General features: G+C 42.5%; 1 protein-coding gene across 1 annotated transcript; it reads left to right on the forward strand.

Annotated features, from left to right (window-relative positions):
- Window positions 1-15,755: 15,755 nt before the first annotated feature.
- Window positions 15,756-28,944, forward strand: LOC124670317 (regulator of nonsense transcripts UPF2-like). The gene is made up of 16 exons (XM_047206819.1): window positions 15,756-15,863; window positions 16,616-16,697; window positions 17,818-18,020; window positions 18,603-18,947; window positions 19,360-19,464; window positions 19,575-19,702; window positions 20,151-20,321; window positions 20,426-20,507; window positions 21,504-21,788; window positions 21,871-22,068; window positions 22,269-22,370; window positions 25,007-25,258; window positions 25,365-25,583; window positions 26,086-26,256; window positions 26,723-26,908; window positions 27,628-28,944. The coding sequence occupies exons 1-16, from the start codon at window positions 15,795-15,797 to the stop codon at window positions 28,558-28,560; spliced, it is 3,531 nt and encodes a 1,176-aa protein (XP_047062775.1). The 5' UTR covers window positions 15,756-15,794; the 3' UTR covers window positions 28,561-28,944.
- Window positions 28,945-72,089: the final 43,145 nt, after the last annotated feature.

The raw sequence follows: 72,089 nt of genomic DNA on the forward strand, positions 1-72,089 counted from the left end.
TTTGTGCCTAAAAGAAGCCAATGAAAACCAAGCCAAATTCACGAGATCAAATTGGCAACTCAAATATTTGCTCTTTTTGTCTCCAAAAATGAACCGGGGAAAAAAATAGAACATAACCTTGACAAAATTTTGGCATCAAGCCAAATAGTAACAAAAGCAATTAAGCAAACTCTCAAGGGCATCAAAACAAGCTGCCTTGTTCTTTGCGGATATGTCCTTTTTCATCGACATATGCTTATCTTTTTGCCCAAAGACCTGCAATGGACAGAACAAAGAGATAAAATCATTGAATATAAATCAATTATTATCATCCTCCCATACATCCAGGGAAAGCATAAAAAGTCAACTATTATCCGCAAAGTTGGTCGATGCCATCCCGCTAGGAACTGAAAACACGAATAAATGTCGGAATGTTAAATCAGCAGCATGGTCCCCAAAAATAATGATGAGCATGATTGTATTACTGTGCACTGCGAGGCATCGCAATTCTCACCAACACTTCTCATATCAACAACACCATTGTTTCAATGCCTTGGTTCCGAACGGGTCTCACCATTAAAAAACTGCGCTTGACCACCATAAACAAACCTGGAGGAAATATGATTTAATTGTCAGACATATCTTTGATAGTAGTGGGCACCCTAGATTAAAGTAAATATTGGACAAAAATGACCGCACTGTAGCCTAGAAACACATAGAAAGGCATAAAATTGGTAAATACATATACTGAGAGTTCAAGCCACGCGAGATACCGCCACTGCACAGGGATATAAAAAATAGCTAATTCAATATTCCCCGGAACTATTTTTAGACAACATCCACTAACAATGTGTGCGATTAACAACTAAATGGTACAATACAATGTTAATCTACTAAATAGCAGTAGAGACTGTTAATAGGTAAATATGGTTCAGGTGCAACTCGCATACCCTCGTCGATTACCATCTTTGTTGGCTTTTGTCTCGAGATCCATCGATTGTCGTTCGCACTAATGGTGCCTTCGGTTCTCAGCTCATCTTCCACAACATCCTGTGCCGCAAAATTTACAGAAGTATTTTCAATTTTGATGTCAGGGCATAGAAACGCGACATCAGTATAGGAATCTCCTAACTATCCGTGCAGCCAAAAGCATGGAGCATCTCAGACACTGGCCGGCAAAATAACAAGGATAAATTTCTGCGTACAGGCACATGAGCCCAAACAACTCTAGCTTATACATAATGCTTGAAAAAACAAATGCAAGTGCGGGCTTCAGGAAATATACCTCTTGGTCCTCTTGGTTAGGCTTTCCAGCTCTTCGTATGCTTGGCTCAATTTTTAACATTTGAGGTTACGAGACAATACCAATTTTCCGAGTCGGGCTTCTTATCGGGATAGGTAAAATACTTTGGTTGGATACCATATTCTATAAAGTCAGAGCATGTCCTTTATCCTTTTCCTTCTCCTTCTATGCATACAGAAGAAAAACCAATTAATCATCTGAACCACCTGCATCAAGCACCAGCACGATCAGAATCTTTACAAAGAAGAAAAGTTCATAGAGAAATCCTAAGAATAAAACAATCTAAACTGAAGCATAACTATATATATTTTGATTTAGAAAACATTGGCTGAAATGACCGGGGACAAACTGAAATTGCTAAACATGGTACTGGTACTTATTACCTCAATCTGAACAGACCCCCCATTCAGTGAACAAATGGACCAACAAAGCGGCGTAAATAGCAGTATTTGACCCTAAGGCACTGCCGCTGCACTCTTCAAAGAGTTATTCTAAAAATTGTAGAATTGTGCAATTAAAAGGCACCCTACCACAAGAAAACAGAGAACATTATTGCATCCATTATTGGAAATAATGGTATTAAGCTTAGACATATACTTTTACATGAATCTTAGATGGACCGGATTTAAAAGACCAACAAATTGACTCACATCAATTATGCATGGAGTGTTCTTGCTCAATCCCAACATGTAGCTGAAAGCGCACCCCAATCCTTGCCCCTAGCACCACACACAAAATCTAGTTAAGTCAAACCTCTTGCACCATCTGACCACTCAAACTCAAATCTTGACAACCAACAGCCCTTTGCCCTTGCAAGGAACCTGCAATATGTGAAAAAATCATGAATTAAAAGAAATATGATAAATTAGACAGTGAGGAGTGCCTAATTAAGAGCCTACTTACATGAAAACCTAGAAAACCATCTATATATTGGCCTACAATTTTACAAAGCATAGAGCAGAATGTAGATAACTCAAAACTAATTTACTTTTGAGCACCATTTTATAGGAGTAAATTATAAATGACTAACAGACTTCGTGGCTCAGCACCATAATTCCTCACATATGCCATATTGCCTCTGCAAATGAAACAAATTCTTATAGAGACTTCCATGAGATTATGTCTTAATTAAGCCAATATACAAAAAAAATCAATTGACCATTGTATCAAGTAGCTCATGGGCCTGCTGGTTTTATATGAGACAGGGTACTCGGGTGATGATCTGCAAGACACAGCAGTCACATAAGGTGCTAGCGAGAGCCCTTGCAAACTACTAATTTGTATCCTCTCCCAAACCATTCTTAACAAATTCTCCATCTACACATTCCCCAAATAGATTACTTTTGGCCATGAACGGAAGGAATGGAGGATAAACTAATCTAGGGAACTACTGCCATACCCGGAGAGGATAAATTGTAGACAGATTCAGCGGTGTATCAGGTCAGCATCGACGTCCTCTGGTTCGCTAGGCCAGTAGCCCAGTACAGCCGCTCCCTGATCCTCCACCTCCATCCCTGCGGCGCTTCTCGAGCTCCCTCCTCCAGGCTCCATCTCCAGATTCCAGAACCACTCCCCTCTCATGCTTCTCCTCCTCATGAATACTTGCAGTCCACTTGCCTTTTCATCGAACACCTTTTAAGCATATCTCAATACACATAAAATTTACCAAAATAACAAGGTGAAATTGACCAAAAGAAGGCATCAAAAGGCTAACACAATCTCAGCCTTGAAATTGACCAAAAGAACGGCCGTAACGAGCAGGCTCCTCCACTCACACCATCTCCTCCTCCGTTACTTGCAGCCAGGAGAAACAACAGCGAGAGTAGAGAGAGGGAGACAGAGAGGAAGAGACAGAAAGGGGAAGGAGATGCAAACCTGGACGAATCTCGGTGATGCCCACGATTGACCCCGAGTAGCCATCTGCTCGTGCCACCCTCGGTCCCCAGACACCTCCGTCCCCCACCTCCTCTGCACCCCTGCGCCTCCTCCGTCCCCCACGCCTGTGCACATCACCCGCCTCCTCTGCTCAGGATTGGGGAGAATCAAGGGAAAACGAGGCTCCTCCCCATGAAGGAAAAAGGAAGAGGACAGAAGGTAGTCGTACCTGCGACGGCGCGGTCGAACGCGACTGGCGGCGGCCGGCGCCTCGTGGCGCTCTTCGCAGCGGCACCCTCGAGCGCATGGCGCGGCCGAGGTCCTCGGCCCAGCTCCTCCCGATGCAAGGCAAGAGCTGCCGAGGCGTGACGGCGGCTGCTCGGGGTCGCCGTCCACGGGCGGCGCGAGAAGTCGACGGCGACGGCGACGCGGCGGCTAGTCCATTGGGGAAGAGGAGAAACGGGGATTGGGGAGGAGAGGAGACGCGGGGATTGGGTGCCCCGCGATCTAGGTTTTTACTGCTCTCGCGGGTTGGAGAAAGAAGGTAACGCGGACGAACACCTGCGGCTGTCTCCGACAGGCAGTCCCCACACGCAGCTGGTCCCATGAGTCATTGGCTCGTTTAAAGACAAAAGGTGCGGAAAAAATGACTGCATCTAACGGCCACGGTGAAAAGCGGGTTGGACGTGGGTGAAACGGACGAACAGGATTGTTTTGCCCCTCTCAGACCCCTTGCATGGCCGGGTAGTGTTTCAACATTTATAGGAGAAATAAAATACGATTCTCATAACTCAAATGCTAATTAGACACAACCAACGGATCTAAAATAAGTCTAGAATATAAGAACCGTACCAGCTAAAAGATTCACGGAAGCCAAGAGTTAAATCTAGCAATTTACACACCTATAAATAAGCATGTGTGATTCATGTAAAAAAAATATAAAAATATATATGATCAAACGAGGCACTCACGAATGCAGAATTAGCTAGTATATCAGTAGCACTACATTAGGTACAAGAAATTACACGGACGGGTGTCTACATGCTCATGTTGATGCACCAAAACAATTTGGACATACATGAATGCAGAAAGACAAGAAAAACAACAAGGCTAGCAGTAGTATATGAGGCAAATGCAACTACCCGTGCACGTACTCATAGCAATGCAATTGGCTCAAACCACTTCGCAAAACGAATTTGATAAACATCAATAGTGTGAGTAACTAGCACCACTACTGGGTTTCTAAGAGTATTTGACACACTTTCTATATTGGGCTTGTGTGGATTCGAGTTGTGCAAGGTGCTAGAACGCTGATGCCATCCAGTGGCATTCGGTTCACCGGCGACTCGACAAACTGTAAAACTACGGCTGGAAACCATGTCTAGGAGGTAGGCATAAATATCCCCACCGTGTGTGTGCGAGGGTTTCTGCTGGTGCTCACCGAGCGCGACGCAGTTCGTGGTTGAAGTCGGTGGCCGAAGTCGAGGGCGTTGCCGTGGGTGTCGTCGGTGGTCAGCAGCTCGGCCTTCTGGTTCCGTGAATGAACTCCCCTTCCTTCCGCGATCCTCCTGACGCAGCAGCTCCGCTACTGGTGGTCGGGGTCGTCGGGAACATGAACGGCGTCCAACGGCGTTCTTGCGAGATTGGTTTGGTGTGTGAGAGCATAGAGCCGAGGCAGTGCCGTGGGATGCAAAGAGAAGAGCAAGACGCTGGTATGTGGCTGTATAAGAGGAGAATGGTGCTCTAAGTATGTGAGTAAAGAGAGGTTGATGGGAGGTAATAGCAGCAGTTTATGGTGGCGTTTATGGCTGACGTTTCACTTCGCTGCACTTGTGCGTGCGGTTATGCGGGACATGAAGAAGAAGCTGCGCGACGCCTTGACCGACCGGGCTCGACGGCTGGGCGTGCTGTGCTCGAACTCGTGCGTGCGAGTCAAGTGTCCCGTTCATGCGTGATGAGAACGATCAAGTGGTGTTAGCTGGGTTGACTCGTTTGGTTTGGTGCGGTCAGACGAAACAATATGTCGCTGGAACGAAAAGGAAAGGAAGCACCAGGGTAAGGATCGATAGGTGCAAGTCACGTACATGTCAAGGAAAGCAAGAGAAGCACATCGTTGTGGTGCAGCCAGACAAGAAAAAGAAAAGGAGTAGACAAAGTGACAGGCCTATCGTGTATTGATGCATACAGCCAAGTAAAGAAAAATAAAATAAAATAAATGATAGAAGGAGAGGGATTGTGCGATGGATGAGGAAAGAAAAGAATAGACATGGAATCTAACCAATGTTGTGTATGTGAGTTGGTGCAAGTACGTGTATGCCACAGGCAAATCCAAAGGGATTTTAAGAAAGAACCAAATAAGAAAATAGTTGTCAACTAAAAGCAAATCCAAATAAAAGTGCAAAGAGATAAATTAATCTTGTCTCATATTAAAGTATTTTCAGAGAAATAATTTTAAACAACACTAAATAAAATATTTGTTTATTTTATCACAACGCAACATTCTTTGTTAAAAAAAATTCAGTTCATAAAAATCAGGATGTTACAATTCTACCCCCCTTAAAAGGAATCTCAACCCCGAGATTCGGTCTAAGAGAAAAGATTTGGAAACTCCTAACATAGGGTATCTTCGTATTTCCATGTCGCTTCATTGTGTTGTCGCTTCATTGGACTTTGTAACAGTTGATCACATTGCTTCTGTTTGTCATTAACTGCTCATCAAGAATATTCAACGGGTTCTATTTGCATTTGGGGTGTTGCTTGGAACTAACCGCGGAGTAGACTCTATCTCACAGTCTGGTGGTAGACCTGGTAGCTCGTCTGGAAAAATATCTTGATATTATTTAAAAACCCTAACATCCGTCATCACCATCTCCTTCAAGTTGTCCAGCAGGCTATCTACTAATGTATGGGGTGCTAATTCAGCTTGTAGTCATGATTCCTCCATCTTAAGTTTCAATACCATGGACTTCACCCTCAATAAGGTTATATCTTCAAAAGTTGGTCCACATCCATGTCCACTTTTGTGCCCGCCCCTTCTGTGACCACAACTCGGTTGACATTCATCATGTTGTCGCTTGCGGTCGGGATAGACGAGACGGAAATAAACTAACCCATAACCAAACATATAAGAAAGTAACCATGGAAAATCCAAATTAAACTTCAACCAAATTATTTAAAAAAAAAGTTTTTAGTATGACTACATAAAACAGCAAACAAATGTAGTCGATACTCATAAAAAAATCATCTAACGTACGCGGTACCTATCTAAAGGGTTCTACAAAAACTCATCCTATATGGTTGTCTTCTCTTGGCCTCCTCAGCGTTGACGAGTGAAGTGTTTGATACATGACTCTTGAATCCATGAGTTCTTGAGAGGACTTCTCCTAGATAGGATATGGTATACTAAAGAAGTAGTTAAGCAAGAAGAATCAAAACACAAATGTGAACAAAGTGAGATAAGGAATAGCAATAGTCAAGAATTAGACTACGAGGATTTTCATAAATAGTTTTTATTTTCAAAATGCACTAAAGTTTTTCCATTCTAACTAAGGCCACATGACTAGGTCAACATCGGCTCCGATACCACTTCTGTGAGAACCGGAATTTAACATTCTGACCCCCCCTGTGTTACTCGTCAATCCCAAGATCAAGTTGACGACACAGCGAAATGAATATCATTGCAGAACGTGCAAAGAGTAATAATTATTACAAAGTTTGAGCCACATAGTGAAATGTCTTGTGACATTTATTACAACCAGAAAGCACAGCGGATAATAAAATGCGAAGTAACTCCATCTCAGCCTCATGCAGTCGATGTAGTCCACGAGGCCTCACTCCTCAGCGTCGTCGTAGTCGCCATAGTCTTCACCATCTTCATAGTACTCTGAATATCAACAAAAGTTTTGCCATGAGTACATTTTGTACTCAACATGCCCCCTCGATGCAAGACCTAATATATCTACATGAGGCTTCAAAGGAAGGCTGTAGATTCTTTTGCATAAAAGCCAATTTTATTTGCAATATATTTGATAAAAGCAGTTTTAGACGAAATCATGTTTTATAATGAGTGTAATATTTCTCATCAATGTGGTTGTCCTCGACAACTCACGTATCTCATAGGATTCAGATTCTAAGGGAAAGAAGGAAAGGAGAGAGAGGCAAAGAGGGAAATAGCAAGACAGGTTCTCGTATGTCAAGAAGGATTCATGTGTCGTCCATGACCGTGGACACGGCTATTCGAATAGTTTTAACTCTGCAGAGGTTGTACACTTTGCCCACACGATACAACCCCGTCTTGTTGCCCACCAGCCGTCGGCTGATTTAATACACACCAATTGGTGTACCGGCAGAGGGATCGTGACAAGGTCTTTTAGCTAGATCCCCCAAAGATGTGACATGCCCACCGGGTCTGGCGCACGGTATTGAGAGTACGTCCCCAAACCGGTCCCCCCATCTGTGCCAAAGGTTATCCCGTAGGCAGCCACCTCATCTGCGGTACGGCGACATCAACACCTAAGGCTGACTAACTTACTTAACCAGGCCAGTGCCCATATAGCATGTGGTTGTACGGTTGTCACAATCTTCAAATCCAAGACTTATTAGGACCCTTAAGCGGCACGATCGACGGATTGCTCCCTCCAACTTGTGAAGGGCAGCCAATCGCTCCTTCAACATTTGATTCAGCTGTCGCCCGCGCCATGTTTAGATGGTAAGTTTCACCCAGACTAGAAGAGAGAGAGTAGAGGAAGCAACAATGGCTAATCAGCCTAGCTCAACGAGCTCAACAACTTTCAAAAGGGTATGTTTGACCCGAAGGTCGATCAATTCCTCCAAAGAGGCAATAGGAAGTATCCTAATGATTATTTAGCATGGCTAAGCAACTCTACTCTATCAGGATTACTATATAATCTCTACTCAGGGTATCAAGTAAAAGGCGACAAGCGAATCAGGGTTGGTGTGTCAATCGACACGCTAGCTATTGGAATAAAATATCATATATATTTGTAAAACATAAAATATCATGCAGTTTGTAAAACTAGGATAAAATATGATGAGAGGGCATGCCTTCGTTGATGAATCCTTCATCTTTCTCAATAACCTGATTATGTCCACGTCCAACCTCGCCACTCCCTACTCGTCGCAACGATAGCAAATGGAAACAAAATAAATACCGAAACAATAATCACCAAAAGCGAATGTATACAAATAAGAGCGAAGGGGTGGGTAGTTGTAGAATCGGATGGGATAACTTGGATGGAATTGAGAAAGTGAGTTGTTGTAACTCGAATAAGAATCAACTAGCATGTGTATGATGCTAGGATAGATTATCGGATAGAGATCTACGATAAGATATCAACGGAGGCTTGTTATAACTAGGTAACTACATATCGATCATCTAAGGGTTATTGTATAGGTGGTCACCGCCATGTTACATAGTGAACCCACACTACACAGTATTGCATAACTAGACAACTAGGAAACTTGTAAGTAAGACATACAAATAAACCATACCATACTAGTTTTCTATAATCAAACAATACCTATCATGCATACTAGTGATATAAACAATAGTAAAGATTATCTAACATGTCATCACAAACATATAAGCAAGACAAAGGCTAAGATAGACATACATCATAAAACAACAAGAAATTCAAGCTAAAGCTAATACTATGAATTGCATCACGCTAGTGTACCATAGATGTACACCACAACACAACGAGGTAACACAAATACTAAAATGCTACTAACATGAAACACAAACTAGCTAAAGCATTATATGGTCTACCACGAAATCTGACAAACATCTCATAAGCTAACATGCATGTATGAGACAACAAATAAATCTATATATAGTTAAACAAGAGCAAGACATGTTATTATCTATTCGATAAGTAAATATATGCTAGCATACATGAAGACACTTCAATATGTAGTATGCATTACTATATATGAAAATAAGCTACTATCTATTTATATAACACAAATGATCGATCAATAGAGTATCACATGAACAACATATATACAAATATAATATAGACCAAGCATGATCATGCACACTACTATAACAATAAGCTACTAAAATAAATAGAATCAATCATATTATATAACACACAATACACAAGATACTATGGTAGCTAAGCATGAATGATGAACCAGTTAAACAACACATATGTAAAAACATGAAAAACTAGCTACCTATAGTATTATTACACCAAAGAAGTGTATGCATGAGGTACAAATCAAACAAGAGCAGTCAAACAATATCATTGTCTTATATGCAAATGTAGGCTACTAAATAAGTAATCAAATAATGTACACTCACATATTATAAGACACTAACACGAATAAATCATGTCGCGACATAACAGTACCAATATATTGCATGAATTACTAAGCATGGATTATAACATAGAACACTAGTATGATAAGCATGCATCACTCACAACAAGTATAACTACAAATAAACATGGATGGAACTAGAGCATGGCAAGCAATCACGTTTAACAATTTCAATTTGTGGCAGCCAACAAACTAACATGCTACTGAACCACATGTAAAAGAAAAATAATGAGTAACCTTCTAGATAATAAATCAATATCTAGTATTAATAAAATACGATTCTCATAACTCAAATGCTAATTAGACACAACCAACGGATCTAAAATAAGTCTAGAATATAAGAACCGTACCAGCTAAAAGATTCATGGAAGCCAAGAGTTAAATCTAGCAATTTACACACCTATAAATAAGCATGTGTGATTCATGTAAAAAAAATATAAAAATATATATGATCAAACGAGGCACTCACGAATGCGGAATTAGCTAGTATATCAGTAGCACTACATTAGGTACAAGAAATTACACAGACGGGTGTCTACATGCTCATGTTGATGCACCAAAACAATTTGGACATACATGAATGCAGAAAGACAAGAAAAACAACAAGGCTAGCAGTAGTATATGAGGCAAATGCAACTACCCGTGCACGTACTCATAGCAATGCAATTGGCTCAAACCACTTCGCAAAACGAATTTGATAAACATCAATAGTGTGAGTAAACTAGCACCACTACTGGGGTTCTAAGAGTATTTGACACACTTTCTATATTGGGCTTGTGTGGATTCGAGTTGTGCAAGGTGCTAGAACGCTGATGCCATCCAGTGGCATTCGGTTCACCGGCGACTCGACAAACTGTAAAACTACGGCTGGAAACCATGTCTAGGAGGTAGGCATAAATATCCCCACCGTGTGTGTGCGAGAGTTTCTGCTGGTGCTCACCGAGCGCGACGCAGTTCGTGGTTGAAGTCGGTGGCCGAAGTCGAGGGCGTTGCCGTGGGTGTCGTCGGTGGTCAGCAGCTCGGCCTTCTGGTTCCGTGAATGAACTCCCTTCCTTCCGCGATCCTCCTGACGCAGCAGCTCCGCTACTGGTGGTCGGGGTCGTCGGGAACACGAACGGCGTCCAACGGCGTTCTCGCGAGATTGGTTTGGTGTGTGAGAGCATAGAGCCGAGGCAGTGCCGTGGGATGCAAAGAGAAGAGCAAGACGCTAGTATGTGGCTGTATAAGAGGAGAATGGTGCTCTAAGTATGTGAGTAAAGAGAGGTTGATGGGAGGTAATAGCAGCAGTTTATGGTGGCGTTTATGGCTGACGTTTCACTTCGCTGCACTTGTGCGTGCGGTTATGCGGGACATGAAGAAGAAGCTGCGCGACGCCTTGACTGACTGGGCTCGACGGCTGGGCGTGCTGTGCTCGAACTCGTGCGTGCGAGTCAAGTGTCCCGTTCATGCGTGATGAGAACGATCAAGTGGTGTTAGCTGGGTTGACTCGTTTGGTTTGGTGCGGTCAGACGAAACAATATGTCGCTGAAACGAAAAGGAAAGGAAGCACCAGGGTAAGGATCGATAGGTGCAAGTCACGTACATGTCAAGGAAAGCGAGAGAAGCACATCGTTGTGGTGCAGCCAGACAAGAAAAAGAAAAGGAGTAGACAAAGTGACAGGCCTATCGTGTATCGATGCATACAGCCAAGTAAAGAAAAATAAAATAAAATAAATGATAGAAGGAGAGGGATTGTGCGATGGATGAGGAAAGAAACGAATAGACATGGGATCTAACCAATGTTTATATGTGAGTTGGTGCAAGTACGTGTATGCCACAGGCAAATCCAAAGGGATTTTAAGAAAGAACCAAATAAGAAAATAATTGTCAACTAAAAGCAAATCTAAATAAAAGTGCAAAGAGATAAATTAATCTTGTCTCATATTAAAGTATTTTCAGAGAAATAATTTTAAACAACTCTAAATAAAATATTTGTTTATTTTATCACAACGCAACATTCTTTGTTAAAAAAAATCAGTTCGTAAAAATCAGGATGTTACAAAAACCGGATAGAAGTAAACACATTCAGCACAAAGCATGACCGTCTTCAACGAGAAGACCTCCACGGCGAGCAATGTGCTCCGTAGGGCTAGCGATGATCTTGCTATCTGGAGGTGGAGATAAAAGATCCATGACCGCAGATGTCTAGACACTTTTCATAGTTTCCTCCTGTCTGCTGCTATGTTTTGTGCTCTAACCCCCATGCACCCCTCTTTCCCACTTTGTATGACTGCCAAGTCACCTCGAATAATATAATAAGCGGTGGGGATTTATTATCCTCCTTAATTCTCAAAAGAAAAAGCATGACCGCCGCTAGCACCAGGCTGATCTCTCGGTGGCATGTGAAACTAAACAACAGATGTTTTTCTATTTTATTTTTGAAAATACTATTTTTATTAATAAACTTCTCTATGACTTAAAAAATGCCCACTCCGTTCCTAAATATAAGACATATAGTTATTCAAGAAAAAAAAATCCAGAAATAGCCTTTAGTGCGACACACCACTTGGAGTGCATGATCGATGGCTATTTATTTGTCTCTTTGTAGTACTCTCCTCTTATAATAATATATTATACAACTCGTATATAAGAGAAGAGCTTTTTTTCGAGTGATACAGTATCATTGTCGTAACCAAGACCATCATCGTGTATTTGAGTATTCTAAAATACCCTTCACAAGTTCACATGCCTTTTTTTTTAATAATATTACAAAGAGTAACATCAGTCATATTCATGTATGGGAAGGTATTCTTACTCTCATACTCATAATAAATACTCTCCGGCTCTTATGCGGATATATCGCTGCCTAAAAATATCAGCATCGACACCACTGGCCTGGCGACGTAATTTTTTACCCCGGTCATTATTGAAGATTTGCCTTTTGTATGTTTGACACAAACGCTATAATTCAGGGTTGTCTCCGGATATTTTATGAGTGTTGTTTGGACTAATATAAGAACAAAAAGTATTACTTCAGTTAAACCTGTGTTTGCAGCACTCATGCTTTGTGAGACAACAATACATCCAAAAAGAGAGGTTATTGAGTCGAGAATTATGACGGTTTAGAACACATGTGTGGAACTTACCGCGGAAGAGTAACAAGAAGATCTAGAACTTGAAACCACGCAGATGCACAACAATGAAGTCTTGTTATTGCGTTCGGTATTACCATGCTGTAGTACATTATGACAGTCTTGATTTGTTTTGAATTCTCATAGTGAGTTGTGAATTATATATGTGCATTAAGAAATGAAATTTAAGGACCCGTGGCAACGCACGGGCATTTATACTAGTAATTTCATAACTATGAATATGACTATGTGGTGGGCAATGGTACCATGGTATGAGTATGGTGGAGGTTCCATTGCAAGGGTTTATATCCATCTAGGATTAAACAACAAATATCGTCCAGTGATTCTTGTGCCGTAAGACTCGTGTTAACCATAAGATCTGGAGTGGGACGGAGTAGTCAATTGTACTTCTTCCTCTCGTACATCAACGGATGCGCTTACCGTAGTCACTTGAATCCCGAGGGACAAGCAGAGTGGTTGGGGAGCCCTAAGTTCCCACGGTAATGCGGTCTATGATGGGTTGCAACGACCGGCGAAGGTATCGAGGTCGCGAAACCTGATAGTTGTCAAGATCGGAAGGTATCCTAGTGATACAAGACCGACGAGGACCCAAGATCGGAATTGCAACAAAGGGTGGGTGTGCGAGGTCGCGGAGGAGTATAATTTGGCTAGGACCTTATACCGGGCCTCACACCACGGAAGTGTGAACGGGAAAGCTATCCGGTTGGCACCAAGATTAAGATCTCTTATGGCTAAAGCAACACACCTCTGCAGAGTGTAATGAATCGTGACCTGTCACTCCTTGTTCTGGGATTTGGAACTGCGAACGCTGCCGAAAAGGAACTCCATGAAGTTCTAGTAAACCGGTAAAGGCTGACGGACATAGTTCTTCTAAATAAAAGCAACCTTTTGAAGAAATGATTATGAAAACTTGCATTGGTATTAGACTTTCTGGTCTAATATCGTAGCTAGTGCATTAAACACCTCTTTCCTATAATGAACTTGTTGAGTACGCTCGTACTCATACCTCTTATAATCCCCTGCTTAGATTGTCTGAATCACCTTGAGGAGGCCACCGAAGGACCAGATGGAGCAGATGGGATCTGCTACGAAGAACCAGACCTCTCTGGAGGAATAGAGGGGGTCGACTACCTTATCGTCTACGGAACCGGGGAGGTTCCAGAAGGAGAACAAGTGTGAAACACCGAAGTAGAAGTAGTAACGGAGCAGCACGAACTCTTTAGCACTTAGCTGCTCGAGACCAATAATGTATAACTTGCTAAGACTTTTAATATGTAAGGTAAGTAGGGTTAACCTAGAACCAAGGAGTAAACCTCTATGGATCCAGGAGGAGCTCCGAGATGATGTATATATATGGTTTGTAATAATATGTGAATGCGTTATGGACCAGCTATGTTTCTGTTATACTAGAGATGTAATATTTGCGGATTGGTACTTCACGAATGTTATATCAACGACTGACATACTACAACATGCAGTGGTATGCAGGATCACTACACATTACTTGCACACTAGACTTAGTTTGAGGGCAGTCCCTTTAGCTGCCGTGTGAGCCAATGTATGAGGCCTCACTAATATTTTGAATGTCCGTTTTCATCTATACTTGTGAGCAGGTACACCTCTAATGACATGTGTTCTTGTGGCAGACTGAGAAGCTCAAGCTTGGTCACCTACTGAGACTACAACTGGGCATGGGTAGCCCGGCCCGGACGACCCGGTCCGACCCGACCCGAAAATTCCGGGCCGGGCTGGGTCGGGCTTGCACTTCGGGCCGGGTTCGGGCTTGTATTTTGAGCCCGAACGTCGGGACGGGCCGGGCTCGGGCTTGCAGTTTTTGCACCTTAGGCAGGTTTGGCCGGGCTTCTCGGGCCGGGCCGGGCTTTTTGCCTATTTGGGCCGGGTTCGGGCTTATCTCCCTTTCTGTCACAGCCGCTGCCGTCTTCACCTTGGGCTTCCCTGATTCATCGGCCTTCCGGCTCTTCTGATACGATATCGTCTTCATTACCCATCGGGTATTTATCTGGACTGCACCACGACCGCGACGTCATACGCCTCGTCAGCTGATACTTTGCCGAGGCTGTCCGGAAGCAGGACATACAGCCCGCCGGTCCAGCGATACTCAGGGATGCGGCGAGGTCAAGGGGACGGCGTGATGAGCTTCGATTTGGAAGGTGTGGGCAACCTGTTTGTCTGGGCTTTCTGCGGCGCCGCCCCAGCTTGCTGCCCGCACGCATCCACGCCCTCGCCGGTTGCTGTGGAGGTAGCCGCCAATGGGGAGTTGGGAAGCGACTTTCTGTCCGTGAAATTTCATTGTGTACTGCTCCGACCTTCTGCATACTGGGCCGGGCGAACTGGGCTATTGATTATTGTTGTTGCGGACAGATCTGCTCCACGTGTCAGCAGCGGAGGAGGTCCTCGTGTATATCCTCCACGTCTCCGTCGTCCCGTTTCCTTTTTCCTCTCTCCAGTCACGCGCGACCGTCCCAAAGCTCCAGCCCGACCCGACCCGACCCGACCAAAAGCGGCTCTAAAATCTCTCCTGCAGTCCATCAGACTATCACCGCCGTGCCCTAGAGCTGCCGCCGTGCGCCACCGCCACCGCCAGCAACCCCAGCCCTCCGCCTCCGCCCCCGCCCCCGCCAGCAACCCCAGCCCTCCGCCTCTCACGGGCGTTGCGCCAGCGCCAGCGCCGTTCCCGTTCCCGTTCTTCCTCATCGCGAGCCTGGTGTCTCCACCCCCGCACCCCCGGTTCCATGTTCGACATTGGGGTTTAAGGTAATCAGACTTATATCATCAACCGATTAGTTAAACAACCCCTGTCCTCAAGTACTTCCGTGTGTCCCCGTGGCGCACCATCTAGATCCGCCCCTTCGTGCCGGGCAGTTACGCATTGATTTCAGTTATTGGCGTTAGGTTTCTAGCAGCAGAGCATCAGGCGAGCCGTGGTGTATTGTATTTGTTTGGAGGGTTCATGCTTCATGTACTCTGCTCCGCTATTTGTTTTGGGGCGCTTATGCTTGTTCACTAGTATACATAAATTGTTCACTAGTATTATTTAGTAATTGTGAAATGTGAAATTCTAGCAAAATATTTGGTGCTGATGTGCGGTTTTTGGTTTGATTTGCAGCTCTGCATGATTGTCCGCATTTCGCTTGTGAAAGAAAATGGAGCACATGGAAAATGAGAGTCCCGAGGTAAAAAATCAACATGAAGAGGGGCATCATAACAGTGAGGTGAGAACGGTACAACTCAAGTAACCATGATATGAATTGAGTAGTCTCAAACTGTGTGGCAGCCTGCCTGATATGTACTGATGTTCAAACTTTGTAGTACAAGTTGGTAATTCATGTCCTGCTACTCTTGTCACTGTATTTGCTTGTTGATGTTCATTTCACCACGTAGCACAAAATGTCACTCCCTGCAAACTTCCAGACTTTACTTGCATGGACATTTCTCAATTCAAGTGCGCAATGGATTTGCATTATGCTAAGTTACGGTCAAATGAGTGAGTGGAATCATGTGGTTACGGTTGCGACTACTGCAGCCTCAGATGGAGCTGCATTGATGCGAAATCTCTATGCTGAGTTACAATTCCTGCACCCCTTCTTTTTTCTTATCTCTTTTCGTCTTTGGAATCCACCTTTTGTATTGGAAGCTAAATGCCGTGTTAAGAGTCCTGATCCTGGAGCAGCAGGGCAGCTTGTCTATCTATTAGTGGTGCTACGTGAGGGCCTGTCCATTTTGACCGTGACAAGCTCTCCAAATGCCTGTTTTAGCAGATGCCAAGTAATTCAGAATGAAGCAAAAAATGTTATGGCAACATTACACCAATTAATAAATTGGCTTACGCCTAGCTTCTTTTTCCCTGACACATCTTAAAAAGCATGGATGAAAGAGAATTTAACGAGTCATTGTACATATTGCAATCTTTTTGCTTCTTCAAGTTCAAAATGGTTGATTTGTTCTTAATGTTGATTGTCTGCAGGTGGCCCGTCTTGAAGAATACAAGAAGCTTATTGATGCAAAGGCTGCGCTCCGTCAGAGTAACCTAAACCCTGAGAGGCCTGGTACTTGCATGGTTCTTTGAGCAATTTATATTCAATGGAAGTCACGGTTGATTGTTTACTATACAGTGGTTGTTGTGAGTTCGATAATGTTCGACCAGGACAAACTGGAATGCATATATTAGTGTGTCACATTTGATCTAAATGGAGTTCAAAAGATCTTTTGATGTTGTAGAACTTGGCAACTTGCTAGGTAGATGTGCTGGTTCCTACTATGTGCAAAAAGGTTTATTGTGGTACTTAGATCTTACCTGGCCTAAATTACTAGCATGTTACTTAGGCTATGTGTGCAACTCAATGATCCATATCCATTGAATATGTAGGTGATACCTTGTAATTTTAAAATAAAGAAACTGAGCTTTTTAGAGGCAAGGAAGTATTTCTAGTTATTCGATAAATACTCATACCCTAAAATTTGAAGGTCTGTAGTGCGAGCCACTACATATTATGCTGAAGCCGTACTCACATGGATCTACTGCATTTCTCTGGTGGCTAATTGCTATTTGACTCGGACCTGTTCTGAAAAAGTCGAGGTATTTCGAATTGTTTGTTGACACGGACAAAGTAAGGGAAAACCTCTGAAAGAATTTCCATATTGACCTTGGACATATAAGAGTTCCGAATTGAATCTCTTTAGAAAGAGGATCTTTTGTCTCATGGTAGCCTGCTCCAGTCCCCTTACGAATTTACTTGTTTAAGTTCAGAAGCAAATTGTTTTCCAATTTTTCTCGGCAGCTAGCATCCCAATTGGAGAGCTTAGGGTTCACTTGCTATTCCTGGCCCCTCGAATTTATGTCGATCTAATTCCTGCAACCCTTCTAACCGCCGGCAATGGCACCAAGACGCAGAGGACGATTTCGTCCTCCTGTGACCCACACCTACCTTCGAAGCTTTAAGCAGCCACAAAATATAATGACACAACTGTCCATGTGGCCGTACAAACAAACCTATTTTTTTTGCTTGCTGGAGCTATGTTCGTTATGTGTGTTTGTTTATTTCCTTTGCTATATCTAGTATGTTTCTTGTTTGATAGACTGAGAGACAATGATTGATGTCTTGTAATATACATATTTTAATTTACTTGGAATACATAATTATGACATGGTCAATCGTTTCATTTTAGATGCAAGTTACCTGAGAACACTTGATTCCAGTATTAAGCGCAACACGGCAGTTATCAAGAAGCTCAAAATGATAAGTGATGAACAAAAGGATAGCTTAATGGATGAATTGAAAAGTGTCAACTTAAGCAAATTTGTGAGTGAAGCAGTTTCTCACATATGTGAGGTCAAACTTCGTTCTGCTGACATGCAAGCTGCTGTCCAGGTACAGTAGTAAACAAATACCTCCTAATCTTAGTACATTTTAAAATCTGTATCGCAGCCTTGCTCACCAATTTTTCACTAAAAAAGCTTTCTACCAGGTACTTAATGAGTTATGTTTTTTTCAGATTATTACAGAATCTCCTGTCTGAGAGTGTATTTGTGCTTGTATGGGTGGGTTCTCATACTATCTACCATGAATGTGCCTTGAGATATGTGCACAGACTCTCATGCTACACTTCCTGAGATATGAAAGCTCCTGCTAGAGGATGTGCACAGATCTCAAGATATGTTTCATGGTTGAGATAGTGGGAGCATCCAGTGATACAAGTACAAATAGTTTTTCCTTTTCTGGTAGATTCCTATATTTTCAGTCACATGTCTTTTTTTCCAGCTTTGTCAGCCCTGCACACTATTGCATATGATTTTTTCCTTCATTTTTATTTATTGGCATGCATCCTATGTCACTGTTTTGCACTATATGTGATTAATAAATTCAAAAACTCATATTTTCAAATGTGTTCGCATGTGTGCACATTAAATTCGTATAATGAAACAACTATCTGTCTCGACTCATTTGATGCAGATCTGTTCACTGCTCCATCAAAGATACAAGGACTTCTCTCCTTGCCTTATTCAAGGACTCCTGAAAGCCTTCTTTCCTGGGAAATCTGGAGATGATCTGGATTCAGATAAGAACTCAAGGGCCATGAAGAAAAGAAGCACGCTAAAACTTCTTATGGAACTGTACTTTGTTGGAATTGTTGAAGATGCTAGTACTTTCATAAACATTATAAAGGATCTTACATCAGTGGAGCATTTGAAGGACCGTGAAACGACTCAGACAAATTTGTCTCTCCTTGCCAGTTTTGCTCGCCAAGGAAAACATTTTCTTGGATTACAAAAACACGGGCAAGAAGCTTATGATGAGGTCAGCCAGATTTTAGTTTCATCATCTTGCATTAGCTAATCTCAAAGAAAATGACCAAGGTGATCGATCTGTAGTAATTTAGTAATCTTCATTGTGGCCCAGGGGTTCATTCTTGAATATGCAGACATCGGAAAACACCATAAAATGTCTGGCAAAAATAAATGTGTCTACCTTCTTTGTAATGGGGGAAATCTGCCGGCCCCCAAATGTAACTTTACCTATAGAACAGTGTATGCATGTGATAGCTCAAGCATTTTGCTAGCCTTCCATTATGAGCAACATGCTTACTTCCTCTTAGGCTTATTGATACATGCGATTAGTTCCATCAGTGCCCTGTTCTGTGCCGCAATGAGATAATGGTACAGCTCTAACCACTTGTGACTAATCACGACATTCGTTTTTTATGCTGCAGTTTTTTATGGGCCTCAATGTTACCGATGATCTGAAAACGTTCTTCAAGAAAGCCTTGTGCTCTTATTATGATGCCGCAGCTGCAATTCTCCAGTCAGAACATGCGGTAAATTAACTTTTGCCCAAGTATTTAATGTTGTAGGCTAATATTGTACTCTTTTATTGCTTCAGCTTGTTTATTATGCAACCATCTCATGCATAACATCCACCGTGCAGTCTCTTCGTGCAATGGAGTCTGAAAATGCAAAGATTTTAAATGCCAAAGGCGAACTAAGTGATGAGAATACTGTCTTGTATGAGAAGCTTCGGAAATCTTTCGATCAGTTATTGCGCTGTGTTTCATCGTGAGCTTTCTTACCAAACTGCACCATCTTATTTTATTCACTTACCGCTTCTATAGCTGCACAAGTAGTTCATTTTGTTTGCTTAATACAAAATAAGTTTCTTCCAGTTCTTACCCTTATTTTTCTGCACCTTCATTAGTTCATGTTTATTTTCTATTTATAACACTGAACGCAACGTTCACACAATGAAAGGATCAAGAGGCAAATATATTCAGAAAACAAGAACCTGTGATTCTGTACTACTTGATACTAGATACTAGCTAGGAGTCAATATTAGCGTCTTTCACTAGCATGGTAGTCTACAGATCCGTTTCTGGTGTTCATCTGAGCTTTCTCTCTTGCTTCAATTATATATTTACTTTGCTTTTTAGCTTACTGGCATCTTATGAGGATCATATACATTTAGTTGCCTAAATTTTGTGAAACATCCAAATATGTTTTCTTGCAGCTTAGCTGAAGCTCTTGATATGCAGCCTCCTGTTATGCCAGATGATGGACATACAACAAGGGTAACTACAGGGACTGAGTTATCCCCTTCTGGGAAAGACTTCACTGTAGTAGAACCTATCTGGGATGATGAAGACACAAAGGCATTTTATGAATCTTTGCCTGATCTCAGGTTTTTCCTTGTTTCTTTTTACTCCTATGTACAGTTTGCTGAAATGTAGTAGTTGTACTATCTGATTATTGTCTTGAATCTATGTAATATATACTTTTGAGCAGAGTATTCGTGCCTGGTGTACTATTGGGAGAAGCTGAACCAAAGTTAGTAGATCAACAAGGAGAAGTCCACGAACAAACTAGCGTAAGATGTCTCTTGAAGAATTATGTGTTGTGCGAAATAAAGGCTCAGTTTGTGGTTTGTTTTTGTGTGCTTGTCTTTTAAATTGCTGTGAAAAGGAACATACAAAAGGTCTAACATTCTTTTTGTATATTGAAACTAAAGCTAGATCCCTACATTACTTCATCTCATATGTTTTGGCACACAAATGCAATGATATGTTCACTTCAATTTGATTATGAAAATAGCTAGTTAAACACCTAAATATCTAAAAGGAGACCAATCAAATGTGATTTATCATAATCGACCGCAACGCCAGGTGGAGCTTATGTAAGGGTCAACAATAATTAATTTCATGAACAGAATTATCAAATATTACCGTGGCAAGCTGATCACTTCTTACTACCGCCTCTGTTCATGAAACAATGCCTATAAATTTTGTCAAAAGTCAAAGCTTGTAAGTTTGACCAAACATATATACAAAAAATATTAACATTTCCAATATTTGGTAAATACACCATGAAAATACATTTTGTGGTGGATCTATTGATATTAATTTGGTATAGATATTCATATATTTATCTAAAAACATGGTCAAACTGAGAAACATTGACTTTTGACTAAATTTATATGCCTTGTTTTGGGAACGGAGGGCGTATATAGCTAGCTGATTTTTTCTCCATTTTCTACTTGAAGGATAGCTCCCTTTTGATGAGTCATGCATACTTCCTTGTTTTTTAGTTGCATGCTGACATTTTATTTTTTTCCTTTTTACTGCCAGTGCCAGGCCTTGCACATATATGTTGCTTTTTTTTCAGTTTTTTTAGTCTGGGTAATATAAACTCTTTACTACACGTTGGTGCTACTGTTTTTATTTTCTTTTCTTCATTTTCTAGAGATATATGTGCACGATAGCTGTGACACCTTTTTTCAAAATACCATATCACCTGACCCCACTTTATTTATCATCAATAATGCGTTTTGATAAATCTGAGGGAAATCTGCTAAATTTTGTTTCAGGAGATTAAATTGGAACAAGGAATTAAATTGGAACACGGAACTAAAGTTCAAGACAATGCTGAAACTTCTACTTCTGAACACCAATTGGAGGGAAAAGAACATGTTGGAGCCAAGAATAGAGAAAAGAAAGAGAAATCAGACAAAGAAAATTCTAAAGAAAAAGATGCTGACCGGAAAGGGGATATTGAAAGAGAAAAAGTAAGAGCCACAGATGGTGCAAGTTTGGATAACCTGCTACTGAGGCTACCGAGATGTATCAGCCGAGATCTAATTGATCAATTGACGGTAACAAAAAGTGGATTATATACTTCTCTGGATTTAAGATGGTTGCACCTTATTTTTGAACTCCATTTGTTTATTCTTTCAGGTAGAGTTTTGCTATCTGAATTCTAAAGCAAACAGGAAGAAACTTGCGCGAGCCTTATTCAATGTTCCAAGGACTTCGCTGGAACTGTTACCATATTATTCCCGTTTAGTTGCAACTTTGTCCACATGCATGAAGGATCTCCCAAGTATGCTCTTATCAATGCTTGAAGAAGAGTTTAACTTTTTGATCAATAAGAAGGTTTGTCTTCTATTGATGTATTTCTTCGTAATTGTGTCTCTATGTGACATTGTTCTAATTCTTACCAAATTGCTTTTGGTCCTTTCAAGTTTTTTACTTTGTTGCTGTAGAGTCACATATGTAATTCAAATGCAGTGCAACTAACAGGATTATCTACTCTTCAGCACTAATTATTGTTCTCTATTATATTCCTCTTTCAGGATCAGATCAAAATAGAATCAAAAATTAAAAACATAAGGTTTATTGGGGAATTGTGCAAATTCAAAGTTGCACCTTCAGGCCTTGTTTTTAGCTGTTTGAAGGTATGCAAATCTACAAGTAAATCCACCTATGTAATCAGTTGCTGTTTGTTATACTTCAGTTAGGTTTCTAAGTTTCGTTGTGCTTTGAGATGGTACTGGATAGTTTCTGTTTCTGATGTATTGCTTGCCATCTGAGCTACTGTGTACAATTTCTAACTGGAACGGACTATCTCTTGTGTTCTGTGTGGACTAGACGTGGTAGGCAGGAATTAGTGCACTAGACGTGGTAGGCAGGAATTGTTAATTGATGGATTGAGAAATACAATTAGCTATGTATGTTTCAAAATAACTTATACGATGATTTCTGACCACATGATTTCATGCCCATGGGCGGAGCTCTTTGGGTACATGGGTGTACAAATGTACACCCATTATTTTTGCAAAAATTATTCCAGTATGTATGTATGTACATGAAAATAATTAGAAAATTAAGCGAGTCTTTCCATCCAGAACGATTCAGCCTAGCGAGGCAAAGCTTAGAAACAAGAAAGCTCATTCTTCAATCCTTTTCACAATCGATCTCGTTGTGCACAACTAGTCAACAGACACAGCTCAACTCACGCTAGGCTAGGTCGCGCTTACGTCGCTGGGACGGTTGTACGATGCGAAGACACAGCCGCTCGATGGCCGGGAGCACACAGCTAGCACATCACACATTCAGACGGGCTAACTGCCCAACTAAAATTAGCAAAGAGAGGTATTTTAATTACTTTGCTCTTTCTCATCTCGGTATTGTTCAAAATTATTTTAAGGTACTATATTTTATGAACTAGTGAGAACAACTATTATGGAAGTCTTGTAACATGGTTGGCTGTTGGAAAAAAATCTGATGTTTTGTATACCCAAATTACAAATGTTGGCTCCGCCCATGTTCATGCCGAAGGCAGGTTTCAGGTCACACATGATGGGTTTTATCTTTTTCCAACAAGGCATTCTCGCCCATTTATTTTCTTCTGACAAGAACTACATGACTATCCTAACTTTCCCCTATTTACTATGAATATCTAGATGGGAGTTTTTGCCCAGCTGACAACTACTAGACCTTTTCTGTGCATTAGACCAAGGCTGCACACTCATGTGGGTTTATCAGCCTTTTATTCTTCTAAGTTGTAAAAGCATTACCCCACTCAATTTGGTGGAGCTTTTTTAGTGAAATCTATAGGGGAGCCCCATACCTTGTACACAAAGTTCCAACAAAGTACATTACTCTCGACGAATGAAACCAGGGTTGGCGCAAATAAGAAGTTAGAGCTATGGAGGCAGACTTTGGAATTAAAGGGGTTTAGACTTAGTAGGACCAAGACTGAGTACTTGCAATGTGATTTTAGGTGTTAGGTGCGAAGACGGAGATGTTAGTTTAGAAGGACAAATAGTGCTTAAGAGGGACACCTTCCAATACTTGGGGTCAATGCTGCAAAGAAATGGTGATATCGATGAGGATGTTTGCCACAGGATCAAGGCAGGATGGATGAAGTGGCGACAAGCATATGGCATCCTATGTTACAAGAAGGTCCAGCAAAAGCTAAAAGGTAAGTTCTATAGGACTGCAATCAGACCGGCGATGAAATACAGAGCAGAATGTTGGCCCGCTAAAAGACAACACATCCAACAAATGAGTGTTGCGGTGATGCGTATTCTACGGTGGATGTCTGGCCATACAAGAAAGGACTGGGTTAGGAATGATGTAATACATGATAGGCTAGGGGTGGCACTGGTCAATGAGAAGCTAGTCCAACACCGACTAAGGTGGTTTGGTGATATCCAACGGAGGCCTTCAGAAGCACCAGTTATAGTGGATTTTTGTTTGAGAAAACGCAAAAAAAAATTGCGTTTCATTTCATTGAGAAGGGGAAGAGTTTGGTGTTACACGCTTTTCAGTTATAGTGGAATTCAGTGGAATTCTAAGGAGTGTCAAAAATACAAGGAGGGGCAGAGGACGACCAAAGTTGACATCGGCGGAGGCGGTAAAAAGAGACTTGAGGGACTGGAATGTCCCCAAAGATTTGACTCTCGATAGAACCGCATGGAAATCAGTGATCCATGTGCTGGAATCTTAGTTTGTTCTTTTTTTCTCTCTCCTTGCTTTGGTTTTCTTATGTTTCCGTTGGGTCCCATATCTAGCTTACCCCAGCTAGCTTGGGAAAGGGGCTTTGATGTTGTTGCTGTTGCTGTATAGGGGAGCACCAAATTTGGCGAAACCTGTCACCTTGCTTGTCTGAATGCGTCCCTTATGCATATTTAAAGTTGACGCCATCATGCCAAATATTGTCATTGTCAAATGTGACCCTCTCTTCTGGCCGGGTGCCCCCTCTTGTTTGGTATATATCAATATATGTGCAGTTGGTAGCAGCTGCTGCACTCGATGCCGTCTTTGCTGAATGCCCCACCTTCATAATCTCTTTATTTAGGTGACACCTGAAGGAGTATGATCCCGCACATCTGGTAGCCTGCTACGCCGAACACACTCTCATCTAATGCACGCCTTCATTTATAAAGTTAGCAATTACATGTCCTGCATGCATAATCCATACAAACTAGGATGTAATTTATCATATCGCAAGTTTGCAACACCAAAGACACTAAAACACCTTGCAACTGCAAACTAAATTTTGTCATGTGATCATCTGTATTTCCAGGCTTGCTTAGATGATTTCAGCCATCATAACATTGATGTGGCCTGCAATCTTCTTGAGACCTGTGGACGCTTTCTTTATCTCTCACAAGGAACTGCAGTTCGCATGTCAAACATGCTGGAAATACTGAGGAGGTTGAAAAATGTGAAGAATTTGGATCCACACCACAGCACACTTGTAGACAATGCCTATTACTTGTGCAAACCACCTGAAAGATCTGCCAGAGTCTCTAAAGTTCGCCCACCTCTGCATCAGGTAACGCCTTTTATCCCTTCTCTGGTCTGTTTTCTTTCTGATATTCTCAGTTATGTTTACATAATCTACTAATTAAATAACAAATGTTGTTTTTCAATGCATGCAGTACATAAGGAAGCTGCTTTTCTCAGATCTTGACAAAACAAGTGTTCAACATGTTCTTCGTCAGTTACGCAAGCTACCTTGGGCTGAGTGTGAGCAGTACCTGGTGAAGTGTTTTCTCAAGGTTCACAAGGGAAAGTATAGCCAAGTTCATCTGATTGCTCTTCTAACTGCTGGTCTTAGTCATTACCATGATGATTTTCCCGTGGCTGTGGTAGATGAGGTGAGTTACTTCTGCTGAAGCAGATGGTTAAAAAAAAAAAAATCGCCGATATAACAAAGTCATAAATAAATTATTACACTAGAAGTGAATAGCAGAAGGCATTTTACATTTTGCATGAAAATAATATATGGCATGCAAAGTTGCACCGTGCCTAATATTGGATCAAGTCTTTCAAACTATTCTGCACACTTGTATGTCTATCCTGGTTCTTCCTATACATTCTCTGTATTTGGTGCCCAAATTACTCTGTTCTTTCTTTGCTCTGAGCTCTGACTATCCTTAATAAAAGCATTTCAAGTGTAACATATTTTTATTTGGGATTTATTGTATCTCCCGTAGTAGAGATTAGTAGCATGTTGTTAGTTTGTGAAGTAGTATCTGTGTAAAGATCTTGGATATGGCATATGTAACAAGGAACAAATTATAACCCCTTCATTCAATGGCCACTTCAATTATAAATGGATTAGCTGACACAGTGGTTTCCTTGTCTATCTGGATTCAGGTTCTTGAGGAGATTAGAGTTGGACTTGAGCTGAATGACTATGCAATGCAACAACGGCAACTTGCCCACATGCGATTCCTTGGGGAGCTATATAACTATGAGCATATCGATTCGTCAGTTATTTTTGAGACACTGTACCTTATTATTGTATTCGGTCATGGAACACCGGAAGTAAGAACATATGTATAATACAAGCCAAAACTTACATCTGCTGTCTTTATTTGATTTTGTTTATATTGATATTGCAGCAGTCCAGGTACTGGCATGTATAATGTTAAGTGCTTCTGATTTAGTATATTTTGAAGAAACCCATGCCCTATTATATGTTAACGTTCTTAATGCAACTATTTTTTAACCTGCAATTCCTTATCTTGTTTTTATTGTTAAATTCATTGTTTAACATGCTTGGTATGTATATTTTCTCATTCAAACTGTATGGCTTGTGAACCTCCCAAAGAATGTTTGTATTTCTTTTCTGCAATCCTGGATAAGTATGAAGTAAAAAAAAAATTTACTGAACATGCTTTTCACTCTTTGTCTCTAAACTTTACGCAGTCTTAATCACATACTTTTTGAATTAGAAAGATTGATATATTTGCCCTTCAGTGAATTTATTCTTTGCATTTATCCTGTGCAGCAAGATCTGCTTGATCCCCCAGAAGATTTTTTCAGGATAAGGATGATCATTATACTTCTCCAGACTTGTGGTCACTATTTTGATAGAGGCTCTTCAAAAAGAAAGCTTGACAAGTTTTTGCTATATTTTCAAAGATATGTTCTCAACAAAGGGCCATTGCCACTTGACGTTGAGTTTGAAGTTCAGGTCAGTCTTCCTCTAAACATCAGCAGCTTAATAGAGCGTGCATCTTTAAAGTATATGAATACACACGCAAGTCTTCATTGTATATGTACGTATATGGTTACGATATGAATTTAAGTGGAGAAGATTTGTCGAGATTCATCAAGTTGAATGTTTGGTGCAAGGTGTGCTGGTTTTGTCTCTTTTCTCGAGATCATTGCTATCCGGCTGTGGCTTGAGAGAAAGAGGAGCTATCTGGATAGAGTTGGTAGTGACATTTCAACATTTTCACCTCCAGTGAACCAATATGCACTGTTAAGTGTGTTTGCTTCAATACTAAGCTTGAAGCAAAGGGACTTGGCTCACATCATTATTCAAAAGATCTAGAGAATCCTTGTCCAAGTATTTATGGAAGTGCAAGTAACTAGATGTTCTCCATTTGGTAGGATTATAATTCATAGTAATGCATTGTTGACAAATGTTGGTCAGCAACGTAGCTGGTTGTAGCTTACACACACTGTTATTATATACGTCCTGTGCATTGTTTCTGTTAGTGGACATGGAACCGTTAACTTCTTTCTTAGACCGCTTTAATATGATTTGCCGTTTACTTCCATGTTGGACTGCTTCAATTTGCGTAGTGAATTGCGCAGTACTCACACTGTGATTATCCTTTTTATAGACTAGCAGATGTCTTGTCAGTGAATACAGCTCCTAATTTACTTATTTTACACCTGGTGCAGGATATGTTTGCTGAGCTACGGCCTAACATGACTAGGTATTCATCTATGGAATTGTTGGCTTCTGCTCTGGTTGAGCTTGAAGAAAATGAGAAGACAAAACAACCTGAAATTGCTGCTTTTGATGCCAGCTGCAAAAGCTCAGCAAGCAGACCTGACAAAAACGGTAGGGATCACGAAGAAGCAGCAGACAGTGAAAGATATTCAGGCGTCCATCGCGATGGACATGAAGATGTGGACTCTCTGTACGAAGAAAAATCAGATGATAGGTCAGAGAATGGTGTCGACAGTGACGTTGATGATACACCTGCTGGTTCTGATGAAGAAGAAACTGTCAAGGTTAGACGTAAGGTGGTAAAAGTTGACTCTAAGGAGCAAGAAGAGTTTGACCGGGAGCTGAAGGCCCTTCTACAGGAAAGCTTGGAGTCACGTAAGTTGGAGCTACGGACGAAGTCCACTTTGAACATGGCCGTGCCGATGAGTATCTTTGAGGGGCCAAAGGAGCCAAGAGCCACTGAAACAGAGAGTGGACAAGAAAGTGCGGCGGAGGAAAGCGGAAATGCCAGGGCTGGTAGCAAGGTCAACGTGTGCGTGAGGGTGCTAGTGAAGAAAGGGCACAAGCAGCAGACGAAGCAAATGCTTATCCCTGGCGACTGCTCGCTTGTTCAGAGCACGAAGCAGCAAGAGGCAGCTCTGCTCGAGGAGAAGCAAAACATTAAGCAGAAGATTCTTGAATACAATGAGAGGGAGGAGGAAGAACTCAGCGGAGGGTCATTCCAAACTGGGTCCTGGGGTCAAGGTGGAAACAGCCCTGTTAGCAGTATCAGCTCCGCTGGACGTGGTACCTGGGATGGTTCAGGCAGGGGTGGGCGTGGTCGACAGCAGCGGTACTATGTCGCTGGCGGGATCTACCATGGGTATGGCAGGGGAAGGTGAGCCTCAGGTGGTAACTAAAATCGCGGTTTAGTTTCTTGGCTGCCTTGGGGAAAGGAAATTGCCTCTTTCTCACTGACGTAAGTTGGCATTACCCAAAGGATGAAACGTAACCAAAGTTTGGAAGCTGGCATAGGTTCTGTAGTAATCTGCCATGGTTGCGGTCACGTGTAAAGTGGGTTTTATCTCCTGGCTAACATAGATGGGTTTTAGGAGGTTTCTCTTGTGCACAATATGTTCTCGCTGCCACAGATGCAGGCTAGCTTACTGTAGTTTCCACCACTGGTCTGCAACTTCGTTACCGCAGCACAGGGGCCTCTGCAAACGGTAGAACCTGAGCACGAGAATCATACTCAGTCCTTGAATCCAAAACTACTGGTTACCTTTCTCGGTGCGCTTTTTTACTCGTTTGAGCTGTTCCCGTCCTGGGTGGCTCATCATTCTGGGCGGACCACCGCCCTCCTCTTTCCTCTTCTCCATGATTAGGGCTCTTACCTATGGCAAGTTTGTGCATATCTGCCACGAGCAACGACTTTCCACCCAACAATTACGAGCCCCCGAACGGCCAATGGGCTGGCGCGGCGGTGCTGATGCCAACGCAGCCACTACCGGGGAGGGGAGCCATCAGACGTTGCGTCAAACGCCTGTGCTGAGTAGCGCATCTTGCAGACGAATCCATCCATTGTCCACCATCTCGGCTCCATCGATAGGAATGAATCCCCTAGGCCCTGCTCCTTCCCCACGGACCACTGCACAGTGGTACTACCGGAATCCATATCTTTACGCCCTCTTTTACGCTGGATATGGGCATACATCACAGTAAGGTTACAGTTACGCAGCATATACATCTCCAGGAGAATCCATGCAAGTAAAGCACATATTGGATGCGCGAGTGACTCGTCGGCAGGCATGTATCGTCGCCGGCATTGGCGAGCAGGGCGCAGGTCAGCCAGGGCAAAGGCTGGCCATCCATAGTCGCAGGAGCACTAGGGGGAGAAATAGTATCCGGGTGGCCATTGGGAATCTCTGCGAGGGGAGTGGATTCTGTCATGGTGTCACTGGCAGCTCTCGCCTTTCTCCAAGGAATCTGATGTGCGTCCTACCCATGTGCCCTGGCTTTTTCGATGGTTTTGACTCTTGGAGGGGGAAGGGATCTCATCTGGGAGAAGAGAGAGAGAGAGCTACTAGTAGCTAGATTCTGCGTCCCATTGCCAGCCAAGTTGGTTACCTCTTTTAGCGTGTGGAGCCAACAAACTTAGTGGGATTCTGCTTCTGACTGCTTACTTTAGGTCTATGTATATGTATATGTATTGAGTGGTGGTGTTCTCCCTTTCCACTGCTTGTTCCTCTTGATCCTAGTTGGATAAAGCCACGTCCATATCCACATCTCCAGGCCGTGTTTTGGTCCTAGGTGCATATGAGGCGCGGTGTATCCCGGTTCTTATTGGCGGGAGGGCTTCATTTTTTTCTCTCAGTCTGTTTATGGTTTATGTCCTATAATTAGGAAGGCGTGGTAGTGGCGACTCCCTGAATATAGAACAAAGTCCTCCCCGTCCAGCCTCAGTTCTGGTGATGCGTCAAGCTTCGCTGGAGGGCATGTGGAGGTTGGCCGCCGATGGATCTTGTTGGATTTGGTTTGTATTCCTTCTAATCTACGCTTCTCTTCATTGGCGATGGTTGTTGCTCTCTTACGTTGGTCTTTTGAGGTCTTAGCACAACGACTTCCCGTATGTCTATACATCAAGTTCTACTACGACAAGTTTTGCCAATGAGGGAAGGGCGAAGATGGCGGCGCGCCTTTGACTCGTTCTAGTGCTTGTATTCATCGTTACGTGGTCTAAATACCTTTCTTATTTTTTTGTATTACTTTTAGGTATTTTGTACTGTTGTTGCAGATTATGAATAGATCGGTGGAATTTTTGCAAAAAACCTAGTATAATAAAAGATGCATTAAAAGTTAAATTTAAAAATGTCAAAAATTTGAAACAAAGTTTCATGTGTACATTCGGACATTTTACCTTGGCACACAAGTTTTCAGGGGAAAAACATTTTTTGCGGCACATGTAAAAAGACAAGAATGTTCCGTGAATAGTTATGTTGGTGCATCAAAACCTCTCTTTTACATGTTACAAAAAACTTGTTCCCTTTTTCCGATTTTTTGTAAACATAAAATGTCTAGATGTACATACAAATTTATGTTTTAGAATTTTTTAACATTCAAAAATATGTTTCCACACAATAGGTTCATATTGCACCCGTGGACCGAAGTGGATTTCCCATCCACATCACTGTGCATAAATAATATCTCAATCCCGTCTCAGGTGGCCTTTGTTGATGTGGAAAAGCGTTGCCAGGCTCTATGTTGTGTTTGCGAGTGCATTGCCTTGTGTGCAAGCTATATCTCCTTTTGGCTAGCTCTCGGCTTGACTCGTCGCTCGTTCCAGGGATCGTTCTCTTCTTTGCTCAGTTCGGTGCGACCCATGACCGTGACCTGGCCACTAGCTACTAATTGGCAATTAAGACCCATCCAATGTATGCTGCCAAAATAGAGTAGAGAACAAAAAAGATTGTTACCGAACTGTAATCTGTGGATCGATTTAACCTAAAGCACGCAGCACCCATACTTCTGCCTGTGAAATAGGCGCACCTGTGCACGGGAACGAGCACATTTGTGTGGCGGTGTGATGGGTGTCAACTCTCAAGGGGCCAGCCTCCGAGGGACCGCCCTAAGTAATTGTCCTGCTGCACCTATCCTTGTCGTGTGTTGTGCTGCCTAGTCAGTGACCACCATGGAGAGAATCCAGTGCGATTCAGCATGCCTACATTTCCTACAAAATTTGCATCACATAAAATGTAGTAGATTCTTGTGGGAAATGGGGAAATAGCCATATAACTTTTGAGACGCTCCCACATAATAATTTAGCCATAACCGGCAACCGACCCAAGGTAAGTATGGCTATATAAAAGTTGGCGAGAATAGCAAGATTGTTAACCAAAACTCTCTTTGGTTCCCGAGCTCAAGTGACCTCTTTACTTCAAAATTTTGAGGATCGTATTTACAACTTTTAAAAATCTGAATTTTTTCTAGATGTTGTTAACGATGTATCCTAAAAAAGCACCAACATCAGCAACCATCATTGACAACACGGGGACCACGAAAAAGGTTCTCCGACAGGGAGGTCATCAAGAAGAAGCCTGAGAATTCAACAAGTGAATGGTTAAATACAGTCATTGCCAGATGCAACAAATGAAGGTCACGCATAGGGTTTTCACACCGGAAGTCAAGACCTAGTGCTTGACGAGCACCACCAAATCGAAGTCATCCTGTGCTACGTCCCTACTTGCTGAGAAGAAGTCGATGATCCAATGCCATTGTCGTGAGGATAAACATGCATGTAAAATGGGCAGGGATATAGAATCTCGTTGCCCATCTATGGCATACGCACCCGAAGACAACCGCTCACACGCACTCATGACGTGGATGCCATGTTTACATAACCAATTCCGAGTTCACTCTTGTTTGTAGAAATACAAAGTACACATATACCCTACGGTATCATTGATAGAGTTTTACCTCACACAAGATAATAGTAGCATGCATGGTCGCTAGATCACGACTAATAAACATATCATGTCGATCCAAGAGCATCCTAACATATCTCGATGAATCGACATTTTGTTGTTTTGCACACATTCTTCTCCGTGAAGGAAAAAAGAATAATAGAAAACAAAGACAAATCTATAAAAAGGCCAACTTTTTTTATTAGGGTGGTAAGGTTCTCTAGGAAAGTTGTCTCTAAATGAAGATTCTAGCTCCCCTGAAAGCCACTCTATACTTGTAGCTTCAGTTACGTGTAGCATCTTGAAAGACCAACTTACACTCATTAGTGATTTCCAAAACGAACTACTGGTAACCACAAATATTTCAGTAAAGAATCTTGGCAACAATTCGTCATATCTTGAAGAAACTAGCTAGCTAGTAGGTTAGTAAAACCGAGTCAAAGGCATCTGTCCTGAGCTCTAGTTTAACAGGCAATAAAGTACTGGTGACAATGTATTTCACATCTTATGATTCTTATCATATGCGCATGCTATCTGTCAGGAGCCCACGCACGCACAAACATTTAACACGAGCTGCAAAGGGGCTTGGGTTGAGCATCTGCTGCACCATTATTTTTATCGTTATTATTTGGATGATAGCTACCGAACAGTACCAAATACAGAGACAGGTGTGGAGCAAACAGTCCAGCGCTGGATAAAGCTGAACCCAATTTTTTTGGAGCAAATTTTCATTTTTAGAAGACGAAATTTCGAAAATAATTCTTTGATAATAATGGGGAAAAAGTGTCTTTGGTAGTATATTTTAAGGAAAAAAAGATGAAATTATGACTTTCAATAACTTACGATAGGAGGTTTCGATAGATGTTTTTCTGTCATAAACCCAACAGCTAAGAGCATCTGGATTCGCCCGTGACGGTACAGTAGACTAGCAGTATATATGGTATGATATAATCCCTGTCTACAAAGAATGCCATAGAATCTCTCTTTTTGAAAAGATGTCACAGAATCCTTGTTGCGCGGGGGCACCTTACACGTAATAATGTATCCGTCTGTCGTAAACGAAACACTATTCTCCATTATTGAACAATTGTATGCTCCGTGACTCATTCACTGGCTGCTTATAGGGATAAGATGAACGGGCAATCCCAAGGCATACATGCCCTCTATCGATCATGGACAATTTCCTGTCTTCCACGGTGATTTTGCGGGTCCAGTAAGATGCTAATTGAGAAGATGTTTTGACTAATGTATGAGTTCATATATGATTAGTAAATAGGCAAACGCTACCTGGCTGTAGCTAGCCAGTTATACTATATAAATTCTCATATGTAACCATTTTTTTTTGAATGCAGCATTTTTTTTAAATGCGACATTGTTTTGCAACATTTATAAAATACATATAACATTTTTTGCTTAACTCCAACATTACAGGGACACATATGTAACAATGGAGCGGTGACAAAATTCTTCAGGCCAGCGGCGACCGGTGTGAGCAACATCAGCATGTGAGTAAAAAGGTAGATGCGAGGGAAGAGACAGACTGGCTATAGTTTCCCTAGTAAAAGTATCTTTCAAATTTATCAAAATGTAGATGTATCTAGAGAAATGTCTAGGTACATGAGATATATATAAACAAGTGGCTGGATATATTCGAATTTAAATAAATCCCTGAAAGCTTTTGCCAAAGGGAGGGATTAATGTGTTTTCTAAGAAAAGAACACGCAGATTTGATTGCTGAACGAATAATCCTCTATCCTTCCCCATACGTGTCTCTGGAGCACGGGGCACATTTCCTTCACTACTCACCGGCACCGTATCTAACTTGCGCGAACTGTCTTTTCGTAATAATGCATAAGATCGCACGGGGAACCTTTGGAAGATGATGGAGGTGATTGAAACGCTCGGCCGTTTTGCCTAGGAGCTAGCTAGAAGCAGGCAGCCCGCCGGGCGCAGCAACTTGCACACTGGCATCTGTCTACGTACACGGCAGCTGCCGCGGCGCAACCACTGCGTGCACGCGCGGTCGAGCGGTGTGAATGTTTCGGTTGTCGCTAGCGGTCGTGGCCAGGCCGGCGGAGAGAACTGGTGGCTGGTGGTCTGCAGTCGGTATTTAGGCCGTATTTGAGCGAGTTTAATTGTTACTTATGCTCACTTTTCTTAAAGGGTTTTCTATTTCCGTGCCCTCGGTGCTTAGTTGTACTTAGTTTTCCTCAGCTCGTTAGTTTTGCTCAGTTTTCCACTTCTTTTAGTTTGAAACCCCTCGCAGACGCTGGAACGGTCGGTTGCCGTCTGGTCAGAGGCCTTGACTGTTAATCTGACGGGTGGGGCTGCACATGGGCAGTTCCTCCCTGACCGTCTCGTACTGACGGGTAGGGTCAGGAGACACGTTGGAGCAGCCATCCATCTATCGCTGACGTGTGGGCCGTTTTATTTCCTGATTGTATACGCGGTGCTGCCAATGACAAATGGGGCCGCTCTATAGGGCTGCCGCAGCCAATGACCAGTGGGGTCGTCTATTTATTTAGAGATCATATATCTCCACCGGTAGCCCCCAAATAGTATTTTAAAATTTAAAATTTGGGGATGCTGCTCCCACACCGGCGCCCCCCATACGCCAGCCCCGATAGATTTTAAAATTTAAAATGATATTTAAAAACCAAAATTCATACGAAATTCATACAAAATTTATACAAAAGTAGCTCGAATTTAAACATAACTAAAACTTAAACACCCTAAACTTAATCCTGATCTACTGGCCGTCGGTTGGGGTGCCCTGCCTCGTCGTCGTTCTTCTGCGTCCGTGCCCGCTTCTCCTCCCTTGCTTCACCCATCTGGCGGTGGAGCATGGCGGCCGGCGTCGCAGGGGCTTGCCGGTGGCGCTGTCCCCGCGCTTCCAGCCTTTCCCGAGAAGCTTCGATCTCGGCGCGGCTCGCGTGCTGGCGGGCGAACGCCTCGTAGTGGCGATGAGCATTGAGCTCTGCGAGCTTCTGTCGCTCCGCCTCCATGAGGTGCCATCCCGCCTCCTCCGTGGTCGGTCGCTGGCGCGAGATCTCGAGGACGTGCTCGAGATTCGCGTCGTTGATGAACTAGCGCTGCTCCTCCTTCAACCGCTGGTATCGTTGCGCGTTCAGCGATACGAGGATCGTCGCCTGGTCCGGGTGGGCGGGGGCCTGCGGCGGCTCGCCCGACTGCGCTGCCTCCTCTGCCGCCTCTGCTTCCGCGTCTGCGACGTAGGCCTCGTGCCACGCCGCGAACCGTGGGTCCTCGTCCTCGTCGGAGCTGTACTCCGCGTCGGCCTACGGCTGCGGCTGCGGTGGTGGTGGAGGCAGCACGCGGCCGTTGAGGCCAAGCATCGAGTAGGTGGTCTTCAGACGGCGCGACATTTTGATGTGAAGAGGAGAGAATGGAGCGTCAGTGGTGGAGATGAGAGGAGAGAATGGATCGGCTGGTAGTGGCCGATGCGAACCGTCGCGGCCGATGCGAACCGTCACGTCCTCTCGCTGACAAGGCGCCCCCACCAGCTATATAGTACTCCCTCCGTCCATAAATAGATGCCAAAAATTTATTTAAATTCGGATATATCTATACACTAAATTATGTCTAGATACATTCAAATTTAGATAAATTTTGGGCATCTATTTATGGACAGAGGTAGTACTGTATTTTGGTGTGGCTGTAACCACTGTATTTTGGCGTACAATTTCCTAGTTGTGCTATAATTTTGGGCACCCTATAATTTTAGCATGCATGAACATCTTATAAAAGTGAAGGGATTCCAAAAGTGAAAGCATGTACCAGCCTCTCGGATTAAATACATATCAATATTCCCAATCAAGTTGAGATAGAATTCAAATCATACATACGGATGTACAGGGACACATCGAGAAAGTGGAGAAGCTTTTTTTTAGATGGAGGTAGTAGTTCGAACAAATTTATCATAATTTATCCTAATTTGCGGCGTTGAACACGGCCGCGCAGCGATGGGCCGGATCTACGGCTTTGCAACCACTCTTGGCACCGGCGCCGTCTTGGTGTACTTCATCAGCGACGGATCTGAGGAGGGCGATACGTCGCAGCGATGTTGTAGGCGATGGCTTCAATGTTCTTGGCATCGATGACCGCTATCGGCACGGCCGCCGTCTTGGTGTTCTTCATTAGCAACGTATCTGAGGAGGGCAACGAAAGTGAGACATCGGCAGGCTCCGACATTGAAGGATGGATTTGCGCCGTTGCAGTGATGTTGTAGGCGATGGCTTCAATGTTCTTGGCATCGATGACCACTGTCGGCACGGCCGCCGTGAATGGATCGTAGTGAACAAGAGGGGCGGGGGGTGAATGGACGCTACGCAAAGTTTTAGCCTTTTTCAATTTTTAGTGCAACGGAAGTAAAAGTGATAGCTTTGATGTTCAAGGTGATCCTAGTATGATCCTAGACAAATGCAACAAGTAAAGGAACCAAACAAGATAGTGAGAGTAAGGAGCGGGACAACCGGAGGGCGCGGAGACGAGGCGGGGTTTGTTTCCCGCAGTTCCTCCCACAAAAGGGAGTATGTCTGCGTTGAGGAGGTGCTAGCCTCACACAAGAGGCTAGGCGGCCACACCACGAAGGAAGGCCTCACCTTCTTCCTCGAGAGAGCTCCACGAAGGTGCTCCCCTTCTCCACTATGGCACCGGTCGAGGCGGTGATTCCTTCACAAGGTTGGGGCGAGCTCCACAACACTAGGAGGCTCCCAACAACCTATGGGGCTAGCACAACACCAAACTAGCCTCCATAGGTGCACTTCTTCCAAGATCCCACCATAGGAACCCTACTGATGCGTGCAGTTGACACACGTCCGTTGGGAACCCCAAGAGGAAGGTGTGATGCAGACAGTAGCAAGTTTTCCCTCAGAAAGAAACCAAGGTTTATCGAACCAGGAGGAGCCAAGAAGCACGTTGAAGGTTGATGGTGGCGGAATGTAATGCGGCGCAACACCAGGGATTCCGGCGCCAAAGTGGAACCCGCACAACACAACCAAAGTACTTTGCCCCAACGAAACAAGTGAGGTTGTCAATCTCACCGGCTTGCTGTAACAAAGGATTAACCGTATTGTGTGGAAGATGATTGTTTGCGTGAAAACAGTAAAGAACAATTGCAGTAGATTGTATGCGATATAAAGAATAGGACCGGGGTCCACAGTTCACTAGAGGTGTCTCTCCCATAAGATAAAAGCATGTTGGGTGAACAAATTACAGTCGAGCAATTGACAAATAGAGAGGGCATAACAAAGCACATACATGACATGATAAATATAGTGAGATTTAATTGGGCATTACGACAAAGTACATAGACCGCTATCCAGCATGCATCTATGCCAAAAAAGTCCACCTTCAGGTTATCATCCGAACGCCTTCCAGCATTAAGTTGCAAAACAACGGACAATTGCATTAAGTATGGTGCGTAATATAATCAATAACTACATCCTTAGACATAGCATCAATGTTTTATCCCTAGTGGCAACAAGACATCCACAACCTTAGAACTTTCCGTCACCGTCCCGCATTTAATGGAGGCATGAACCCACTATCGAGCATAAATACTCCCTCTTGGAGTTAAGAGCAAAAACTTGGCCGAGCCTCTACTAATAACGGAGAGCATGCAAGATCATAAACAACACATAGGTAATAGATTGATAATTAACATAACATAGTATTCTCTATCCATCGGATCCCGACAAACACAACATATAGTATTACGGATAGATGATCTTGATCATGTTAGGCAGCTCACAAGATCCAACAATGAAGCACAATGAGGAGAAGACAACCATCTAGCTATCGCTATGGACCCATAGTCCAGGGGTGAACTACTCACTCATCACTCCGGAGGCGACCATGGCGGTGAAGAGTCCTCCGAGAGATGAATCCCCTCTCCGGCAGGGTGCCGGAGGTGATCTCCGAATCCCCCGAGATGGGATTGGCGGCGGCGGCGTCTCGGTAAGGTTTTCCGTATCGTGTCTCTCGGCATCGGGGGTTTCGCGACGGAGGCTTTAAGTAGGCGGAAGGGCAACGCTGGGGGCCACACGAGGGCCCCACACGCCAGGCCGGCGCGGCCGTGGCTTGGGCCGCGCCGCCCTAGTGTGGCGGCGCCTCGTGGCCCCACTTCCTTTCCCCATCGGTCTTCTGGAAGCTTCGTGCAAAAATAGGACCCTGGGCGTTGATTTCGTCCAATTCCGAGAATATTTCTTTACTAGGATTTCTGAAACCAAAAACAGCAGTAAAACAGAGAATCGGCTCTTCGGCATCTTGTTAATAGGTTAGTGCCGGAAAATGCATAAATACGACATATAATGTGTATAAAACATGTAGATATCATCAATAATGTAGCATGGAACATAAGAAATTATCGATACGTCGGAGACGTATCAGCATCCCCAAGCTTAGTTCTGCTCGTCCCGAGCAGGTAAACGATAACAAAGATAATTTCTGGAGTGACATGCCATCATAACCTTGATAATACTATTTGTAAACATATGTAATGAATGCAGCAATCAAAACAATAATAATGACATGAGTAAACAAATGAATCATAAAGCAAAGACTTTTCATGAATAGTACTTCAAGACAAGCATCAATAAGTCTTGCATAAGAGTTAACTCATAAAGCAATAAATCAAAGTAAAGGTATTGAAGCAACACAAAGGAAGATTAAGTTTCAGCGGTTGCTTTCAACTTATAACATGTATATCTCATGGATAATTGTCAACATAGAGTAATATAACAAGTGCAATATGCAAGTATGTAGGAATCAATGCACAGTTCACACAAGTGTTTGCTTCTTGAGGTGGAGAGAGATAGGTGAACTGACTCAACATAAAAAGTAAAAGAAAGGTCCTTCGCAGAGGAAAGCATTGATTGCTATATTTGTGCTAGAGATTTTATTTTGAAAACATGAAACAATTTTGTCAACGGTAGTAATAAAGCATATGAGTTATGTAAATTATATCTTACAAGTTGCAAGCCTCATGCATAGTATACTAATAGTGCCCGCACCTTGTCCTAATTAGCTTGGACTACCGGATCATCGCAATACACATGTTTTAACCAAGTGTCACAAAGGGGTACCTCCATGCCGCCCGTACAAAGGTCTAAGGAGAAAGCTCGCATTTTGGATTTCTCGCTTTTGATTATTCTCAACTTAGACATCCATACCGGGACAACATGGACAACAGATAATGGACTCCTCTTTAATGCATAAGCATGTGTCAACAATTAGTGTTCTCATATGAGATTGAGGATATATGTCCAAAACTGAAACTTTCACCATGATTCATGGCTTTAGTTAGCGGCCCAATGTTCTTCTCTAACAATATGCATGCTCCAACCATTAAGGTGGTAGATCTCTCTTACTTCAGACAAGACGGACATGCATAGCAACTCACATGATATTCAACAAAGAGTTGATGGCGTCCCCGGGAACATGGTTATCGCACAACAAGCAACTTAATAAGAGATAAAGTGCATAAGTACATATTCAATACCACAATAGTTTTTAAGCTATTTGTCCCATGAGCTATATATTGCAAAGGTGAATGATGGAAATTTTAAAGGTAGCACTCAAGCAATTTACTTTGGAATGGCGGAGAAATACCATGTAGTAGGTAGGTATGGTGGACACAAATGGCATAGTGGTTGGCTCAAGGATTTTGGATGCATGAGAAGTATTCCCTCTCGATACAAGGTTTAGGCTAGCAAGGTTATTTGAAACAAACACAAGGATGAACCGGTGCAGCAAAACTCACATAAAAGACATATTGTAAACATTATAAGACTCTACACCGTCTTCCTTGTTGTTCAAAACTCAATACTAGAAATTATCTAGACTTTAGAGAGACCAAATATGCAAACCAAATTAGCAAGCTCTAAGTGTTTCTTCATTAATGGGTGCAAAGTATATGATGCAAGAGCTTAAACATGAGCACAACAATTGCCAAGTATCAAATTATCCAAGACATTTTAGAATTACTACATGTAGCATTTCCCGATTCCAACCATATAACAATTTAACGAAGAAGATTCAACCTTCGCCATGAATACTATGAGTAAAGCCGAAGGACATATTTGTCCATATGCAACAGCGGAGCGTGCCTCTCTCCCACACAATGAATGCTAGGATCCATTTTATTCAAACAAAAACAAAAACAAAAACAAACCGACGCTCCAAGCAAAGTACATAAGATGTGACTGAATAAAAATATAGTTTCAGGGGAGGAACCTGATAATGTTGTCGATGAAGAAGGGGATGCCTTGGGCATCCCCAAGCTTAGACGCTTGAGTCTTCTTAAAATATGCAGGGGTGAACCACCGGGCATCCCCAAGCTTAGAGCTTTCACTCTCCTTGATCATATTGCATCATTCTCCTCTCTTGATCCTTGAAAACTTCCTCCACACCAAACTCGAAACAACTCATTAGAGGGTTAGTGGACAATAAAAATTAACATGTTCAGAGGTGACACAATCATTCTTAACACTTCTGGACATTGCATAAAGCTACTGGACATTAATGGATCAAAGAAATTTATCCAACATAGCAAAAGAGGCAATGCGAAATAAAAGGCAGAATCTGTCAAAACAGAACAGTCCGTAAAGATGGATTTTATTGAGGCACCAGACTTGCTCAAATGAAAATGCCCAAATTAAATGAAAGTTGCGTACATATCTGAGGATCACGCACGTAAATTGGCTTAATTTTCTGAGCTACCTACAGGGAGGCAGGTCGAAATTCGTGACAACGAAAGAAATCAGAATCGCGCAGTAATCCAAATCTAGTATGAACTTTACTATCAAAGACTTTACTTGGCACAACAAAGCACAAAACTAAGATAAGGAGAGGTTGCTACAGTAGTAAAAAACTTCCAAGACTCAAATATAAAACAAAGTACTGTAGTAAAAACATGGGTTGTCTCTCATAAGCGCTTTTCTTTAACGCCTTTCAGCTAGGCGCAGAAAGTGTGTATCAAGTATTATCAAGAGATGAAGCATCAACATCGTAATTTGCTCTAATAATAGAATCATAAGGTAACTTCATTCTTTTTCTAGGGAAGTGTTCCATACCTTTCTTGAGAGGAAATTGATATTTAATATTACCTTCCTTCATATCAATAGTAGCACCAACGGTTCGAAGAAAAGGTCTTCCCAATATAATGGGGCAAGATGCATTGCATTCAATATCCAAGACAACAAAATCAACGGGGACAAGGTTATTGTTAACCATAATATGAACATTATCAACTCTCCCCAAAGGTTTCTTTTTAGCATTATCAGCGAGATTAACATCCAAATAACAATTTTTCAATGGTGGCAAGTCAAGCATATCATAGACTTTCTTAGGCATAACGAAATACTTGCACCAAGATCACATAAAGCATTACAATCAAAATCATTGACCCTCATTTTAATGATGGGCTCCCAACCATATTCTAACTTCCTAGGAATAGAGGTTTCAATTTTTAGTTTCTCTTCTCTCGCTTTTATGAGAGCATTTGTAATATGTTTTGTAAAGGCCAAATTTATAGCACTAGCATTAGGACTCTTAGCAAGTTTTTGTAAGAACTTTATAACTTCACAGATGTGACAATCATCAAAATTTAAATCATTATGAGCTACAGCAATGGGATCATTGTCCCCAAGGTTGGAAAAAATTTCAGCAGTTTTATCACAAGCAATTTCAGCAGTTTTAGCAATTTCAGGCAGTTTTGTACGCTTTGCACTAGGGGCGAAAACATTGCCAACACCAATTATTTTACCATTGATAGTAGGAGGTGCAGCAACATGTGAGGAATCAACATTACTTGTGGTGGTAATAGTCCAAACTTTAGCTACATTATTCTCTTTAGCTAGTTTTTCATTTTCTTCTCTATCCCACCTAGCATGCAATTCAGCCATTAATCTTATATTCTCATTAATTCTAACTTGGATGGCATTTGCTGTAGTAACAATTTTATTTTAAATATCCTTATTAGGCATAATTTTTGATTTCAAAAGATCAACATCAGAGGCAAGACTATCAACCTTAGAAGCGAGAATATCAATTTTATTGAGCTTTTCCTCAACAGATTTGTTAAAAGCAGCTTTGTGTACTAATAAATTCTTTAAGCATGGCTTCAAGTCCAGGGGGTGTGTTCCTATTATTGTTGTAAGAATTCCCATAAGAATTAGCATAACCGTTACCATTATTATAAGGATATGGCCTATAGTTATTACTAGAATTGTTCCGATAAGCATTGTTGTTGAAATTATTATTTTTAATGAAGTTTACATCAACATTTTCTTCTTGGGCAACCAATGAAGCTAAAGGAACATTATTTGGATCAACATTAGATCTACCATTCACAAGCATAGACATAATCACATCAATCTTATCACTCAAGGAGGAGGTTTCTTCAACAGAATTTACCTTCTTACCTTGTGGAGCTCTTTCCGTGTGCCATTCAGAGTAATTTATCATCATATCATCAAGAAGCTTTGTAGCCGCCCCCAAAGTGATGGACATAAAGGTACCTCCAGCAGCTGAATCCAATAAATTCCGCGAAGAAAAATTTAGTCCCGCATAGAAGGTTTGGATGATCATCCAAGTAGTCGATCCATGGGTTGGGCAATTTTTAACCAAAGATTTCATTCTTTCCCAAGCTTGAGCAACATGTTCATTATCTAATTGTTTAAAATTCATTATGCTACTTCTCAAAGATATAATTTTAGCAGGGGGATAATATCTACCAATAAAAGCATCCTTACATTTAGTCCATGAATCAATACTATTCTTAGGCAAAGATAGCAACCAATCTTTAGCTCTTCCTCTTAATGAGAAAGGAAACAATTTCAATTTAATAATATCACCATCTACATCCTTATACTTTTGCATTTCACATAGTTCAACAAAATTATTAAGATGGGCAGCAAGCATCATCAGAACTAATACCAGAAAATTGCTCTCTCATGACAAGATTCAGTAAAGCAGGTTTAATTTCAAAGAATTCTGCTGTAGTAGCAGGTGGAGCAATATGTGTGCATAGGAAATCATTATTATTTGTGGTTGTGAAGTCACACAACTTAGTATTTTCAGGGGTATTCATTTTAGCAGTAATAAATAAAGCAAACTAGATAAAGTAAATGCAAGTAACTAATTTTTTTTGTGTGTTTTTGATATAGAGTGCAATACAGTAAATAAAGTAAAGCTAGCAACTAATTTTTTTGTGTTTTGTTTAAGTGCAGCTAACAAATAAGTAAATAAAATAAAGCAAGACAAAACAAAGTAAAGAGATTGGATTGTGGAGACTCCCCTTGCAGCGTGTCTTGATCTCCCCGGCAACGGCGCCAGAAAACAGTTGCTGGCGTGTAGTTGACGTGGGAGTTAGAAATCTTTATGGTGTAACTTTTCTTCAGATCCCCGGCAACGGCGCCAGAAAACAGTCTTGATGCGTGCAGTTGACACACGTCCGTTGGGAACCCCAAGAGGAAGGTGTGATGCAGACAGTAGCAAGTTTTCCCTCAAAAAGAAACCAAGGTTTATCGAACCAGGAGGAGCCAAGAAGCACGTTGAAGGTTGATGGTGGCGGAATGTAATGCGGCGCAACACCGGGGATTCCGGCGCCAACGTGGAACCCGCACAACACAACCAAAGTACTTAGCCCCAACGAAACAGTGAGGTTGTCAATCTCACCAGCTTGCTGTAACAAAGGATTAACCGTATTGTGTGGAAGATGATTGTTTGCGTGAAAACGAGTAAAGAACAATTGCGATAGATTGTATGCGATGTAAAGAATAGGACCGGGGTCCACAGTTCACTAGAGGTGTCTCTCCCATAAGATAAAAGCATGTTGGGTGAACAAATTACAGTCGAGCAATTGACAAATAGAGAGGGCATAACAAAGCACATACATGACATGATAAATATAGTGAGATTTAATTGGGCATTACGACAAAGTACATAGACCGCTATCCAGCATGCATCTATGCCTAAAAAGTCCACCTTCAGGTTATCATCCGAACCCCTTCCAGTATTAAGTTGCAAAACAACGGACAATTGCATTAAGTATGGTGCGTAATGTAATCAATAACTACATCCTTAGACATAGCATCAATGTTTTATCCCTAGTGGCAACAAGCACATCCACAACCTTAGAACTTTCCGTCACTCGTCCCGCATTTAATGGAGGCATGAACCCACTATCGAGCATAAATACTCCCTCTTGGAGTTAAGAGCAAAAACTTGGCCAGAGCCTCTACTAATAACGGAGAGCATGCAAGATCATAAACAACACATAGGTAATAGATTGATAATTAACATAACATAGTATTCTCTATCCATCGGATCCCGACAAACACAACATATAGTATTACAGATAGATGATCTTGATCATGTTAGGCAGCTCACAAGATCCAACAATGAAGCACAATGAGGAGAAGACAGCCATCTAGCTACTTCTATGGACCCATAGTCCAGGGGTGAACTACTCACTCATCACTCCGGAGGCGACCATGGCGGTGAAGAGTCCTCCGGGAGATGAATCCCCTCTCCGGCAGGGTGCCGGAGGTGATCTCCAGAATCCCCCGAGATGGGATTGGCGGCGGCGGCGTCTCGCAAGGTTTTCCGTATCGTGGCTCTCGGTACTGGGGGTTTCGCGACGGAGGCTTTAAGTAGGCGGAAGGGCAACGCGGGGGGCCACACGAGGGCCCCACACGCCAGGCCGGCGCGGCCAGGGCTTGGGCCGCGCTGCCCTAGTGTGATGGCGCCTCGTGGCCCCACTTCCTTTCCCCCTCGGTCTTCTGGAAGCTTCGTGCAAAAATAGGACCCTGGGCGTTGATTTCGTCCAATTCCGAGAATATTTCTTTACTAGGATTTCTGAAACCAAAAACAGCAGAAAACAACGAATCGGCTCTTCGGCATCTTGTTAATAGGTTAGTGCCGGAAAATGCATAAATACGACATATAATGTGTATAAAACATGTAGATATCATCATAATGTAGCATGGAACATAAGAAATTATCGATACGTCGGAGACGTACCACCTACCACCAAGATCCACTAAGGACTACCACGAATTGGTGAAATTTCTCTCGGTAGAACGATAGATCGGGGTCTCCTCCACCACTCCTCAAAGTATGAGAAAGATTGATTGGGTAGGTAGGGAGATCCACTCAGTTTGAGCTCAACAACAATGAAGGAGAGAGAGAGAGAGAGAAGAGCTAAAAACGAGCTGGGGAAGAAGAGGCCTTTATATAGGTCTCCTCAAATCCAACCGTTATGTGCAGTTTCTGCCTAAGCGGCACTACCGCTTTGGTAAGCGGTACTACCGCTCTGGATTCGAAATCCCCACAGAACTTGTCCACGTGGACACATAGCGGTACTACCGCTCGCGGTACCGCCCGAGGTACCGCAATGGCCTCCAAACCTTACTAGATCCCAAGCGGTACCGCAGCGGTACCGAAGCGGTACTGCCGTAACTTAAGTTACGGTACTTAAGCGGTACCTTAGGCGGTACTACCGCTATCAAGCGGTACTACCGCTCAAGGTGCCGTAACTTGTTCTGTGAGACATTTGCGTGAGAAACCTCCAGAGCGGTACTTCCGAGCGGTACCAGTAGGGTAGCGGTACTACCGCTCCTGGTACCGGTAGTACCGCTTTGGCTGAAACTGCTTTTTCCTCTTTTCCTCTCCTACCTTGTTACCTCGCGACACACACACAAAACCAGAAAACCTAAGAGCTACGCTTCAGTCTTCCGATCACAATGTGTTCAGCGAGGGCACCGTACACTTGCAAATCTATCAAAGACAATCTTTGCGCACGGTTAAATTCATTCAAGTGTTGTCATCAAACACACAAAACACAGGATATGGATCTTGCTCTTCTTGGTGTTCTTCATCAACGACGGATCTGAGGAGGGCTGGATCGGCGGACTCGCATCGCGGTTGTAGACGATGGCTTCAATCGTCTTGGCATCGATTCGCACGGCCGCCATCGAAGCGATGTTGTAGGCGATGTATTCAATGTTCTTGCATCGATGACCACTGTCGGCACGGCCGCCGTCTTAGTGTTCTTCATCAGCAACAGATCTGAGGAAAGAAATGAAAGTGAGACAGAGAGAGTCATTTCAAATATTTCTGAGGGTTAGATCCTCACCGACACTCTTAGAGCGTCGCCGCACGCACGCTGCAGATCCGCGCCGCCACGGCCGCCAGAGTAAGAGAGAAAATAGGAGATAGGAAGATGCGACAAGACTATGCGACTGCCAGGGTTGGTAGGTATGTGCTCTGCTCTTCTCTCTGTATGCGTCCATCGGGGTAGAGAGAGATATACAGGCCGTCCGATCACAAATGATCCAACGGTGCAAGCGTACGTTGAGCTATCAACCAACGAAGATCCGTGTGACATATATCTCGACCAATCAGAGATCAGCCAGTGAGTACAAGTGAGGAAAACTGAGTAGAACTAAGAGAGGGAAAAGTAAGGAAATGTTTATCGGAAGGGCAAAACTGAGTAGGACTGAGTAAAACAAGTGGACCCGGAAGGGGAAAACTGAGTAAAACTAAGTAAAACAGGGGCACCCAAATAATAAAGGGAGTAAGGGAAATTGAAGCTTTTGGCATAAAAATCGTTAGATTGTGTTATTTGAACAATATATAACATTTTGGCCGACGTGATATTATTTGCAATTCAAAGATACACAAGTGTGACGAATTTGGACTCATTTGGAAAAAGTTTGTAAACATAGTTGGTATTTGGGAGGTGTGTTGAGTAGAAAGCCATGCATCTACATAGCTAGTAGCTCATGGACTAGGAAGTGATTTTGGGAAAAACTTCATATCTATATATTTCCTTTTCCATTATCATTTCTCTAGGTTCTAGGTAACATAACAAGACTACATGGGAAGGTTCCACCATGTTTTGAATTATTTTGAATTAAACTAAACCCAAACTATTTTTTTGAGTTTAGTCACTTAGAAAATGATAAATGTGGCTTAAGCGATGAACTTATTCGAGGTGCATGACCATAGAAAACTTGCAATAACACATACATTATTGTGATTATTCAACATACAAAGGGATCCCTAATACAAATTGTTCATACAAAGGGATCCCCAATACAAAGGGATCCCCAATACAAATTGTTCATACAAAGGGATTCCCAATACAAAGGGATCCCCAATACAAATTGTTCATACAAAGGGATCCCCAATACAAATTGTTCATACAAATTCAAATTAATTGTTCATACAAATTCAAATTAATTGTTCAAATCTTTCTCTTGCTCCTGGTGTGACTCGCTGGGGCCACCACCTTACCGGTGTCTACCTTCCTTTTGCCCTCTTTCGTGTTCTTCTTCTTCTCTTCGGTTTGTGCGAAGACAACCATATCATACGAAGCTTGTGCTATTTCTTCTAATGCATTTTCTTCCCTTGTTTGTACAATCTGCTCTTCCAACTGTTCTCTCATCTGGCGCACCAGTTCTTCACCGGCCTCTCGATCCATATGTTCACTCTGCTCTCGATCCATCGGTTCAAGCGCCTCTCGATCCATCTGTTCCCTCTGCTCTCGATCCATCAGTTCAAGCAGCTCTCGATCCATCGGTTCAAGCAGCTCTTCATCCATCGGTTCAAGCAGCTCTCGGTCCATCGGTTCAAGCAGCTCTCGATCAATCTCCTCATGTTGAATTGCTGCTTCAATCTCCTCATGTTGAATTGTGCTTCAATCTCCCCATGTTGAATTTCTGCTTCATTCTCCTCTGCATTTGCTGCTCCCGCCTGATCTTCCATTCCAAAAGCTGGGTCAACTTCATTTTTAAAAAGCCTAGCAATGTGTCCAGGGATTCCACAATGTTTGCACTTACGTTTACGAATCGGTGCACCACCCTCTGCACTAGCTCTGATCCTACTCTTGCTCGGCCTACCTTCCGGTCTAGTCAAAACTGGAGAGTACAGTTTGAAGTCTGGATCGACTTTCATCCATTGGTCTTTTCCCAACAAGGTAGGAACATTCATAGCATATGTAGCGCTAAATTTGGCAATAGAGAAATACTCTGACACATACTGATCAACTTCACCTTCTGCACCCCCTATAACACTCATGAAAAACAATGCGTGTATGCATGGTATCCCATGGATCTTCCATCGCCTACATTGGCATGTCCTATCAACCAAACTCACTGGATACCTACTGCAAGTTTTTACTGTCAGTGTAGGTTACCTCAGCCTCCATTCCTTTTCTGATGCATTGCATCTTTAATTGTTTTGTCCTGACATGCAAAGACTTAATCAAAGATGGGATCATGAGATGGCCTTGATATTTGTTGGCTGCAATTCTTTGACGCAGATTGATCTTTATCATGACCATCTGCCTAATCTTATCAAATATTTGCCACAATATAAGCCCTTTCAATGACTTGACCTTTCCATTGAAACTCCCCGCAAGGTTACTTGTTACATAGTCTACCTTGCAAATTTCATTGAATTGGCTTCTTGACCACACCCTACCATGATGTTCATCCAAATACTCCTTCACCCCAGTTTTTTGTTTATACAACACATCCAAATGAAACAAATACTTCCTACTACTGCATGTGTATGAAGCTGGTCATAGGTTGTCAGTAAAAACTTCACCCTTGAATTTCTTTGTAAAATTCTGTACCAAGTTTCACATATATTCCCTATGCTCCACTCTAGGGAATACTGCTTCTACCGCACTCTCCAAACCTTTGCAAGCTTCTGTGTGGATGATGACCCACAAGTATAGGGGATCGCAGCAGTCTTCGCGGGTAGTAAAACCCAATTTATTGATTCGACACAAGGGGAGACAAAGAATACTTGAAAGTCTTAACAGCGGAGCTGTCAATTCAGCTGCACCTGGAAACAGACTTGCTCGCAAGAGTTTATCAGTAGTGACAGCTTTATAGCGATAGCGGTAGTGAAATAACAGCAGCAGAGTAACAGAGACAGCAGTAGTGATTATAGTAAACAGGAGGATTAAAATACTGTAGGCACGGGGACGGATAACGGGCGTTGCATGGATGAGAGAAACTCATGTAACAATCAAGCAGGGCATTTGCAGATAATAATAAAACGGTGTCTAAGTACAAAGCAATCAATAGGCATGTGTTCCAATTATAGTCGTACGTGCTCGCAATGAGAAACTTGCACAACATCTTTTGTCCTACCAGCCGGTGGCAGCCGGGCCTCAAGGGAATCTATCTGGATATTAAGGTACTCCTTTTAATAGAGTACCGGAGCAAAGCATTAACACTCCGTGAACACAAGTGATCCTCACATCACTACCATCCCCTCCGGTTGTCCCGATTTCGTCACTTCGGGGCCATTGGTTCCGGACAGCGACATGTGTATACAACTTGCGGGTAAGACCATAAACAATGAATATCATGATGAAACAATAACATGTTCAGATCTGAGATCATGGCACTCGGGCCCTAGTGACAAGCATTAAGCATAACAAGTTGCAACAATATCATCAAAGTACCAATTACGGACACTAGGCACTATGCCCTAACAATCTTACACTATTACATGACCAAACTACACCAATCCCTACCATCCCCTTCAGCCTACAGCGGGGGAATTACTCACACATGGATGGGGGAAACATGGCTGGTTGATGTAGAGGCGTCGGTGGTGATGGCGGCGATGATCTCCTCCAATTCCCCGTCCCGGCGGAGTGCCAGAACGGAGACTTCTGGCTCCCGAGACGGAGTTTCGCGATGTGGCGGCGTTCTGGAGGGTTTCTGGCAACTTCGACCAAAGATACTGCGTTTTTAGGTCGAAAGGGCTTAAATAGGCGAAGAGGCGGCGCAGGAGGGGCGACAGGGTGGCCCCACACCAGGCCGGCGCGGCCAGGGTGTGGCCCGCGCGGCCCACCCGTGTGGTGGCCCCTGGCTCTCCTACGACTCCCCTTCGGTGTTCTCGAGCCTCCCGGGAAAAATAAGATCTTTGGCGTTGATTTCGTCCAATTCCGAGAATATTGCCCGAACAGCCTTTCTGGAACCAAAAACAGCAGAAAACAGGAACCGGCACTTCGGCATCTCGTTAATAGGTTAGTTCCGGAAAATGAATAAAAACATTATAAAGTGCAAGCAAAACATGTAAGTATTGTCATAAAACAAGCATGGAACATCAGAAATTATAGGTACGTTGGAGACGTATCAACATCCCCAAGCTTAGTTCCTGCTCGTCCTCGAGTAGGTAAACGATAAAAAGAATAATTTCTGTAGTGACATGCTACTTACATAACCTTGATCATACTATTACAAAGCACATGAGATGAATGAAGTGACTCAAGGCAATAATCTATAGTTGCTAACAAATAGATAACATATAGCAAAACTTTTCATGAAGAGTACTTTCAAGACAAGCATCAAAAGTCTTGCACAAGAGTTAACTCATAAAGCAATAGATTCAAAATAAAGGCATCGAAGCAGCACAAAGGAGGATATAAGTTTCAGCAGTTGCCTTCAACTTTCAACATGCATATCTCATGGATAATTGTCAACATAAAGTAATATGATGAATGCAAATAAGCAAGTATGTAAGAATCAATGCACAGTTGACACAAGTGTTTGCTTCTAAGATGGAAGGAAGTAGGTAAACTGACTCAACATAAAGTAAAAGAAAGGCCCTTCGTAGAGGGAAGCATTGATTGCTATATTTGTGCTAGAGCTTTGGTTTTGAAAACATAAAGAGAACATAAAAGTAAAGTTTTGAGAGGTGTTTGTTGTTGTCAACGAATGGTAGTGGGCACTCTAACCCCCTTGCCAGACAAACCTTCAAAGAGCGGCTCCCATTTTATTTTTATTTTTGTGTGGCACTCCTTCCAACCTTTCTTTCACAAACCATGGCTAACCGAATCCTCGGGTGCTTGCCAACAATCTCATACCATGAAGGAGTGCCTTTTTATTTTAGTTTTATTATGATGACACTCCTCCCCACCTTTGCTTTCTCAAGCCATGGCTAACCGAATCCTTCGGGTGCCGTCCAACAATCACATACCATGGAGGAGTGTCTATTTTTGTTAATTAATTTGGGACTGGGAATCCCATTGCCAGCTCTTTTTGCAAAGTTATTGGATAAGCGGATGAAGCCACTAGTCCATTGGTGAAAGTTGCCCAACAAGATTGAAAGATAAACACCACATACTTCCTCATGAGCTATTAAACATTGACTCAAATCAGAGGTGATAAATTTTGAATTATTTAAAGGTAGCACTCAAGCAATTTACTTTGGAATGGCGGAGAAATACCATGTAGTAGGTAGGTATGGTGGACACAAATGGCATAGTGGTTGGCTCAAGGTTTTGGATGCACGAGAAGCATTCCCTCTCGAGTACAAGGCTTTGGGCTAGCAAGGTTATTTGAAGAAAACACAAGTATGAACCGGTACATCAAAACTTACATAAGAACATATTGCAAGCATTATAATACTCTACATCTGTCTTCCTTGTTGCTCAAACACTTTTACCGAGAAAATATCTAGACCTTAAGAGAGACCAATCATGCAAACCAATTTCAACAAGCTCTACAGTAGTTCTCCACTAATAGGTTTAAACTACATGAAAAAACTTAATCATGATCTACTTGAGAGCTCAAAACAATTACCAAGTATCAAATTATTCAAGACAATATGAGGCATTTTCTGTTTCCAACCAAATAACCATAAGTGAGTAGCTTCCAACTTTTATCATTGAACATTAAAAGTAAAACGAAGAACAAGTGTTCATATGAAAAAGCGGAGCGTGTCTCTCTCCCAAACAAGGATTGCTAGGATCCAATCTTATTCAAACATAAACAAAAATAAAAGCACACAGACGCTCCAAGTAAAGCACATAAGATGTGACCGAATAAAAATATAGTTTCAATAGAAAAACCTGATAAGTTGATGAAGAAGGGGATGCCTTGGGTATCCCCAAGCTTAGACGCTTGAGTCTTCTTGAAATATGCAGGGATGAACCACGGGGGCATCCCCAAGCTTAGAATTTTCACTCTTCTTGATCATATATCATCCTCCTCTCTTGACCCTTGAAAACTTCCTTCACACCAAACTTCTCATAAACTTCATTAGAGGGGTTAGTACTCAAAAAACTTGAATCCACCTTGTTCCTGTAGTGACACATTGCAAGAACTCAATAAAACATTAGCTACAGCTCTCCACGTGTAGAAAGCCTTGCTTAAAGTCCGCAAGAGACAATGCAAAAAACAGAGAGACAGAATCTGCCAAAACAGAACAGCCAGTAAAGACGAATTTAAAAGAGGTACTTCCGTTGCTCAAATCAGAAAACTCAAAACTAACGAAAGTTGCGTACATATCTGAGGAACACGCACGTAAATTGGCATAATTTTCTGAGTTAACTACAGAGAAAACAGCCCAGATTCGTGACAGATAGAAATCTGTTTCTGCGCAGAAATCCAAATCTAGTATCAACCTTCGATTAGAGGCTTCACTTGGCACAACATTGCAATAAAATAAAGATAAGGAGAGGTTGCTACAGTAGTAACAACTTCCAATACACAACAAAACAGTAGCAAAATAAACACATGGGTTATCTCCCAAGAAGTTCTTTCTTTATAGCCATTAAGATGGGCTCAGCAGTTTTAATGATGCACTCGCAAGAAATAAGAGTTGAAGCAAAAGAGGGCATTAAAAAGCAAATTCAAAACACATTTAAGTCTAACCCACTTCCTATGCATAGGAATCTTGTACACAAATAAATTCATGAAGAACAAAGTGATAAGCATAAGAAGATAAAACAAGAGTAACTTCAAAATTTTAAGCATATAGAGAGGTGTTTTAGTACCATGCAAATTTCTACAACCATATTTTCCTCTCTCATAATAATTTTCAGTAGCTTCATGAGCAAACTCAAAAATATAACTATCACATACAGCATGCTTTTCATGATCCATAAACACATAATTTTTATCAAGCTCAAAAATAGTGCGATTAAAACTTTCAAACACACTTTTATCAATAATATAACAAGATGGTTGATCAATCTCAAGAGATATGGGACTCATAGATAATGTCAAGACCTCTCCAATCCCATTTTCATTAGTAGTACAATTAATATTATCAAGTAACATAGGACCATCATCAAGAGCTTTATCATAAACATTTGCTACGCAAAATTCTTTAGTACCATGCATTTCGACATCGAGCACAAACAAAGCATTATCATAAGATTTATCAAAGTAGCATGGATTATCATAAATAATAGTAGCATAATTATTCTCACAAGTTTTACTCATAGGGAATATTTCAAGAGAATCCACAGGAACATAACATTCAACCTCTTTCGATAAGCATGGAGGACAATCAAATAGTGTAAGAGATAAAGAGTTACTCTCATTAGAAGGTTGGCATGGGTAGCTAATCCATTCTTCCTCCTTTTGTTCATCACTCTCCTCTTCTTTTTCATCCAATGAGCTTTCAGGTTCATCAATTTCCTCCTCTTTTTCATCCAATGAGATTTCAGGTTCATCAATTTCTTCTTCCACAGGTTCCTGCAAATTGTGAGTGCATTCTTGTGCATTAAGGAGTCTCTCTTTATAATCAATGATATAAGGATTATCAGTGTAACTTTCATTGCAAAAATTAAGGATAGAAGAGACATAATCTTTAAGGTCCTTACAAACAACACAAGTTTCATAATTTTTAACCATGAAGGATTCTATCTCGGAGGCTCCCATAAATATGACAAATTGTTCTACCTCTTCAAACCCAAAATGAATATAGCTATTCCGATTATAGTTCTTAATTAAAAATTCCTCACTAAAGCCACATTGAAATTTAAGATGTTTAGTGTCCTGTTGAGAGCAACAGTTTATATCATGGCGTTTAAGCAACATTTTAGCAATTGTATTCAATTTTTCTATCACATCACTCATCACTTTTCCCGCTCTTGATTCTCTATAATTATTATAATATTCTATAAGCTCCAAATAGGTTATGGGTTCTCCCATAACAGCAGTTTTTAATTTTTAGGTTTTTCAAATTTTTATGGATTTTCGGGTATATGAGAAAAGTAAAACAAGACAAAAAGAAACTAGACAAAAGTAAACTAAGAAAAATAAAACAAGACAGAAATAAACTAAGCACAAATAAACTAGGCAAAAGTAAACTAAGCAAAACAAAGTAAAATAAAACAAAGAGAGAGGTAGAGTGTACTCCCCAGGTGAACTTATGAGTAGAGCTATGCCTCCCCGGCAACGGCACCAGAAAACAGTCTTGATGACCCACAAGTATAGGGGATCGCAACAGTCTTCGCGGGTAGTAAAACCCAATTTATTGATTCGACACAAGGGGAGACAAAGAATACTTGAAAGCCTTAACAGCGGAGTTGTCAATTCAGCTGCCCTCGGAAACAGACTTGCTCGCAAGAGTTTATCGATAGTAACAGCTTTATGGCGATAGCGAGTAGTGAAATAACGAGCAGCAGAGTAACAGAGACAGCAGTAGTGATTATAGTAAACAGCAGGATTAAAATACTGTAGGCACGGGGACGGATAACGGGCATTGCATGGATGAGAGAAACTCATGTAACAATCAAGCAGGGCATTTGCAGATAATAATAAAACGGTGTCTAAGTACAAAGCAATCAATAGGCATGTGTTCCAATTATAGTCGTACGTGCTCGCAATGAGAAACTTGCACAACATCTTTTTTCCTACCAGCCGGTGGCAGCCGTGCCTCAAGGGAATCTACTGGATATTAAGGTACTCCTTTTAATAGAGTACCGGAGCAAAGCATTAACACTCCGTGAACACATGTGATCCTCACATCACTACCATCCCCTCCGGTTGTCCCGATTTCGTCACTTCGGGGCCATTGGTTCCGGACAGCGACATGTGTATACAACTTGCAGGTAAGACCATAAACAATGAATATCATGATGAAACAATAACATGTTCAGATCTGAGATCATGGCACTCGGGCCCTAGTGACAAGCATTAACCATAAAAAGTTGCAACAATATCATCAAAGTACCAATTACGGACACTAGGCACTATGCCCTAACAATCTTACACTATTACATGACCAAACTCATCCAATCCCTACCATCCCCTTCAGCCTACAGCGGGGTAATTACTCACACATGGATGGGGGAAACATGGCTGGTTGATGTAGAGGCGTCGGTGGTGATGGCGCCGATGATCTCCTCCAATTCCCCGTCCCGGCGGGGTGCCAGAACGGAGACTTCTAGCTCCCGAGACGGAGTTTCGCGATGTGGCGGCGTTCTGGAGGGTTTCTGGCGACTTCGACCAAAGGTACTGCGTTTTTAGGTCGAAAGGGCTTAAATAGGCGAAGAGGCGGCGCAGGAGGGGCGACAGGGTGGCCCCACACCAGGCCGGCGCGGCCAGGGTGTGGCCCGCGCGGCCCACCTGTGTGGTGGCCCCTGGCTCTCCTCCGACTCCCCTTCGGTGTTCTGGAGCCTCCCGGGAAAAATAAGATCTTTGGTGTTGATTTTGTCCAATTCCGAGAATATTGCCCGAACAGCCTTTCTGGAACCAAAAACAGCAGAAAACAGAAACTGGCACTTCGGCATCTCGTTAATAGGTTAGTTCCGGAAAATGCATAAAAACATTATAAAGTGCAAGCAAAACATGTAAGTATTGTCATAAAACAAGCATGGAACATCAGAAATTATAGGTACGTTGGAGACGTATCAGTGGATAACAAGTCCTGGTGGTTGACCTATAAGGTCGCGCAAATTTTGCAGAAACCAAGTCCAACTTTCCTCTGACTCAACCTCCAAAACTCCATAAGCAACAGGGAACATCCAATGGTGTCCATCAACTGCAGTAGCAACAACTAGCTGTCCTTTAAACCTGTCATGAAGAGCTGTTGCATCCACGGCCAAATAAGGTCTGGAACCGTCCAGAAAGCCTTTCCAGCAAGCTTTGAAACAAACAAAAGCCCTTCTAAAACATTCCTTAAGCATTATCCTCCCGCTTTTCAATTTGTAGGGAACTGTATGCTTGTCTATCGCTACAACACTGCCTGGACTAGCCATCTCCACTTCAGCTTTGAAAGTGTAAAGCAACTGAAAGCTTTCATTCCATGGACCATTGATCCTGTCAAGAGCCATTTCCTTTGCATAGAACATCCTCATGTAAGTTATATGTAGATCATACTTCTCTTTAATCTTTATTTGGAGCGTTGTTGGACCAAGTGAAGGAGTTTCTCTCAGCCAATCTATGATTGCATCTGCCAACCACCTAGTCTTCGCTAGCTTTGTTTTCTCCTCTGGTGCTCCCCCTCGAGGTGGACAACTATGGCCGATCGAGTTCTTCTTTATCTGAAACATAATGATAAGGGATGTCAGTAACAGTTAACAAATTTTACACCGTGATCTAAAATACACAACTAGTTGGCGTAGTACCTGAACCAGGGTGCTTCTGAGCATTGTGGATGCATGCAACCTCCACCTACACCTCTTGTATGGGCATTTAACTGTGAACCTACCTGGCTCACTTTTAATAACCTCATAATCATTCTTGGAGAGAATGCAATATGTAGTAAGTGCATCACGACAGTCCATCATCGTTTGAAATACGGAGCCTTCTGCAAGATGAGGATCCGCCCTGTTCCACTCAATTGTTGGCAAGTCATCACCTTCATAATTGGCTAAAACGAGGCTGTTATTGTTCTCAGCCTTCTCTTCATCATCAGTGTCATCAAATATGGCTCCTTGTGCAACATCTTCCATGTATTGATCCTCCATTGCCTGCTTACTGCATCGATTTACCATTTCAGGAAACATCAACTCATCCTCATCATCTTGAGGAGAGTTATCCTCAATATTTGCATCGTCCTCCACATCGACCGCAGGAACGATCTGGCTACCACTAGCACTGGGGACAGATGGTGCTGCTGTGGACCTACAAGGAGCGCACCGGCACACAGTATTAGCAGAGGGAGCTACAATAGAAAGACATGATGCCTGACCATCTGATGATGCCCCAACACCAGATGATGCCTGGACCCTGTCCACATGGATACAAATTTTACCAACACGGTAAGAAGCATTCAAAGCAAAAAAGAATTCCCAGATCCTCGTCAGAAGTTAGTGGAACATTTCTCCCCTCCGTGCCGTCGAAATATTCGAAATCAACTGAATCGCGAGGGCCCTAGGTTTTGTACATAGCCTAGATGTTTTATTTAAAATTCCTGAACGAGATGGTGTTTGCAACTACCGCAGGGATGTAAAATCCGCTCATATTGCGTTCAGAACCACGCAAAAAGCTAATATCCAGCCTAACCACCAGCCGAAAAGCCAGCGCTGGATCAATCCTATTCGAAAAGCAACGCAGATAGTTGAGCAACAACGATTCACGCTCAAAAACTGCCTACTATTAATTCACATAGGAAGACGATGCTTACCCAGATGGAATCCATGCGTTAGATCCCTCCGATTCCCAATCTTCTCCGCGGTTGAGGGGCAGAATCGGCACACCAGACGACACGACAAACTCTAGCGCGAAAGGGGTAGATCTAGTGGAGGCGGAGCCCTCTCCGCCTCCCGGGGGTGGTGGCGTTGGCGGCTCGGTGGCGAACGACGCCATAAGGTAGGAGGCAGGACAGCGTGGCGGCGGAGGGGCGGAGGGAAAAGCCTTTTTTTAGGGGAAAGCTTTGTGTGAGCTCTTCCAGTCCGATGTGTCTCATTGGGTCAACAGTCAACACCATTCAAACGCAACGGTCAATTCACAACCACCGCGGCTCCCTAGCCGTCACCATTAACGGCAAAGCCTCTGACCAGACGGCAACCCTCCCGTCCGAGCGTCTGCGGGGGTTTCAAACTAGAGGGAGGGGAAAACTAAGGAAAAGTTAAGCGGCTGGGGAGAACTGAGTATAACTAACGAACCAGGGGCACGAAAATAGAAAGCCCTTTCTTAAATCATAGTGTATTTTTTCTTCTAATTATCAGTACTCTACCCGAACTAATTGATTGGGGATATGATTTTGTGGGATTAGGTGACGGTACCGGTTTCACCCAATACTCTAGAGTATTATCCACGGTTCTCCACTAATTTCCACAAAAACCATAGTACCAAACAAGACTTTATGGAGCGCCGTTACTCCAACATGATTTTTGGTGGATACATTTGACACATGTTTTTTTCTGAACAATGGATGGTAATACGTTGAAAACGGACTTCGTATGAGAAAATTGTGCTTGTTTTAGTGAACACTGGGTGAAACCGACATCGAACATGGACCTTACTATAAGATTGCTGGTCTTCTAGAGATTTATCATGGATCTTATTGTATATAAGATAACCTTAAGCTATTCTTTGTCCATATGCGGAGAATTACAAACTTCGGAGATTTTCTTGATACTTGAAAGACATATCATTGCAGTGACACATTATCACATCATTGAGTTGGTGTTGCATTCTTCAATGGTGACCAAAATAACTGAAATGGATTTCTTGATGACAATGAACATCAATACTGAGTTCTGCATCGAGCAAAAGATATTAAAATTCTTGATCGATAGAATTACAAACGGTTTTTTAAAGCTTTGCCATTGAGCTGACATTATTGGCATGTTTGTAGATTCTAATTATAATCAAATATGTTTCTATTTTCAGGGATTGTACTAGAATTATATGCATCGTTGATGTCTCGGGACTATTTTGGTCTTTACATATTTTTTCAGAGTTCGTCCTACCTCATACTATTTCCGTCCTTCGCCACTGATTATAGCATGCGTGTTTCTTATAGCATTTCCTAACATGCTTTGGAGGAACATCTGAATCAATTATTTCTAGCGAGCCACCCCTCACACAAATCTTAAACCACCTGTAGCAATGCAACCTTGTCAATTGGGCATGTGGGTTGCTTCTATTCACTTTTTTTTTTTTTTGAACAAGGGGTGGATCCCGAAGGATCCAGGGCTGCACATTATATATTAAGTGGTGGAGACATATTACATGCAGGACAAAACAAGTAAAGCAAAATTACATTGATGTCCTCGCAAAGAGCACAAATGACCTTGGAAAGCAAAAGCGAAACGCAATCCAGTCCTTGATTTTCTCCACCAGCAGTGAGCTCCCGTCGCCGGCCGCCTGCGCATCGCCGGGGACAAACCACTTGGCTGCACGCAGGGGAGAACTCCGGCGGGTCGCCCAGAAGAGGGCCTCCGTACTGGAGGTTGAGGATTGCACCATTTTGGCGCATCGATTGGCCATTCCATCGGCCAGGGAAGAACACGGCGGCAATCCATGCCGTCGCGTGATGAGCTCGACGAAGTGCAGCATGTGGGGGAGCAGGGGCAGGACGGAGAGAGCAGCCTTCCTCCGGGTGAACGCCATCACCACGACTGCGTCGACAAAGAGGGAGGCCAAACTTCGATCCGTACTCCAGCTCCGGGTGGGGGATGGTAAGACTCCAGATCAACAGGAGGCCTGCAGCCTCGATTCTCCCTTCTCCCTCGCCTCCACGGCAGGCCAATGGGGGGAAATCGAGGGAGACAAGCTTGATGCAGAGCAGCTCCTCCTCGCCGCCACGGCCGGCCAGGATCTGCTCTACCTCGTCACCTGCGTGGATCTTGAAGCTGAGGGCTTTATTCACGGAGAGTTCCGCCGATCTTCTCTGCTGCACATATGACTCCGACCATTGGAGCTCCATGAAGCAAAGGAGAGCAACGGAGCAGCGCCAGATCCAGCCCAAAGGATCCATCGCCTCTCTCCCGGCATAGAAGCCAGACGCCATAAGGGACAAAACGCAGGGATACAACCCAGAAACTACCTATTACTAGAGCTACTGCTGTACAAGGAAGGGTCCCTCGCCCAACTCAACGCCGGCTATCGCCGGAGAGGAGAGGGGAGGGGCCTAGCGGCCCAGATCTAAGGAGCAGAGGAAGCTACGGGAGGGTGGGGGAGAGAGGCTCGTATTCCTATCGCTTCTATTCACTTTGCTTGATGATATTCACATACTTCATTCTGCTCATCACACGGATGTTCGATTAAAATAAGTTGTACATGAAAAATATATGCCTTGATAATTATATTCTATTCTAACAATCGATTGAGTTTCATTAACTGTAAATCTTCAATTTATGTTTAGGTTTGAAACCTTTTTGACCAAATTTTATCAAGTTTTGCGCACATGGTCTACCATTTGAAATTTCGTTTGAGGAGTAACCCCACCTCGCCATTTTGTACACCTCCCGTGTCGTAAGTTTCTCGTTGTGATCGTAAATGAGTAGATCAAAGTTTGTAATATCCCAACCTATGTATCTTAGTATGTACTCTTATAGTAAAGTGCTTCTATTCATGCTCAATTCCTCTCTTCTGATCTACGCACTCATGATTCGATTCATGAAAAAGTCAACACAAAAACATACGCATCCATGATGCGCTTTTGATAACTGCAAGAACACATATCAGTTGTAGCTAGTTTTGAAATAAGAGTATCAAACCACGAGGAGCTACTAGTTAGGGTCTTAATCCCTCTTGCTACTTGCTACTAAAGATTACTTAATAAATATTTTGTAATCTCAAATGCTTAAAGAGGGGTGTTGTAAATGGTTGCAAATAAAGTAAATAAAGCAGTAAAAACTTTGTAAGAAATGGGTTGAAACTTAATGAGACAAAGTGTTCTCGGGGATTATTGGATCCACCTCTAGCACTAAGATTCATGTTAATTAAGAAAAAAAATATGCTTTCGATATGAGATTTTTGAATCCCTCTTATCCCCCTTATTCATGTGTAAAAGCGCCGATATGGTAATGTCACTTCCCGCCATTCACTTTACCACACTTCAAAGAGTAGTTCCCTCTCAAGACCAATAGGCATATATTACATGGTGCACAACACGTAATATCAGGAGAGAAAACTAACACACATTAATACTTCAAATCATAGATCATCTTAGATTCATCTCATATGCATGCTAGGGTTTATCCATCTCCCCAAGAACTAATAGGAATACTCACACATGGAGACAATCAAGAACATCATCATAATCTTGTGGAAGGAATTAAAGGAATAGAACGAATTCGAATACAAATCCACAATAGCAATCAAGATTACAAATATGGTTGGATGATGATGATGGTGGAGGTGCAACAGTTGATGATGATGCCTTGTCCTCTGAGGATCCACATAGCAGCCCGGATCTTGTCTCCTCCAAAGTTCTTTCTTGAGATCTGATCTGGGGCGGTGTTTCTCGGTTTCGCGGAGCTGTGTGTGTCTTATGTCTGATCCGTCGGCGGGAGGTGAAAGTAGTTGACGAGGCGGTGCTCCTGGAGGGTGGTACGGGCGGACGGTACGAGCGGGCCTTCCCCGTACTGATGCCCGTTAAAGCTGCTGGAAGCTATCGTCGCATTGTCCTTTCGCCCAGGTACATTATTAAGTGCAAAAATAATTTCTATCACATCAAAATGCCAGAAAATGACAACTTTCATTAATATTTCATTATTGACTTATTACTTTGAGATCCTGTGTAGACAAGTATAAAGGGCACGGTAGCGCGGTGGAATACAAAAATCCTACCACTACTCAATGATATCCTGATAAACTAACAATGCAAAATCATGCTAAATATGCACTCATCAACTTCCCCAAGCTAGATTTTTGCTCGTCCCCGAGCAAGATAGGAGCTTTATGGACAGAGTCATCTTTGTTCATGAAGCGAGAGTCATTAAAATAAATGAGGGATTTTCAAGAATGAGGATTATAACATCAGATGTAAACTAGAGCATGAACGACACCATACTATTCTCAAACTCAAATGACTTAAAGGCCTTCACACCTTTTGAGGTTTAATAAAAGAAAGAAGATTACTCTATCTTAGTATCATAAAATCATGAAGTTAGCTTTTATTCATGACTCTTATTAGCAAGTCCTTTTTCTTTTTGCACTTCTTCTTTCCTCCTTTTTATTTCTCATTTTTCTTTTTCTTTCTTTCTATGTTTTTCTTTTTCACATGAAGTAACCAATGATCATAAAATACTTTGTAAATAATTTTCCTATGTCCTATCAAAGCTTTCTGGTGTGGAGGACCATAAAATTATTATCATGATTCAAGTACAATTATACTCATCCTAATTCATACATCTAATGCAACAATCATAGTTCAATAATACTTCAGATAGCATAACAGCTCAAGATCATTGGATAAAAATCAGTCACTTTCCGAGAGAAAGTAAACAAGTGCTAATGCAATCCTTATCGAACTACGAACTAAGTGTATGCTGGAAAGTAAATATTCGAACTAAAGTGATAGATTACAAGGCATTCTAGATCTCCCCAATCTTGGAATCAAGCCAAGTGGGATCAAATAATCCTTGCAATTATTTGATACCATTGCAGCTTCAAGGTGGAGGGATGGCGTTGGAGAAGGCTGCACGGATCTTCCTGTTGGACTCCTCTAGAGAAGATATGCAACGGATATCACTCTGCAATTCATAGCGCATGGAGTTCACTGCTTCAGTCATCGGCTTCACCACTTTATTGAGTTCCTTCTTCTCGGCCAAGTCCAGGAGACGCCGGCGCACTACCTCCCGATGAATAAACTCATGATTTTGATGCTTTTTCAGCAGGCTAAGGCGCACCTTGGTCCTCATAGGCGGCTTGACTGGCGAAGCAGGTTCATCCTTAAGGACGAAACCCCACTCATCCATGGGCTTCACGCCGATGCGAGCGTTCAACATCATCTTCTTTGTTGTGGAAGTATGGGCGGTAGTCTCCTGATAAGTTCCTGCATCAATATCATTATGCTTACGTTTTGGCGACGCATAGTGAGTGGCGATGAGCTTCAAGGATTCCATGCGCCCCTTCCCGTGCGGCTTCTTGGCTTCTTCCTCGTCTTCTGGAGTCACCATAGCCAGGTATGGCTGCGTCCATCCACATGGAGCTGGAGTCATGAATGGCTGATTGTCTTCATCATACGAGTCATAGTATATGTCTCGCTTCCTCGGGCTGAAACCTTGAGCTTCACCCTTGTCATGCACTTGGGACGAGGTCTGGGAGCTGTCCCATGACAGAGGCATGAGGCCGAAAGGCTTCCCTTTTCCCGGAGCTACGTAATGCATCTTTTGGTCAAGATCTGAAAGGATGAAGAAAGAGAGGCTCTGTGAGGCCTTATTATGGGTGAAGCAGAAAGAAATCTTGTGGGTTTGGAGTTTATAGTAGTACAGAAAAAGAATCCCAACAATTTGGAAAGAGATAAACTTGAAAAAGGGCAGCACTGCGGTTCGCGGTTCGCGGTACGGGCGCAGACCGTACCGTCCGCCCGTACCCGACGTCCTGCCAAAATTCAAAACAGACAAAGTCGGTTCGAGGCTTCGGTACGGGCGGGTTATCACTGTACCGTCTGCCTGTACCGATTTACCGACATAAGAAATACGGCGAAAATGTTTTTTTACTTAAGATCAAAATAAAAAAGAGAAAATCTTGTAACTTTAACGACTATCCGTACGGGCATAAATGGCCGTATCATTCGTCCGTACGGCGTACAAGGTTAGAAAACAATTTTCGACGAAGAACTTACTGTAAGTTTAGCGACCACTGGTACAGGCGCGTCGGCCGTACTGTCCGCCCGTACCGGGGTCGCAAAAACTCCAATCAGCTTTGAAAATGGAAGGATCTCGAAAACGCACGTAAAAGAACGAAAAACTAGAAACTTCAAAGCAATCAAATCGAAGAAAACTCTCTTACAATAATTGGAAGTAAAAGGTACTGTACTTTTGAACCATCATATTGTTCCTCTCCTTCTTCCATAGATGGTAGGTAGCAAATGCTTGCTTGCACCATCGCAAAGAATAGGAGGAACTCCTTCACAAATACGAAGTGTACCTGGTGCAACAAAGACTGTAGATATGCTACATGGTAGTGCTTCTTTGTCCATGGATTCTCGAACTTCCAGTCGTTCTTCACTTCTTTGTATAATATGGAAATCAAATTCTTGCAAAAGCTAAATCCACCAGGTCATTCTAGGCTTAATATCCATCCTTTCAAGGATTTCTTTCAAACCCATACGACTCTAACTTTTGAGTTAGTGATATACGATCTAAACTTTTCACAACTACAAAGAACTCCTTTTCTATTAAGGGATAATTTATTTGTGCATCATTTAGAGTCCAGCTAGCATGATGGATGACATTAAGTTCATCACCATCCTGCTGGCACAAAATGAGTCCAACGGATTCATGGTTTGCCTCACAAAGTAGATCGAAAGGTTTCTTCCAATTAGGTGGTTGTATCATAGGAGCCTTAAGTAGAGCTTGCTTAAGAATGTTGAAAGCAATGAGGCAATTTTCATCAAACTTAAACCGAACATCTTTTTGTAAGAGATTAGTAAGGGGTCTTGCTATCTTAAAAAATTCCTAATGAATCTTCTGTAGAACCCATCATGACCAAGGAAACTTCTTATACCTTTGATATCTCGTGGAGGTGGTATTTTCTTTGTGGCCTCCACTTTCGATTTGTCAACTTCTATGCCTTTTCCCGAGATCTTGTGCCCAAGTACTATCCCTTCTTGAACCATAAAGTGGCACTCCTCCAAGTTCAAGACTAGATTAGTATCTTCGCATCTCTGCAACACTTTATGCAAATTACGCAAGAAAGGGTTAAATGAAGTTCCATAGACGGAAAATTCGTCCATGAACAATTCCATTATATGCTCAATATAATCGGCAAATATAGCGGTCATGCATCTTTGAAAAGTAGCTGGAACATTGCATAATACGAAAGGCATTCTACGATAAGCATATAATCCAAAAGGACAAGTGAAAGTTGTTTTCTATTGATCTTCCGGATGAACAGCTATTTGGGAGAACCCAGAATATCCATCAAGATAACAAAAATGCGAATGTTTAGCAAGTCTTTCCAGAGTTTAATCTATAAAAGGCAATGTGTAATGATCTTTCCTAGTTTCCTCATTCAATTTTCTAAAAGCAGTGCACATCCTATGTCCTACAACATTTCTGGTTGGGATCATTTCATTATGTTTATTTGGTACACAATAAATCCTCCTTTCTTAGGAACACAATTAACAACACTCACCTAGTCACTCTCTTTGACATGATAGATGATACTTGCATCGAGGAGGCGGATGATTTCCTTTATTACCACTTCCTTCATTTCAAGCTTAAGTTTCCTATGAAAATATGCAACTGGTTGGGCTCCATCTTCCATGAATATTCGATGAGTGTCTATTGAGGCACTGATCCTAGTCACTCTCCTAGTCACTCTCTTTGGCATGATAGATGATACTTGCATCGAGGAGGCGGATGATTTCCTTTATTACCACTTCCTTCATTTCAAGCTTAAGTTTCCTATGAAAATATGCAACTGGTTGGGCTCCATCTTCCATGAATATTCGATGAGTGTCTATTGAGGGACTGATCCCTTTCAAGTCATCTAAAGAATACCCAAAAGCCATGCGATGCATTTTAAGTACCATCATTAACTATTCTTCCTCCTTTTCCGAAAGGTTAGTACTTACAATAAATGGATATTTATTTGTCTCATCTAAGCTCTTATATTTTAAATCTGGAGGAAGATGTTTCAGTTCTGGAGGTGGTAAATCTTCATCTCCCTTTCTTTCAGGTATTTCATACTTCTCATTAGTTGAGCTATTAGCTATAGGGAGAGATTCCAAATATTTCTCAATATCATTTTGGTTTGATCCTATCATATTATTTTTATTTTCAAGTAAACTTACCTCTAAATCATCTTCAGGAGTATTATAATGTATTGCGACAAGAGTAGCAAGATCAACTTCCTCCTTGAAGTCTTCTTCTTCAACAATTGGTTTATGAGTGAACTTCGAGAAATGGAAACTCATCACTTCCTACCCAAACTTAAGAGAGATAGTTTCTTTGATGCAGTCAATATTAGCTCTTGTAGTGTTTAAGAAAGTTCTTCCAAAATGATTGGACAATGAGAATCAATTGTCATATCAATGACAAAAAATCAATTGGATAAGTGTAAGGTCCTATTGTAATAGGTACATCTTTCATTACTCCTATAGGAACTCTAATAGTCTTATCGGCTAGCAGTATTGTCATATATGTGTCTTCTAATTGTGAATGCTCAAGTTCATCTTGGATACCAAAATAAAATCTGTAGGGAATAACATTAATAGTTGTTCCAATATCACAAAGTCCATAATAAGAGGATCCGCAAAAAGTGCAAGGTAAAACAGGTTTTGCCCGCACCTTTTGCTTTAACCATACCTTCTACAAACTGTGAGGCTTCGGAATCGAGCTCAACTACATTGCAGTGTGCAAACATGGCTAAAATACCTTCCTTAGTTACCTCACTCTCTCCATTTGTATCTTCATGAGTAGGTTCCTCATTACTAATTTTGAGAGTGGATTTAGTGATCAGGGGGATACGTGAGCATCCGGTTATCACCGTTGGATTTGGTCCACCACCGTTGGATTCTGCTACTCACTAACTGCCACTAACGACCACTCACTAACGGCCACTACCTCGCCGGCCTCCACCTCCACCTCGCCGGCCTCCACCTCGCGCATCTGAGGTCGCGCCAGTGTCTCCTCGGCCAAGCGCGTTGCCGTGCACCTTCCCCACATCTTTCCGCCCTTCCACTCGACGCGCTAGACTGCGTCGATGCGTGTATAGTGCTAATGTCGTTATACACATGCCGAGCAGAGAAGGGGTGCTCACGTATCCCCCTGATCACCAGGCTTCATCCGTACTAATTTTTAACTTTGATCGCTTAGCTCTTTTACCTCCTCTTCCTTTTGTTCTTCAAGGAGTTGAGCTCGGATGTGCCTTGCCGCTGTCATTGGGAATGGTAGCGGTTCATTGTAAGGCCTCCTTTCAGTAGGCACCACTTTAGGTACTTCAACTTCGACTTGTGTTGCTTCTATAGTTTGAGGTGGCGGGGTGTAATGAAGACATTCTTTCTTGGGTACTTCAATGAATTCTGTAAAAACTTGAAGAAAATTCAATACCATAACATCATCAAGATTATGCTCATTAGCTGTTTCTTTTAATTGCCCGATGTTTTTATAAGAATTTAGACAATCATATTCAATTTCCATTTATCCCTCACTACCAAGATCAAAGCCCCATGATACTCTATCTCTATGAACTTTGTCTAGGTATATCCAAGCTTTCCCGGCTGTGAGTTCCATAAAATATCCACCGGGTAACAAATATAATTCTCTTTTATTATTCTAGTCCTCCATAAAAGACATGTAAAACATACCAATGTGGTAAATCATGATGGGGACATTTTTGAACCGTACCTTTGAACCTGAGATATGCTCTCATTAATTAAGCTTTCGCCGCAGATTCTTGAAATTTCTTATAGCCCTTCTTGCTTCCACGAACTTAACTTTGGGATAGAACCGAAATATCAATTCCTTCATAAGATTCTCTCAAGTATCAATATCTTCTGCAGGGCAAGTTCTATATCAAGATAATGCACTGTTGGTTAGAGATTGACTAAACACTTTAAGCTTATGTTTATCATTGTTATAGTTTCTCAATTTAATTGTCCAACACAACTCACTAAAAGAATGCAAATGACTATAAGGATCCTCATCGGGATCATCTCCTGCAAAACTATTCTCCTTCATAATAGCAATAAAATGTGGATGATCAAATACTCTATGTCACTCCCATTGGTAAATTCCTTAACGAACCCTCGGTTGAATGTTCCGAGGTATTCAACTGCATCAAGCTTATTCATAAGCCCGAGAGCAGCGATGGTATTACCTGAAACTATCAAACAACTTTAGTAAAAACAATAATAGATAAGAAACTAAGAACAAAGACCAAAAGCGCTGAGCTCCCCAGCAACGGCGCTACAAAATAGCTTAATAACCGCATGAACACAGATCATTCGAAATAAGAGTATCGAACCACGAGGAGCTACTGGTTAGGATCTTAATGCCACTTTCTACTTTCTACTAGAGATTACTTAATAATTATTTTCTAATCTCAAAATGCTTAAAGAGGGGTGTTGTAAATGGTTGCAAATAAAGTAATTAAAGTAGTAAAAACATTGTAAGAAATGGGTTGAAACTTAATGAGACAAAGTGTTCTTAGGGATTATTGGATCCACCTCTAGCACTAAGATTCATGTTAATTAAGATAAAATATGCTTTTAAGCATGTTGTATATGGAGAGCTCCGTAATAAGATGCGCCCAGAAAGCTATCGCTCATCGGATCTCTAAATAACCACAACATCTAGCCTTCTACAAGTCAGATATGGACTATTGCTATTAAAGGGTTTACCCCGCGTTTATCGATATGAGCTTTGTGAATCCCTATTATCCCCCTTATTCATGTGTCAAAGCACCAATACGGTAATGTCACTTCCCGCCGTTCACTTTACCACACTTCAAAGAGTAGTTCCATCTGAAACCAATAGGCATATATTACATGGTGCACAACACATAATATCAAGAGAGAAAACTAACACATGTTAATACTTAAAGCCATAGATCATCTTAGATTTATCTCATATTCATGCTAGGGTTTCTCCATCTCCCTAAGAACTAATAGGACTACTCACACATGGAGACAATGAAGAACATCATCATAATCTTGTGGAAGGAATTAAAGGAATGGAACGAATTCGAATATAATTCCACAATAGCAATCAAGATTAAAACTATGGTTGGAGGATGATGATGGTGGAGGTGCAGCGGTTGTTGATGATGAAGAGGATGATGCCTTGTCCTCCGAGGATCCACGTAGCAGCCCGGATCTTGTCTTCTCCAAAGTTCCTTCTTGAGATCTGATCTGGGGCGGTGTTTCTCGGTTTCGTGGAGCTGTGTGTGTCTGATCTCTGATCCGTCTGCGGGAGGTGAAAGTATTTGATGAGGTGGTGCTCCTGGAGGGTGGTACGGGCGGGCCTTGCCCGTACTGATGTCCGTTAAAGTTGCTGGAAGCTGTCCTGGCATTGTCCTTTCGCCCAGGTGCATTATTAAGTGCAAAAATGATTTCTATCACGTCAAAATGCCAGAAAATGACAGTTTTCATTGATATTTCATTATTGACTTATTATTTTGAGATCCTGTGTAGACAAGCATAAAAGGGCGCGGTAGCGCGGTGAAATACAAAAATCCTACTACTACTCGATGATATCTTGATGAACTAACAATGCAAAAACATGCTAAAAATGCACTCATCAGCTTTCTTTTTGGCAATAAATTTCGAATTTCGTTAACTAGAAGCTACTAAATTTCATGGTCATGTTTGGACTTGTTTTAGACAAATTTCATCAAATTAACCGCACACAGTCGACCGTTTGAAATTTCCTTTCACGAATAGCTTCTCCTTGATGTTCCATACACCTCTCGTGTACTAAGTTTTTCATATTTGTGGTCATAAACGAGTGGATCAACATCTAACTCCTATAGTGTAAGGTGTTTAGGTGAGAGATAAGGTCACCGAAAGGATCGTATGCCGCACCTAGAGGGGGGGGGGTGAATAGGTGCTAACCAATTTTTAGTTCTTTTTCAATTTAGGCTTGACACAAAGGTAAATTCTCTAGATATGCAACTAAGTGAATTTACCTATATGACAAGGTAATCAACTAAGCAAGATATAGCTACACAATATAAGAGATAGAATAGGATAGAGGTAACCGAGAGTGGAGCACGCGGAGACACGGAGATGATTCCCGTAGTTCCCTTCCTTTGCAAGAAGGTACGTCTACGTTTGGAGGAGTATGGTTGCTACGAAAGCCAAACCAACAGCCACGAAGCCTTCACTGAGATCTCCTATGGGCAACACCACGAAGGCCTAGCCTACTTCCACTAAGGGATTTCCTCGAGGCAGAAACCGGGCCTTTACAAGGTTCTTGGGGCACACATCCACAACTGAATTTGAGGCTCCCAAATCTGTAGCAATACAACAATCAACAACAACAACACATCAACAACAATCAACTAGGGAACCAAAAAGGAACACTAGCAAGAGGTCCCTCAAACAAATGAGGGGGAAATGTAAATCTCTTCGGTGAGGATGTAGATCGGTGTCTTCTCCTTCGAATCTGTTATCACCAGAATTTGACCGGATCAGAGGTGGGTCGCGATTAAGATGGGCTTGAAGAATATACACGGAAGAAATACATGAATCGGCCTTGTATACAAAGTTTGGGCTAGTTTGCCCGTGTATCTGTAAATATAGTAGGATACGTGTCGGTTAGATAGAATTTGGCTCGTGCACGGTTGGGATTATTCCCACGTTAGAAAGTCCACGGACTATAAATATGTATCGAGGGTTATTGAGAAAAACAACAATCACGTTCATTACAAACCAATCTAGGCGCATCGCCAACTCCCTTGTTTCAAGGGTTTCTTCCGGGTAAGCATCATGCTGCCTAGATCGCATCTTGCGATCTAGGCAGTACACGTTTATTCGTTATTCAAGCGTTGCTCGTGCTGAAGCCTTGTTGATGGCGAGCAACGTAGTTATCATAGATGTGTTAGGGTTAGCATTGTTTCATCGTATCATATGCTTTCGTCCATGCAACCCTTAGACGTCTAGCCGCCCTTACACCTATCTTAGGTGTAAGGGCGGCACCTCGCTTGATCATTATTTAGTAGATCCGATCCGTTATGATTGCTCCTTGTTCTTCAAGGATTAGTTTAATATCAGCATAGTTAGGCCTTGCAAACGGGTTGAAGGATCCAGTAGCACGTAGGGTGTAGTTTGCTAGCCCTAGATGAGATGTTCCGGGGATCAACTTCATGTTGGTTTTTAGGCCTTGTCTAGGGTCGGTTTATTATCACCGTGCGTGGCTGCCAGACTCAATCACGTGTAGGATGTTCCGATTATGTGGTGAAAACCCTAAATCGTCGTAGGTCGTTTTAGCTTTATATTGATCAAGCAGGACCACCATTGATCGTATACCTCATACGAATCATGGGCGGATCGGCTCCTTGAGCCGATTCACAGGACAACCTGAGAGCCGATCGAGGCTCGTATTTAATGTTTACGTGTATGCCATGCAGGAAACTAAGCGAAGCAAATCCATCACCTTCCTGACCAGGTATAGGTCAGGTGGCACGCCCTTGCACCGAAGCATCGGACGTGCGTGCCAAGGCTTTGCGGGCCGTCGCTCGAGGGACCAGGGCCAGCCGCAGTCCCGGGAGCCTCCCGGCTCTACCTGTGTTGCCCGTCGCCGCTCGCCGGTGGGTTTCGACCGCAACACATTCCGGCACGCCCGGTGGGACAGTCTTCGACATCAACCGCATCGCCATCTACATCTGAGATGGCGGAAGGTACTCCAGTCACGTACGAGGATCTGACTGAGGAGCTCAAGAAGAAGTATGACGAGGTCAAAGCTATCCTCGAAGCCGCCCTCATCGGCTCTTTCCAGAGGACCCGCTCACACGTCATCAGGTGGAAAGGGTTCTCACCTGAAGGCGCGCTCGATGGAGTGGACCTGTCCGCCCCTTCAGAAGAACGCACCAGGTCTCTGCGTCAGGAGATTAATTTCATGGTGGCTCATTCGCTGCACCGCCATTCCGAGAGCCTGGTGAACACTTTGGAGCGTGTCGCCCTTCGGGTGATCCAGGAAATCATGAGGCATCAGCACTCTCCGTCAGGACCTGCTCTAGGGACTCACCAAGGTGAGATACCACTCCAGTCCCGACCGCCGCTGCCGTTTGCGTTGGCAGCACCAGAAGTGCCGAGTTCACCGGCATTCGTCGTCTACAAGATCGGTGGTGACCCTAGTGATTACCAGTTCTTGTATGAGGCGCCTAAGGAGATCCCTCACGGGTACACGTGCACATACGTGCCGACCGCAAGAATCGGGCACTCACGAACCGGATCGCAACAACAGGGACTCCCGGAACAGCAGGAGGAACTTCGGGAACGGATCTTGAGAAGCGGACGTGGCTAGCTAAGTATGCCACTCCGACGAACCTCCGCAGCTCAACTCCTGCAGCTTGGCTCGGAGCTTGAGAAGCAAGCGTGGCTGGCTAAGTATG

The sequence above is a fragment of the Lolium rigidum genome, chromosome 7 (genome assembly GCF_022539505.1).
Source record: "Lolium rigidum isolate FL_2022 chromosome 7, APGP_CSIRO_Lrig_0.1, whole genome shotgun sequence".
Lineage (NCBI taxonomy): Eukaryota > Viridiplantae > Streptophyta > Magnoliopsida > Poales > Poaceae > Lolium > Lolium rigidum.

Coding starts and splice junctions, on each gene's coding strand:
- LOC124670317 (XM_047206819.1), top strand. CDS start 15,795: ATGGAGCACATGGAAAATGAGAGTCCCGAGGTAAAAAATCAACATGAA. Junction 16,698..17,817: donor CCTAAACCCTGAGAGGCCTG/GTACTTGCATGG, acceptor GTTTCATTTTAG/ATGCAAGTTACCTGAGAACA. Junction 25,259..25,364: donor TTCGCCCACCTCTGCATCAG/GTAACGCCTTTT, acceptor CAATGCATGCAG/TACATAAGGAAGCTGCTTTT.